The 72089-nt window shown below is 36.0% G+C and overlaps 6 protein-coding genes and 1 non-coding gene across 22 annotated transcripts in view; 4 read left to right on the top strand and 3 right to left on the bottom strand.

The window, feature by feature from the left end:
• Positions 1-2077, bottom strand: part of LOC107774229 (uncharacterized) — a 5399-nt gene extending 3322 nt beyond the window's left edge. Inside the window, exons 1-2 of the mRNA XM_075226166.1 lie at positions 1927-2077; positions 462-602 (exon numbers count right to left, since the gene is read on the bottom strand). The gene's annotated coding sequence lies outside the window, so the exon portion shown is untranslated. The remainder of the gene's footprint in view (positions 1-461; positions 603-1926) is intronic.
• Positions 2078-18193: 16116 nt separating this feature from the next.
• LOC107774227 (methyltransferase-like protein 2) lies at positions 18194-24496 on the top strand. Of its 15 annotated transcripts, none has more exons than XR_012697207.1 (11): positions 18195-18595; positions 18723-18951; positions 19214-19353; positions 19556-19589; positions 19824-19899; positions 20256-20433; positions 20562-20675; positions 20768-20824; positions 20995-21208; positions 21359-21477; positions 24052-24496. XR_012697207.1 is itself a non-coding variant. In XM_075226164.1 (9 exons), the coding sequence occupies exons 1-9, from the start codon at positions 18326-18328 to the stop codon at positions 24073-24075; spliced, it is 1167 nt and encodes a 388-aa protein (XP_075082265.1). In that variant the 5' UTR covers positions 18194-18325; the 3' UTR covers positions 24076-24496. The 15 variants fall into 15 exon arrangements, 7 of the variants coding, with proteins under 7 accessions (XP_075082265.1, XP_016449204.1, XP_016449205.1 ...); XR_012697208.1 differs by having other exon boundaries at positions 18196-18595; positions 20562-20651; XR_012697205.1 differs by having other exon boundaries at positions 18197-18595; positions 20562-20651; positions 20725-20824; positions 21380-21453.
• Positions 24497-25056: 560 nt separating this feature from the next.
• TRNAD-GUC (transfer RNA aspartic acid (anticodon GUC)) lies at positions 25057-25128 on the top strand. Its single transcript has one exon. It is a non-coding gene; the product is annotated as a tRNA-Asp (tRNA).
• A 989-nt stretch (positions 25129-26117) lies between these two features.
• On the bottom strand, positions 26118-27219 carry LOC107774226 (geranylgeranyl pyrophosphate synthase, chloroplastic-like). Its single transcript, NM_001325177.1, is given in 1 exon segment — positions 26118-27219. A coding segment is annotated over 1 exon segment (1101 nt). The 3' UTR covers position 26118.
• Positions 27220-36538: 9319 nt separating this feature from the next.
• On the top strand, positions 36539-41930 carry LOC107774225 (NEDD8-conjugating enzyme Ubc12). 2 transcript variants are annotated; one of them, XM_075226161.1, is made up of 7 exons: positions 36560-36687; positions 37516-37555; positions 37745-37858; positions 40616-40724; positions 40944-41022; positions 41297-41413; positions 41499-41930. In XM_075226161.1, the coding sequence occupies exons 3-7, from the start codon at positions 37750-37752 to the stop codon at positions 41634-41636; spliced, it is 552 nt and encodes a 183-aa protein (XP_075082262.1). In that variant the 5' UTR covers positions 36560-36687; positions 37516-37555; positions 37745-37749; the 3' UTR covers positions 41637-41930. The 2 variants fall into 2 exon arrangements, with proteins under 2 accessions (XP_075082261.1, XP_075082262.1); XM_075226160.1 differs by lacking the exon at positions 37516-37555 and having other exon boundaries at positions 36539-36687.
• Positions 41931-44966: 3036 nt separating this feature from the next.
• On the top strand, positions 44967-47799 carry LOC107763245 (protein BRASSINAZOLE-RESISTANT 1-like). The gene is made up of 2 exons (XM_016581712.2): positions 44967-45593; positions 46639-47799. Exons 1-2 carry the CDS (start codon positions 45303-45305, stop codon positions 47329-47331), a joined length of 984 nt encoding a protein of 327 aa, XP_016437198.2. The 5' UTR covers positions 44967-45302; the 3' UTR covers positions 47332-47799.
• Positions 47800-68325: 20526 nt separating this feature from the next.
• LOC107824682 (uncharacterized) overlaps positions 68326-72089 on the bottom strand; it is a 6258-nt gene continuing 2494 nt past the window's right edge. Inside the window, exons 2-4 of the mRNA XM_016651482.2 lie at positions 69521-69662; positions 69299-69440; positions 68326-68912 (exon numbers count right to left, since the gene is read on the bottom strand). Of these exons, the coding sequence (XP_016506968.1) occupies positions 68577-68912; positions 69299-69440; positions 69521-69662 (620 nt within the window). The 3' untranslated portion in view covers positions 68326-68576. The remainder of the gene's footprint in view (positions 68913-69298; positions 69441-69520; positions 69663-72089) is intronic.

Raw genomic sequence — 72089 nt, 5'->3', positions numbered from 1 at the left:
ATGAGTTGGGGCGCTTAGGATATTAAAGATCACGATCTGGTATTTTGCAATCTACTTCACTCCAAGGCGCTTTATCCTTTTTTCAACAAGCTCTATCAAGGAATAAAAATTAAATGGGGCGTTAAGATCCAACCCCCCTTCCATTAAAAGCAAATCAAGTTTTAGATTTCCTAATTGGATACAACCATTTGAAAACGGTTTAGATGATAAAACAATTTTCTTTTGCAAATAGGATAGCGGATTATTTAGATAGATTCTATGAACATCATTTCATTGATAAGCGGAGGGTGATTTCAGATTTCCTAATTGGATACAGCCATTTGAACACGGCTTAGATGATAAAACAAATTCTTTTGCAAACAGGATAGCGGGTTATTAAGACAGATTTTAAGAACATCATTTCATTGATAAGTGGAGAGTAAATTGATAACATAAATATTGTCGTTAAACTTGATGTTTACCTGGCAAATTTGAAGGATCGTACTGATAAGGATTGTCGACAATCACATCATCAGGGATGAGTGATCCACAGTTGATTTGGTCCAGGGACAAAATGATTTGGTCATCACTCCAACAGGAACCGATAAGACCTGGGGGTGGAGCTGCCGGAGCCAGAGGACACATGGTAAACAATGAAATAGATCAAAGCCGGAAAAGCTAGCGCTCTGATCAACTCCTTCTCTGTTGACTCAGAGACAGAGAGTTAATGAGACAAAAGGCACAAACAATGACAGATACCACATCACCAAGAGCTCTTTCTATATATAACGACAACCATAAAAGAGAACAAAATCCAAAAGATTATTCAATAGATTTATCAGATACAACTTCTAACGACCCTTTAATTTTGAATTTTTTTTTTTTTTTTTTTTTTTACAGATAATCTCGGGTACATATCGAATCTGTCTCATAATCTAAAATAGATTAACATTATAACTTAAGGGTAACGGTTAATATAGAAGATCCGAAAAGGTATTATGAAGACACTGAGCTGAAAAAATGATCAATTATTGATTACCAAACATGTTCATGGGTACCATGTAAAAAGAAAATGAACCAAAAGCTCAAATTGACAAGCGACAACCAGAGTTCAATCAGCCCATCCAGTTAAGTTACCAGATATATCTAAAAATGTTTGAACAAAATTGGGAATCTGATGATGATAACTCTTAATGGAAAGATTGCTAGACATGGAAATTTCACCAATTAAGAAATGAGTCTGTTCACTTTCAGATGTAACTTTCATTAACTTCAAATGATAACTAAAATTGCACCAAAGATTAGCCCATTGACTAAGTCTTGACTTGAAAAAGACCTACAAAATATCTATTTGGATACCATATTCAACACACTTAGTTCCTTTTTTTCTCTAACTTTCATATATACATGATTGAATAACCATCAAAACAATTATCAATAACAAATTATCAGTAGAAAAATAACAAATTGTTCTTACTTAATGCTACAATAGCACGATCATCATAGAAACAAAAACCAAAGAAACCCAATAACATATGCAATTAAATGATCAAAAAGAGGGTAAAAACAGCTCAAAACGGAAAATTAAAAAGAATCTTAAAAAATTAAGCATAAACTAAAGCAAATTCAGAATTGAAAACTCAATAACAAAAAAACAATTAGCAACATTATCCATCAATATGGCTTTTTAATCCATCAACAACCCAACGAATTTGGGCAAATTCAGATCAAAACAGAAAATTTAGAAAAAACCTTGAAGAATTAAGGCAAGAGAAAGCAAATTCAGAATTGAACACTCAATAATAAATAATACTTTAACGATGAACAAGCAACATTATCCATCAATATGGAAGTTTTAAGTGGAAAAACAAAAGGAGAAAGCTACATAATTGAGTAACAAAAAAATATTTGCTACTAAAAAGAAAACAAAATTTTCAAAGTTCTAACCTTTTTTGATGTCTTTTTTTCTCTCTCTCTCTAAACTTTCTATTTGATATTGCTTATAACTATCACTCAAAAAAAGAGTGAGGTTTATATAGAGGTAGTTAAAGTGGGATTTGTTAGTGTAACCATGGTCAGTTAATTCTCCACCCTCACAGTTAACTTAACACTTGCTACTACAGTACTACTCTCAAAGCTTACAGCACAACTGAGTTTGTAAAGCTTTTGGCTTTGAACCTTGGACTTTGGTTTTGGCCTTTTGGGTGCAAAAGGGTTTCACTACGTGGAGGACTGTGAATGGTTTGATCATCTAAACTGGGGCCAGAGGAGTTGGCCGTGTGGACCCTACTAGTACAGTAATCTGAATAAGAACTGGCGGGTAGTTCTAAGAAGGTTCCTTTCATCTTTAATTTAGTATTGAGAAAACTGTCTTGGATTTATTCACTTTTATTGCGCAATGTGCTTATGCATTTGCTGATGCCATTCCTTTACTCCAATTCTATTTAATCGCTTATATAAAATATCGTATAAGATATTACAATATTTGATTGGCCTTATAAGAAACAAATAACCATCACATAACTAATGCAATGTGTGATTTGTGGTATTAAATAATACTCGAATCAGATTATGCAAAATCTATGTATTGTTCTATGCACGAATAAATATAAAATAAGAATATGTGCATCGCAATGCTATGATAAACTATTTAAACAAGAACTCTACTTTTTGTGATTATATAATTTGTCAAGAAATTGGAAAAATTGAAGTTAAGAATGCAAGCGTTTTGACGATATTTGATTAAAATAAAAATAAAAAGTTGGAATTTAAAGTTTAAATAGGAAAAAAAAATTGAAAGTTGAAATTATTTGAATATGAACTTCACTTGAAAACAAAAAAAAGATTGTGAAAAGATGACTTGTAATTGAAAATCATTGTTTCTCTCTCTAAGTATTTCAAATACTTAAGTCAAATTAATATTTCAATGAGTCACCGAAATTTCAAGTATTAAAATTTAGTATTGGAACTACTCAAATAATATTTGGTGCGTAAATGGGAACAAAATAGAAATGTTTGCTAGCCCTTTTTAAGGAAGTATGTCAAAATTACTGCTTACAATTCACGCTGCGTTACTAAAATCCTACTTAAATATAGTGTGTCAATCCAAAGACCCTCGTATTTTCTATCTTTCACTTTCTCACTATTAATTGTAGATCCAATCTTATTTCAAAAATCTAAGAAAAATATAAAAAGAAGATGTCTCTTCAAATATACATTACCAGATAAAGCCAAACGGAAAAAGGGAAACAAGAATATTTATGTACATCCTGCAAAAACAATAATTAACGGTGTCAAATGCTTTGCATTTTTTCAAAGTAAAAAAGTTGGTGGGGGTGTGATGAGTCATACTAAAATGACTTAACACAGCCTTCGAAATCCAAAAACAATGATAGGAAATTCATTGTTTCATGGCACCAATTAATCTAAAAGGATCATTGAAAAATAAAAGGTTGGTGATTGATTATAAGTGAAAGATTCAACTTTTTAAGTAGGACAGTTGTTTTGAACTGACCATGTATTGTACCTATCCCCCATTCCACCCTTTCAAGCTCACTTCAAAGTTTGTTTTAATGTTTGTGCCATAAATCATAACATAATCTCTATGCTGTTTATGCCTTTCCTATTATCTATTTGTCCCTACATAAATTTGTATTCTTCTATAATTGATGTCGGTCCATTATTATTTTATGTACTTTGACGGAAACAAAACGGATTATAATATAATTATAGTAAGAGGCGTATCCAGTATATAAGCTATGAACTCATAGCTTTCGTTAATACCCTGTATTTTTGTCCAAAATATTATTAAATATATACAAAAGAATAAACTTTAAACTCATTAAATTAGATAAACTGTGATAAAATTACGAATTCGAACCCATAAAATTTAAATCTTGGATTCATCTCTAATTATAGTTTGGTATTACTAACCTCAAAAGATAAAAGTAGTAAAAGAAGAAAAAGTTGTCATTTAAGTGAAATGTGAACCCTTTGCTATATACAATGTTGTTGATGAATGGAATAGACTTTGAACTTCCAAAAGAATAAGGTCCAAAAAAATAAAGGTTCATTGACCAATTGTGCTAACCGAATACTTATATTAGACCTAATCTTCTTCGACTATAGCTTATCCCTTAGCTTATGCCTTCACCCAATTTGTCCTTTCCACCTTGACCTCGTGAAACAAGGTTAAAAAGACAAGAAAATATTGGAACAAAATGAGTGAAAATATTAATATTAACTCTGTGTTTACACCATTATCGGTAAGCAAAATATGTGTTATGTATACTGTATATATTAGCACTAACCAATAATTAAGTGATAAATATTTTTTGTTTAATTTATAATTATTGATTTAGTGAAAGCATTACGTGTGAATAGGTAGTTTTGTATTTCTAAAACAGAGCAAAAGACAGAGAAATAACTGTTGAAATAATTGCTGATACACACAAGGCCTAAACAGAAGTGACGGAAGATGGCCCAACTTGATCAACTTAGCTATTTATGTTATTTTGTATTTTGGGCTAGGCTAGTCTTTTATTTTTCGGATATTTGGCCCAATGTATATAAAAGGAGTAGAACTCTCTAGATAGACAGATTTCTGATTCTTTCTTTTCAATGAAATGAATTTCTTCTCTCTCTTCGGTTTTCCCAACTAGAACTCTAATTACAAATTCACACAAAATTGATTGGATTCCTTTAATTTTCTCATGGTATCAGAGTAGAGTATCTGCTAGTTCCTCTTTCTCGTTCGATCAGTAGTAATTTCGTCGAGTTCCGCCAGAGTTATAATGTTCGCGGAGTTTCTCGCATTTTTTTTATCTTTGATGGATTTTTTCTCGCTATTTTGATGTTTTTCATCTTCCCAGCGGGCTATTCTCGTGCATCTTAGGAGTTTTCTACTGTATTATACTCGAATTACTTTTGTTTGAAGATTTTTGGAGAATCACGAAGTTTACGGCTAAATCTAGGGTTTTCCTGTTGTTTTGTTGTCGTTTAATTGAGGGTCGTACCTTTTCCGGTTGTGAAAATGCTAGTAACCTTTCCTTTGTCTTTTCATATATCTCTGAGGATTGAGAGCATCATATCTCATTTCTCATTGATTACATGTTAATTTTTCTGCTCAATAGTTTGGCTCGTATTTTTTTGTATTTGTCTGTGTTGTTCATCATGGTAGAAACAAGTACTACACCTGCTAATGCATCAGTGTTCTGGCATAGGAATATGATTGTATTCCTCTCGGATAGAAGTCGATGGAAATTGTCCTAAACCTGCTGAGGATTCCCCTCAGCTTTAACAATGGAATAGGTGCAACAACATGGTCATCTCTTGGTTGACCAGTTCACTTTTCCTTGACATAGATGAAAGTGTCCAATATTCTGAGACTGTAGAGAGTATTTGGACTTAGCTTAATAAAAGATATGGTTCAGTCGATGAGACTAAGGTGTTTGAGTTAGAAAAGGAACTTGCCTCAACCTTCCAAGGGTCCTTAGATATAGCCTCATATTTTAACAAACTGAAGAAATTGTGGGATGAGTTAGGCTATATGTGCACTAATCATGCAAGCATATGCTCTTGTCCTGCCAAGTTTGATCTTCAAAAAGGAAAAGAGGAGGACAAGGTGCATCAGTTCCTTATGAGACTTGTAGCCTGTTTGGCCAAGCTTCTCAAGAGGCCAAAAGTATTTTTTTTTCTTTCTCAAAAATACTTTTTTCTCATACTTTGAGGTGTTTGGCCAAGCTTTTTTTTTTGGGAGGGGGGGTGCTTTTGGGAAGAAGCATAAGCACTTTCTGAGAAGCAGAAAAAAGTAGCTTCTTCCCAAAAGCAGAAGCAGTTTTTTCTTCTTACCAAAAATACCCTTAACAAAATATAATATATAATAAAATAACCGTTAAACCTAATACTTAGGATATTAATATATAAATATTTTTTATTATTTTTAGGATAACTTTCTAATATATAGTGACTTTAAGGGTGAATGTTTTTATATTTGTTGAATAATTTTTAATATATTTAACTTATATTAAAAGAATTAAGTACTTTTAAATTTTATTTTCATATTTTACTTAAATAAAATAAAAAGATTTAATTATTGCATGTAATAATAAATTTTTAAGATTATTTATTTACTTATAATATTAGCTATTAAGTAAATTTATTCATGTCCTTATTCGTAATTTGATACTTAAAGGCACTTTCTGAAAAGCTTGGCCAAACACAAATTATTGCTCAAAAGTGCTTTTCAAAGTGATTAGCCAAACACAAACTGCTTCTCTCCAAAAGTACTTTTTTCAAAAGCACTTTTGAAAAAAGCACTTATCGATATAAGTTGATTTCTCCAGTTTGGCCAAACATGCTATTAATGATGTGTATGTTTGTGTGAGGAGCAACTTGCTCATGATGCATCCTCTACCTTCTCTTGATAGTGTCTACAATATCCTCCTCCAAGATGAAAAGCAAAGGCAAATCAGTCATTCCTCTTAGTTTCAGGCTCAAGCAGCCTCTTTCAATGCAAATATCAATAACCCTGTCAGCAAACCTGTCAATCCTCCACGTAAGTTATTTCAGAAAATTAATTTTGATCCAAATAAATCTAATCTGTTGTGTAGATACTGCAAGAAGCCTGGTCACACCATTAAAAATGCTATAAGTTTCATGGTTTCCCTTCCGACTTCAAATTTACTAAATGGGAAGAAAGTGGTTGCTAATATTGAGGTTCAATAGGCTCTTGTCATTCCTGATTCCAATTCTCCATCTGAGCATTCTTCTAAGTCTGCCTTTCTGATTCCTAGTCTCAAAAAAGAACAATATACACAACTGATGCTTCTGTTATAACAACGTCATGTATCAGAACAAGGCCCTCAGTCCAAACTCATGGCTTCTGCAAATTTTGCTGGTATAATTCCACCTTCTGAATCTGTAGGAATTAGTTATGGTACTTGTATGTTAACTAGGGTTAATGATTACAATTGGATTATAGATTCTGGGACAACTAACCACATGACTTCTAACAAAGATCTACTCTTTGATATTAAACCCTATGTTGTGCCCTACCTAGTCACTCTTCCAAGTGGCTATAAATTTAAAGTAACTTCCACTGGTTCAATACATTTTCTCTTTTTTATCCTTCATCATATATTGTACATCCCTAGCTTTCACTACAATCTCATTTCTTTCTACAAACTTGTATCTTATTTAGAATGTGACACGTTGTTCACTAAACATTGTTGTCTTCTTCGGGGCCCTTCACTGAAGAGCCCAGTGGAAGTTGATAAGGTGAAACTTGGGATTTACAAGCTTGGACCAAATGAGTCTTCACATGTGCCTGCTTTGTCTGCTTCTGTTTCTGATAACTCTTCTTCTATCATTTGTAAATACCATTCCCCATTGCTTTCTGCAACTTCTGATTCTCATTGTACAAATTATTCAGTTGTTAATAAAATGGATATTTTATGGCATAACATATTAGGACATATTCCTTTTGTTAGAATGAAAGATATTTCTGCTATCCCATGCAAGTTTTCTGCTACTCATCCTTTTGTTTGTTCTGTTTGTCCCTTGGCTAGATATTCTAGACTTGCATTCCCAGATAACTTGTCATGACCCTATTTTCCCCTCCGTAGGATGTCGTGATGACACCTAGTCTCTAAGACTAGGTAAGCCTAATAATTTGCAAAATCAATGAGTAATAAACTGAACTCCCATCTCAACACATGTTAAATGAATATAAAATGTCATTCAATAATTACAACTCCCAAAACCGGGTGGAAACAAGTCACAAGCTTTTAAGAGCAAATACTAAGTGTCTATATACATCAGAGTCTAAATAAAGATAAGGAATACAACATAGTAAGGATAGAGGGGGACTCCGAGGTCTGCGGACACTCGCAAATATACCTAGAAGTCTCCACGTACGGTCCGGCTCACTGGTAGCTAGTCTGGTGGGAAGAACCTGAATTTGCACAAAAAGATGTGCAGAGTGTAGTATGAGTACGCCACAACGATACCCAGTAAATACCAAGTCTAACCTCGATAGAGTAGTGACGATGTCAGGTTAGGGCCCTACTAGTTCAAAATAAAATAAAGCAGATGATATAATAATATTTTGAAATTACTGAGAATTTAAACAATAAGAAGTTTCAGAAAATATCAGCACAATAAATAGAGGTACACAGCAGGGGCACTCCCGAGGTACCGTCTCGTAGTCCTAAATGTAAAGATGCAGTATAGGGGGATCTCCCGAGGAACCGCCTCGTAGTCCCAAAGTAAATATGCAGTACATGGGGATCTCCCAAAGAACCGCCTCGTAGTCCCAAAGTAAATATGCAGTACATGGGGATCTCCCGAGTAAACGCCTCATAGTCTCAAAGTAAATATGCAGTACAAGAGATCTCCCGAGGAACCGCCTCATAGTCCCAAAGTAAATATGCAGTACAAGGAGATCTCCAGAGGAACCGCCTCGTAGTCCCAAAGTAAATATGCAGTACATGGGGATCTCCCGAGAAATCGCCTCGTAGTCCCAAAATAAATATGCAGCAGGTAATCAAAGGAAAACACAAATTTTCAGCAAGAATCTTACAGTTAAAGATTTAATTCAAATCAAGGAAAGCATGTAATTCAACTAAGCATGTTGCACAAATTGCAAGTAAGAGTTAAGGCACGTAGACATGCGATGCTATACTAAACATGATCACTACATATGCTAAGGCAGCTCAGTTAATGTATTTTAAAAGAAGATAACTCAGTTAATGTATTTTAAAAGATGACAAATCAGCAAGAACCGAATTTTTCATAATCAGCCTGTGTACGCACTCGTCACCTCGCGTACACGACGCTCACATATCATAAATTGTTACAAAAGTACCAAATCCTAAGGGGATTTCGCCCACACAAGGTTAGACAAGTCACTTACATTAAATGTCGCTCAATCAATGGGTAAAAATGCCTTTCCCTCGACTTTCCGACTCCGAATGGCCCAAATCTAACTAAAAGCAATTACATGACATTAATACAACTACAAGAAACTAATTTAAATAATAAAATAATGACTTTAGCAAAGAATCAAAAATCCGGCCCAAGCAGTCGACCCGGGTCCACGTCTCGGAATCGGGTAAAAGTCACAAAATAAGAATACACATTGAATATCGAGTTCACCCATACCAAAATACCAAAATACCAAAATCCGACACCAAGCCGCCCCTCAAATCCCCAAATTACACTTTCCAAATCTCTAGCCTCAGCTCCCACATTCCACCTTGAACACATACAATCTAGGTGGAAAAAATAATAGGGAAACAAGATTATTGACCAAAAATAATTACAAGGGACTTACCTTAAGAAATTCCTCGAAAATGCTCTCAAAAATCGCCAAACCCGAGCTCAAAATATCCAAAAATGAAGAATGAAATAAACCCTCGGAATTTTTCCTTTTCTGCCAAGCGATTTTGCTTTTGCGAGGGCTCCACCGCACCTGGGGAAAAACCATCGCATGTGCGGACTTTACTTAAGTCCAAAATCTCGCTTCTACGAGCAAAAGGGCGCTTCTGTGAGCAAAAGGAGGCCTCGGGCGGATTCCGGGACCTCAACCAAACCTACCAACAAGTCCTAAAATATCATGCGGACTTAGTCGAGCCTTTGAATCACATCAAACAATGCTAAAAATATGAATTACACATCGATTCAAGTCTAATAAACTTCAAAGTTTTAAACTTCTACACCCGACGCCGAAACCTACCAAATCAAGTCTGATTGACCTCAAATTTTGCACACAAGTCATAATTGAAATTACGGACCTATTCTAACTTCCGGAATCAGAATCCGACCCCGATATCAAAAAGTCCACTCCCGGTCAAACATTCCAAAATTTATCAATTTTTCAACTTTCGCCAATTGATGCTAAAATGGCCTATGGACCTCTAATTCAACATCCGAACACCCTCCTAGGACCAAAATCACTCTACGGAGCTATTAAAACCGTCAAAATTCTATTTCGGAGTCCTCTTCACATAATTAGAACTACGGTCAATTCCTACAACTTAAACTTCTATTTCAGGGACTATGTGTCCCATTTCACTCCGAAACCAAAAATAAATCCTCCCGGCAAGTCACAAAACCCAAAAATAAAATAGAGGAACAGTAAATAGGGGTTCGGGGCTAATTCTCTCAAAATGACCGGCCGGGTCATTACAATAACTCTATTAAAACCTCCTCTCATTTCCAACTTATTCATATAGACACTTGGGGACCCTATCATAGTCCAACTTACAATGGTTTCAAGTATTTTCTTACCTTAGTTGATGATTTCACTAGAGCTACTTGGACTTACCTTATGAGGTCCACGAGCAATGATTTTCCTTTGATCAAAATTTCCATTAAAGCTTTTAAAAGTGATAATGCCTATGAGTTGGGTTCCAGCCACACAACCACTCAATTCTTCCTTGACCATGGGATCACAGATCAAACTCCATGCCCCCACATACCACAACAAAATAGAGCGGTGGAGAAGAAGCATATATATTTACTGGAAACCTCAAGGGCTTTCCTTTTTCAATCCAAATTACCTTTAAAGTTCTAGGGTGAATGTGTTTTGACAGCCACATATTAGATAAACAGATTCCCTTCCAAACTTTTAAACAATAAATCACCCTTTGAACTATTATATGGCTTGCCTCTTTATGAACATCTCATGTCATTTGGTTGCCTCTACTACCACACTGTTCCCAAATGTAATAGAGACAAGTTTCAGCCTAAGGTTGATCCTCGTGTTTTCATTGCTTATTCTTTGGGTAAGAAAGGCTACAAACTTTATAACTTTACCACTAAACTAATATTGATCTTCAGGGATGTTGTCTTTCATGAGTCTGTCTTCCTTTTACTTGTGCTAAATTTATTTCTCCTCCTCTTCCTAATTTTCTTCCTGTTTCAGAAGAATTTTCATCTTTTCCTCCACCCTCATCTCCAACACCTATTCTTGAGTCTTCTTCCCCATTATCCACTAACCCTTACCCTCATCTACCCTCATCTTCTCCTTTCACTTCTTCACCAATTGTTCCTCTTCATGTTCCATCACTTAGAATATCCTCTAGGGATCACCATCCACATGCTCGCCTTCAGCCTTATGTTTGCCAACTTCCCCATCATTATGTGGCCCTAATGCTTCTTTATCTACTTATTTTCATTCCCTAACTGATACTACTATTACTGAACCTTCCTTTTACAACTAAGTTGCCTCTATTGCAACATGGCAAGAGGCCATGAGAAAGGAAACACTTAAGGCCAATCACACTTGGTCTATTGTTAAATTGCCTCAAGGCAAGATACCCATTGGTTACAAATGGTTTTACCAAAATCAAATATAGGGCATATGGCTCAGTGGAGAGGTATAAGGCTAGGTTGGTTATTAGAGGTGACACACAAGTTGAATGGGTTGATTTCAATGAGACTTTTTCTCCTGTCATCAAATTTTCTACAGTCAAATGTCTTGTTGCAGTAGCTATCAAATAGAATTGGTCCATGTTTCAATTGTATGTCAATAATGCATTTTTGCATGGTGACCTTGATGAGGAAGTGTACATGAAACTCCCCCCCCCCCCGGTTTAGTTACTAGTTCTGCTTCTCTGCCTTCTTCCTCTTTGGTGTGCAAATTGCAAAAAGCCTTATATGGACTTAGGCAAGCCTCTAGGCAGTGGTATGCCAAATTATCTCATGCTTTATGTTGCATAGGATATTCCTACTCCTTGAATGATTATTCTCTTTTTGTCAAAATGTATGGATCTTCTATTATATTGATTGTTATGTATGTAGATGACATTATTCTCACCGGTAATGACTTTGATGAGATATCTTCTTGAAAGCTTTTCTGGACTTTCAGTTTAAAATAAAAAATTTGGGTGTTTTCAACTATTTCCTGGGAATAGAGGTCTCTTACTCTTCTTCTGGTTTTCTGCTTCATCAAAAAAAGTTTATTAGAGATCTGTTGTATGACTATGATTGTGAACTAGTATCCCCTATGATTTCCCCTTTGGATCTGTCGACTAAGTTGAAGGCTGATTGTGGTGACCTTCTTCCTTCACCTGAATCTTATAGAAGTTTGGTTGGAAAGCTCAACTTCTTGACACACACAAGGCATGACTTGTGCTTTGTAGTCCAACACTTAAGTTTGTTTCTTCAAACTCCTCGGTTTCCATACATGCATGTTGCTCTACGTCTTCTCAGGTATCTTAAAGGCACTGCTGATTTTGGTGTCTTCTTCAGTAATTCTCCTAGCTTTTCTTTGGCTGCTTATTGTGATAGTGATTGGGATTCTTTCCCTAATACTCAAAGATTTTTTACTAGTTTTTGCATCTTTTTGGGGGGTTGTCTTGGTAGATGGAAGGCTAAGAAACATCTTGTTGTCTCTCTTTCTTCCACCGAATCTGAATATCGAGCTATTTCAAAGGTTGTTGCTGAACTTTCTTGGGTGGTTAGGCTCCTATCTGACTTTGGCATTCCTACTACTACTATTGTTCATGTATTTTGTGGTAATCAAGTTGCAATCCACATTGCCAAGAACCCTATTTTTTATGAGCGCACCAAACATATTCAGGTGGATTGCCATTTCATTCGGACTAAGCTTATTGAGGGGCTCATCTCTCTGCACCATGTTTCCACATCTGCACAATTGACTGCCATATTCACTAAGCTACTGTCGCGACCCAAATCCAACTAGTCATGATGGCACCTAACCCAACCTGTTAGGTAAGCCAATTAACAACAATCCAATTTAATGTGATTTACTTAGAAAATAAATGATAATATATCCGACTTTAATACACTCCCAAGGATTGGTACTATAAATCACGGGCTTCTAAGATCCAGAAATTACAAAGATGGTGTGAAATAAAAATACATCATCTATTTAAAATATATATGAATAAATTAATAATTCTAGAGCTACCAAGAACAAGAGGCAGCTGTGACCGGATCGCAGGTACATCCTCAATTCTATCTCACGCCATACACAACAACATCAACATCCCAAAATTTGCACGCAAGGTGTATAAGTATAGTATGAGTACAACTGGCCCCATGTACTCAATAAGTAACAAACCTAACCTTAGGTTGAAAGCAGTGATGAGCTTGGAAAAACGGTCAGAGTCCAACACCAATAGCCAAGAACAACTTGTATCAATATAATAAAAATAGTATAAGTAAATGTTACGGAAAATAGGCATGATTTTCAAGTATGACAGTAGATCCCAGATCTTTCACCGAAAACCTCAAAAATATATGTATAAGTTTATTTTTCCAAAAACTTTTCAACAATAAATAGGATATTTCATTTTCAAATAGCATGAAGAACATACATCTCTATGCCTACATGTCAATATACAGGTGAAATCATGAATGTCACCAAAACCGGGTAGCATGAGGAAATACATCTCTATGCCTGTATCTCAAGTACGCATGTTGAATGCAATGCATCTCAATGATGAACTCATGTACTCACACTCTCAGAGTACTCAATCACTCAGTACTACACGAGGAAAGTCTAGCCTAGGGAAGATCCGTCCCTCAATATAAATGTATATAGGGCAATTCCATGCCTAAGGAACTCCATCCCAAATGTGAATATATATGGCAATTTTATGCCCTTGGAACTCCATCCCAAATGTAAATGTATAAGGCAACTCCATGCCCAGGGAACTCCATCCCAAATATAATATCCACTGCACTCACTGTGGATGTGCAGACTCCGAAGGGGCTTTTTCAGTCCAAGCGCTATAATAAGCCAGATCCAGGAATAAATAAATAAAAATATGTTGCGGCGTGCAGCTCTATCTCATAACCATCACTCACAATCAGGTCATCGGCCTCACTCAGTCATCAATCTCTCCAGTCTCTCGGGCTCATAATGCCATGAAACTAGCCCAAAATGATGATATGATGTATCGGTAAATAACAACAGAGACTAAGATATGATATGCAATGAATGAATATGACTGAGTATGAAATTATAAATTAAACATATAATTTGACAGCAGAAATGACTTTAGTGGGTCCCAATAATACCAACATTGCCTAAGTATGATTTCTAACATGAGTCACAACTCAGTTTCTCTAACACATGAAAAATACATGGAAAATACAAGTTAATTGACTACACAGCTCTACGGAATCGACTGAGTCTTAATTCTACGGTGTAGGCCCACACGTATGTCACCTAGCATGTGCGTCACCTCCAAACAAATCACATAACATGTATAATCAGGGTTCATACCCTCATCTCCAAGTTTAGAAGTGTTACTTACCTCGAACAAGCCGAATCCAATACCGAGATCAAACCTACGAACATTCAAAATCTTCAAATTTCCAACTTTCTCCGATTGGCGTTGAAAACTTTTAGGAATATCCAGATAAAATTTCGGGCATATGTCCGGGTCCAAAATCATCATATGGACCTAAATGAATCATCAAAACTACGATTCGAGGTCGAATACTGGTCAACTCTTTCAACTTAAAGCTTCCAACATGAAATTCATTCTTTCGAACATATTCCGAAACACGTGAAAACCAAAAACGACGATACACACATGTTTATAATACATCATATGGAGCTACTCAAAGCTTCAAATAGTTGAACGAAACGCAAATGCTTAAAACGATCGGTCGGGTCGTAACAACCACTTATTGGGATTCTATATCATACTATCTTACCCAAGTTTGGGGTTCTCCCATCCTCCAACTTGGGGGGGGGAGGGATGGTGGAATAATTGACGATACACACAAGGCCCAAACATAAATGATGGAAGATGGCCTAACTGGATCAACTTAGCTATTTATGCTATTTTGTATTTTGGGCTCGGCTAGTCTTTTATTTTTCAGGTATTTGGCCCAATGTATATAAAAGGAGTAGAACTCTCTAGATAGACAGTTTTCTGATTCTTTCTTTTCTATGAAATAAATTTCTTCTCTCTTCGATTTTCCCAACTAGAACCCTAATTACAAATTCACACAAAATTGATTGAATTCCTGTATTTTTCTCAAGAACATGACCGACTACGATGGATTTAATTTGACATGTATTGTTTTATTTAAAGGTGAATTATTTTTTAATTAAAGGGTGAAATGATTGAATTATATTTTTATGAAGTTATTAGAAAATTGTATAAATTAATTGTTTAAAATGTAAAAAAAGTATTTGAGATAGCTAGTTGAAAAGATATCATATTAGTCTAAAGACTAAGTTTACATTAGTTTGAATTAATAAGATGAAAACGTTTTTCTCATTAAAAAAATGTAATTAGTTTCGGACAAAAGAAAAAAAAAATGCATGTTCTGTTGGGAGGAGACATTGCCATTACTTGAAACCAAATTTAGAAAAGAAAGAAAGTAAAAAGGAAATGATGGGGTCCGGAAGTGAAAGCAGAACCTTTTTTGGGACTTTGTCGGAAATAGGAGGAAAAACGGGGACCATAATGCAAAGAAAACTTTTCCGCTTCCTGCCGGTATTTTAAAAAATTTATTATTCAACCAATTTTTAGTGAATGATATAAGTGAATAACTGTTTTCTTTTAATTATTTTGTCATTACTAACTGATGGCAATACAGCCAATTTGGTGTAGCAGCCTTTACTTCAATTTTATGGATTAAACGTATTATCATATCTATTCTCGTGTAGTAACGTTTTTATATTTACTTTTAGAGAGCCATTCCTATCTAGCTGAATTAATGTTTAGATGTTAATGTCATTTACAAAAATAATTCCGTAAAAATTGAAGACTTGTGAGTTAACAAATCATTATATCACTTGAAATTAAAGTCAAATTAATATATCATTGTTATCAACATTTTAAATACTAAAGTTCAACTTTTTATAAATAAAAATTGTAAAAGGAAAAAAGGACAACTCATTGAGTAAAGTATCTCGCGTTCACGCAAAATTCAGAAAAAAACCGCATCTAAGGAGTGTGACAGAGACAGTATACCCTAAATAATCGTCAAACTAATATTTACAAATAGTAAATACTTACAAATATTAAGTTCGGTATTTAAAATAGTGAAGTAATATTTTATGCCCAAAAGGGAACAAAATTATAAATGTTTCCTGCCCTTTTTCGAGGGAAAGAGTGTCAGGACTCAGGAGTACTAACTACAATCCATGCTATTTCACTTAAATATTGCTTTTCAATTAATCCAATCAAAAGCTCTAATATATTCTACAGTAGTTTACTTTCCTAGTATTATTTACGGTCTCACTTTTAGTTCAAGAAAAAATAAAACAAAAAGTTTTGTATGGGTCGATGATGATTTATTTATTCTCTTCATTTGATATTAGTACCTATTTTGAGACGGCTGACTAATTTTTTTATTCGCGTCAACAATTTATTTATTCAAATGTAAGTATCAACCAAATTCAAAAGAAACAAAGGACATATCTAAAACAGGCAAAATAATACTTACAAACTTATATATATATATCCTTTAAAGTTTAAACCATACTTACCTTTTTCTTCTTCTTTATTCTTTAATTAATAAGCTGCTAAAACAATAATTAACGGTGTCAATAGTTCTGCATTTTTCAAAGTAGAAAGGGGTGGGTGGTGAGTGTGGGTGGGAGTGGGGATAGGAAAACACTTCTTCACATAAATCAAGAACAAGTGAGTCATATTAGAGTGATGACACAACACAACCAATGAAATCACTTGTGTCCCAAAGTAACTATTAATTGCTCTATGTCATCAATGAATAAATTATAGGAAATTCATTGCTTCTTGACACCAATTAACCTAAAAGAATCATTGAAAAATAAAGAAGTTGGTGATTGATTATAAGTGAAAGATTCAATTTTTTAAGTAGGACAGTTGTGTTGAATTGACCATGTATTGTAACTATCCCCCTTTTCAAGCTCACTTCAAAGTTCAAAGTTTGCTTTAATGTTGGTGTCACAAATCATAACATAATCTTTATGCTATTTATGCCTTTCCTATTATCTATTTGTCCCTACATAAATTTATATTCTTCTACAATTGATGTTCGTCCATTATTATTTTATGTACTTTGATGGAAACATAACGGATTCCAAATCATCAAAAAAAATAATATAATTATAGTGAGAGGCAAATCCATTGCAGAAGCTATGAGTTCAAGTAAACTTATAGCTTTCGTTCATATTATGTATTTTTGTTCAAAAATTATAAAATATATATAAATAATAAATTTTAAACTCATTAAATTAGATGAGATATGATAGAATTATAAATTTGAACTTATAAAATTTAAATTCTAAATTCACCTTATTTATAGTTCAGTATTACTAACCTCAAAAGACAAAAGTAGTAAAGAATGAAAAGTTGTGAAACCTTTGCTATGTACAATGTTGTTGATGAATGGAATGAACTCTGAACTTCCAAAGGAATAAGGTCCAAAAAATAAAGGTTCATTGACCAATTGTGCTAACCGAATACTTATATTAGACCTAATCTTCTTCGACTATAGCTTATGCCTTCACCCAATTTGTCCTTTCCACCTTGACCTCGTGAAACCAGAAAGGTAAAATGAAACCAGAAAGGTAAAAAAGACAAGAAAAGATTGGAGCAAAATGAGTAAAAAGATTATTTATAACTCAATGTTTACACCAAATCAGTAAGTAAAATATGTGTTATATATATATATATATATATATATATATATATATTAATGTCATCACTAATCAATAATTAAATAATAATACTTTTTGTTTAATTTATAATTATTCAGATAAGTTATTGGTTTAGTGATAATATCATGTGCGGATAAGTATGTATTTTTTTCAAATGAGCTCCTTGCAAAATACAGAGTAAAGTCAAAGAAAGAGTATGAGTGACTACGATGGATATAATTTGACATGTATGGTTTTAAATTTTTATTTTTATTTTAAAAAAATTTAAAGGGTGAAATGATTGAATTATAGTTTTATGGAGTTCATTAGAAAATTGTATAAATTAATTATTTAAAATGTTAAAAAAAAAATGAGATAGTTAGTTGATAAGATATCGAATCAGTCTAAAGAACAATATTAGCTTACATTGGTTTGAATTGTTAAGATGAAAACAGTTTTTCTCTTCATTTAAAAAAATGTAAAAAGTACAGTGCCATTACTTGAAACCAAATTTAGAAAGAAAGAAAGTAAAAAGGAAAAGATGGGGTCCGGAAGTGAAAGGAGAACCTTTTTGGGGACTTAGTCGGAAATAGGAGGAAAAACGGGGACCATAATGCAAATAAAACTTTCCCGCTTCCCGCCGGCATCAGCCCTAATGCCCGATGAACAAACCAGCCACTGTCACTTCCGAAGCCGAAAACCAAAAAACATTCCCAAAATCTGAAGATGAAAAACAATCAACTGCAATTGTTTTCAGAATCCGGCATTTATCAGTTAACCTCAAATGCCTTCTTTATCGACCCGGTTCGAATTCTCAACCGTTCATACACCCGGTTTAGGGTTTCTCCTTCTACGTACTACTCTCGCTTCTTCGATTCCTCGAACTCAACACAAGTTCCAAAAGCTTCCGAAGATTCTAGAAAACGAAAACGTAAACAGAAGAAGAAGCCTCAATCTCTCAATGAACGCGAACAAATCGCCGATCGTCGTCATCAGGTACCATTAACATTTTTACATTTTCAAAAATCTTAACTTGTATGTATAATATGCAGCTGCTTATTTTCTGTGCATTGAGTGTGAGATTGTGAGCAGTAAATTTTGTTTATTTTTATTTGTGTTGAAGGAGGTGAAGCCGTTATTGTTGAAAGCGCATGAAGCCTTGATTGAAGCTACTGATCTTTTGAAAGTTTTGAGGAATTTGAGGAACGATGGATGTGCTGTGGGGGAATGTAAAGAGTTGTCAGAGGAAAGTAGTGAGCTTTCGTTTATGGAGCTCGGAAGTGTTTGGCAAGCTCCATTGTATGAGATTGTTCTCAATTATTATCAAGATGATAAAACTTTCCACAATGGAGGTTTGCTTTAGTTACAAGAGTTTTTTTTCAATACAAAAGTGCTTAAGGGTGGGCAGATACTGTCAGTTTTCGCCTTGCGATTTTGCAAAAGAGGCTGTTTCCGCCCCTTGATCCCCTGACCTACTGGTCATCAATGGAGCATCTCTATTGTTGCACCAAGGCGCCCTTTATGCAATTCGATATAAAATTTTTGTAATTTGTTAGCATATTTCTTGCGGTCCTAGCATGCTTATGTGTTCTAGTTGTCTTGCGTGGTTTCCAGGTTCAGTTCTTGCTCAGAGCATTGAGCAAAGTGTGACCCCTGTATTTAATAATCTAGTCGCTAATGAGGGAAGCTGTGATATAGAAGCGGAGCTTTTCAATCACAAGTATATTATTCCCATAAGGAGTTGTTTCTATATGGTATGATACACCGCGGATGCTTCTTTAGTTGTTTCTGAGAAAGCCTCTTTCTTTTCTCTCATGAAAATTTCTAATCCAGAATCATTTGGGTTTACTTTGGCTTTCAATACTTTTTCTTCTGGTTTTTGTTTCTTTGAATCTGAGTTATCTGCATTGTTTACAAATCTGACTTTTTGGCTTTATTGTTCTTGTTGCCTTGAAGTCTGATTTGCGGCAGATTGAGAACTTAATCCCAGGTAATGAACCAAGATCCTTTCTTCTTGTGTTTGAGGGTGGACGTACTGTCCAGAGCTAATGCTTATTAAATTCCATTTGTATGGACCTACAATGTATTGGGAAGTACCCAGCTTAAAGGCAGATTTCCTCATTTCTTGCCATATATATTACTCCATACTAGTTTTCATGGTTATTGCATAAATTAGAATTCTGGAGCTGCTGCTTAAACTCCGAGTGTTGTTTTCTTCTTTCAGCTGATTCTGATTGTGGCTTCAATCTCATAGTTATAGATCCCCCTTGGGAAAATGGCAGCGCTCACCAGAAACTGAGGTGTTTGTTAATCCTTCCCGAGATTTGTCTCTCTTGCTTCTAGATTATTTGCTAGCCTTGGCTTGCATTTATTTTTCGAGGTTTCCACTCTCTGCAAAGTTTTTTCGCGAAGAATGTCAGTTGTAGAAACAAGGCATATCCTGTACACCCTACAGGGAAAATTCTCTTCAAATTTTGGGGTGGGGTAGACATAGGATGGTAGTTGAACAAAACCGATATTATAAGTGTGAATTCCTATAAGTGATTAGAATGGGTCAATTTAAATCTGCTTTGTATATTAGAAGCTCAAACTATTAGGCGTAAAGGTCTGTGTTGTAGATTGCTTCGATTCAATATGCAATTCCATGTGGTTGCAGGTACCCAACTTTGCCTAACCGATACTACTTATCTCTCCCCGTCAAGCAACTTTGTCATACCTCTGGATCTCTTGTTGCATTGTGGGTTACCAACAGGGAAAAGTTGCGAGGTTTTGTGGAGAATGATTTGTTTCCGAAATGGGGAGTAAAATATGCAGCTAACTTTTACTGGTTGAAGGTATCATTTCTTACACAGCTGTTATGTAGACCCTTAAGATGTCTTCTACCCCCAGAGAGAGAGGAGCCTGAACAGTGTATATTGACTGAATATATGTGTTAAGGTATCTAAGTTGATATATGTTACAGGTTAAAGCAAATGGGATGATGACCGGTGAATTGGACCTCTTTCATCATCGGCCATATGAATGCCTTCTCCTAGGATACTGTGAGGGAAAGGTTAGCTTTTCCTATGCCTTAGAGGTGCCGTTGTTAAAGCAACTCTTTTCTTCACTTCCCTGTGTTTTTGTAGGAGACTGATTCTGACAATATAACAAGACTGAATCCTATACCAGATAATCGAGTATTCGTCAGTGTTCCTGGTGATTATTCAAGGAAACCCCCCATTGGAGGTAACCTTTTCGGGTTCCCATTTGAATTTTTCTTTTTCCTTTTGAATAATGTAGTTTCTCTTTGTGCCTTTCTTTCCTTCATGTTATTGATATTTTCTCTCATTTACTGCTGGATTTGCTGTCTGATAGCTTCTGATAATTTTCCTCCTACCATTGCCCACATGAATTAGAGCTGCTTCTGGATTATGTGCCGGGGTCTAGGCCTGCTCATTGCATTGAACTATTTGCTAGAGAAATGATAGCTGGCTGGACTTCTTGGGGGAATGAACCTCTTCATTTTCAGGATTCAAGATATTTTGTTACTAAGGAAACAGAAAAATAATGCTTCTGGATTGAAACACCTCTTATTCGGAAGTTTTAGTCCAGTGATATGGTATCCTGAAGGTATCCCTCTGTATGTGGTTTTATCCTTCCGGTGTAGCTTCCTGTAGAATTTTTAAGACGCGTCAAAATTTTGCTTTTATTACCTGATCACTTTTCCCCTGAGCAATACTTGTTCGATGATGCTTCTTCGTGTATTATTTGCTTATATAGGATTCATGAACTGTGCAACAGATCGATGCATTCGGACAGTTTTATGATTGGTGATTGCTTAAAAGTAGAGATTTATAGACTTCAGGAAGTACCAGGTGGCTTGAGTTCGTACATCATTGGTATTATTTAAGTTCAGCCTACCAATTACTTGCTTCTTTTTCTCTTTTAATTTGACTGGGAAGGCTTTTGATATTTTTTCCTTCTGTTTTTAAGTTTAGCCTCCTTCCTAGCTGCCTTATACCTCTCCATGCACACTCGCCTCTCCTCCTCACCTATGCTTCCCACTAACTTCAGGTACGTCGCCTTCTTTGCTTCCACTTTACCTTGGACCACTTCATTCCACCACCGGTCTCCTTTGTGCCCACCAGAGAGAGGAAGGCTCGGGATTTGGACCAAGTGAGATACATCAAGGACGAAGATGGTAGAGTATTGATGGAAGATGCCCAAATTAAGAGGAGATGACAGACTTTCTTTCATAAACTTCTTAATGAAGAAGGGGATCGGGATATTGTGCTAGGCGAATTGGAGCATTCCGAGAGTCACCTAGACTTTGGGTACTGCAGGCGAATCGAGGTTGAGGAGGTCGTGGGAGCTATGCGTAAGATGAGCAGGGGCAGAGCGACCGGGCCAGACGAGATTCCGGTGGAATTTTGGAAGTGTGTGGAGAGAGCAGATTTGGAGTGGTTGACTAGGTTGTTTAATATTATTTTTAAGGGGAAAAGGATGCCAGATGAGTGGAGGCGGAGTACGGTGGTTCCATTGTATAAGAACAAAGATGATATCCAGAGTTGTAACAATTATAGGGGTATCAAATTACTGAGTCATACCATGAAAGTGTGGGAGAGGGTGGTTGAAGCGAGGGTGAGGATGACAGTGTCTGTATCCGACAACCAGTTCGGGTTCATGCCGGGTCGTTCGACTACAGAAGCTATACACCTTGTTAGAAGGTTGGTGGAACTATACAGAGAGAGGAAGAAGGATCTGCACATGGTGTTTATTGACCTAGAGAAAGCGTATGACAAGGTTCCTAGAGAAATTCTCTGGAGATGCCTGGAGGCAAAAGGTGTGTCGGTTCCCTACATTATGGCGATTAAGGACATGTATGATGGGGCTAAGACTCGGGTTAGGACAGTAGGAGGCGACTCTGAGCATTTTCCGGTTGTAATGGGGTTACACCAAGGTTCTGCGCTCAGTCCGTTCTTATTCTCCCTGGTGATGGACGCGTTAACACACCAAATTCAAAGGGATGTTCCATGGTGCATGCTATTCGCCGATGACATAGTTCTGATTGATGAGTCGCGAGCCGGTGTTAACGAGAGGCTGGAGGTTTGGAGACAGGCTCTTGAGTCTAAGGGTTTCAAGCTGAGCAGGACGAAGATGCAATACCTGGAGTGTAAGTTCAGCGCTGAGCCAGGGGAAGTGGGCGTGGATGTGAGGCTTGATTCGCAGGTCATCCCGAGTAGAGGCAGCTTCAAGTACCTTGGTTCGGTTATCCAGGGGGGGAGGGGAGATCGACGAGGATGTCACACACCGTATTGGGGTAAGATGGATGAAGTGGAGGTTAGCATCTAGAGTCCTGTGTGACAAGAGAGTGCCACCGATACTCAAAGGTAAGTTTTATAAAGCGGTGGTTAGAAAGACCATGATGTATGGGTATGAGTGTTGGCCCGTTAAAAACTCACATATCCAGAAGATGAAAGTAGCAGAAATGAGGATGTTGCGGTGGATGTGCGGGCACACTAGGATGGATAAGATTAGGAATGATGATATTCGGGAGAAGGTGCATGTGGCTCCTATTGATGACAAGTTGCGGGAAGCGAGGCTTAGATGGTTCGGACATGTTCAGAGGAGAAGCCCAGATGCTCCAGTACGGAGGTGTGAGCAGCTGGTTGTGGAGGGCACGAGAAGAGGTAGAGGGCGGCCTAAGAAGTATTGGGGAGAGGTGATCAGGCAGGATATGGCGAGGCTTCAGATTTCCGAGGACATGACACTTGATAGGAAGATGTGGAGGTCGAGTATTATGGTTGTAGGCTAGGAGGCAGTTGAGTCGTGCCTTACTTCGTACCATTGTGGGACTAGCCATGTAGGTTTTTGGGCTAAGATAGCTAGTGGCAATGTTGTGGCTTACTATTTCGCTTTTCAGTGCATGCCCTATTTACTAGCTATCGCTTTTGCTTTGCATCTTTCTTCTAGATTTCATGGTGTTCCTATTTTTCATATGATTGTTGTGGTGATACTAATATTTACTAATATTGTCTCCCTTTGCTTTGCATCTTTCTTCTGAATTTCATGGTGTTCCTATTTATCATATGATTGTTGTTGTGATACTAATATTGCCCCCTTTTTGTCCTTTTGTCTTCTTTTTTTTTTTTTTTTTGAGCCGAGGGTCTTTCGGAAACAGCCTCTCTACTCCTTCGGGGTAGGGGTAAGGTCTGCGTACACACTACCCTCCCCAGACCCCATTAGTGGGATTTTACTGGGTTGTTGTTGTTGTTGTTTTTACAGTTGGGGGTGCTTTGTTGTTTTCTGAATTTAGTTTGGCAGTTTACTTATGAGTAAAAAAATAAGTAGAAGATAACTTTCATCTGCTCGTCTAATGTTTCATAATCTTGTTCGAGATTAATTTCGCTTGAAACTTTCTCCTCCAGAAGCAGGTTACTCTGAGTATAACTGTTTGGTACCCCAAAATGCAGAGATCTCATTGCGACAGCCAATGACAAAACAATGGGAATGATGGATAGCTTGCATTATATGCTCAAAACCGATGGTTGTTTGCTATAAAAGTTCAACTCGTGTTCTCCATTGAGTACATATATTCAAGTCAAACTTCTCTGAGTTCTTGAATACTCCTTGATAGCCAAGAAGAGGAAAAATCTCTATGTATTCATTTTCTACTGGAAAAGTAAGTTTTCAAGATTGAAGGTTATTCATAGTTGAGCCTTTGTAATAGTAGCCAGAGTTGCTCAGTTCCAGTGTCCTTGTTAGGCTCTGTAATTTTCGATGAATCAACCGTCTTCAGACAAGTGGTCGATATTTAGCGGAATGTAGCGAATTTATTTCTCCCCTTCATTCTAGTGGCCTTCAGTTTTGCTAAGTGGAAAAGATTTGTAAGATATATATGATCATTTTTTTCATCAATTTCTGTTTTTCTTTCCTCCTCGGCGCTCCAATATAAGGCAGGTATTTACACCAAGATTATGGATTTAAGGAAAATCTTTATGGCTTGTCTCCGGTGGGATTTGAACCTTTAAATGGCTTACAAGTTGACTGTCGTGCATGTCAATTCCACGGAGTTGGTGCAATGTTTGTTTACATGCAAAATTAAGTAGAATGAAAATTTCAAGGTAACTAAGGTGTTTGCGCAGATAAATTTGTATGCAAGCCTGAAGAAGAGATTCACATTCAAAGTAGAAGCTGGTATTTTCACAAGTATGCATTTCTGGATATACAATTTGAGTAGTTGTGAGATAAATATGGTACTGAATATATGTACTAGTTTCAAATGCCTACTGTAGCAAGAGCATAATCTAATAGTAATACGGAAAACCAAAACTGTGGAGATTCATATAATTCGTGTATATCGGCTGAAGCCGATTTTTGTATTTCTCAACCAAGTGCATTAGACGTACTACTTAGCACTGAACTATGTAATATTTGTACAGAATATATTATATTTGGAGGAAAGGGTAAGCAACAAGGTCGTTGTAGTATAGTGGTAAGTATTCCCGCCTGTCACGCGGGTGACCCGGGTTCGATCCCCGGCAACGGCGATATTTTGTTCTTTTTATATTTTATATTCTCTTTGTGCTTAGCTTGTCCGACAGTTGATCCCGTAACTTATTTATTTCTTTTCCGCAATGTCATTTACTTCAAGACTAATTAGGGTATTCAAGTGCCAGCTTGACAATCCTCTTAGGATTATGTTTATCTAACATTGGATTATCTAAGTTTAACATGTGCTTAACTCCTTAAAAATTCGGTTTTGTATCTAAAGTCATGTCTTTGTTTTATTAAGTGATTCATATCTTCATATCAACCATTTACTTCTTTGTACATGCAGATACAGTCAAGGAGCACGAACCGTTGTTTCACTTTCTGAGGAAACCAAATTGAAAAAACGTGGCTCAAAGCACCCCATGTGGTTCGTCAGAGGACTCTTTTAATAAAAATCTTGTTATTCTTGTTTTAAAGATCAGAAGAAGTACCGAATCACTCCAAAACTTTGACATAAACAAGAAAATCGTAGCATTCCACTAATGTATTGGTAAAACCTTATCAACACTATGTGTTTGGTCAAACCAAAATCGTAACATTCCCCAATAGAATTTTAGCTAATTCTAATTCAATGAAAACAAACAACCGTGATTTGTTATGGTTGTATCCACTAATGTAATGGTTAAACTTTCATAAATACAAAATGTAAATGTTTTCCACACACACATTTATGGTTATATTACTTGAATTCTTACCTTTCTTTTTAACAACTAATGCGAATATGTATTTAACCGTAATGAATTTCCACAAATTTGTACTTACCAACAGAAAAAAATAAAAAAAATGGTGTCAAAATGAACCATTCCAGCCTCTAAGGACAGAAATTAGTTCAATAATAAATCACCTTGACTTTCACATGTAGATTCAAGATTCAAACCACAGGGTGAAAAACTGAAAATGAAGAAGCTACAGTTAATTAACGGAAACGCTTGATTCGCGCATTACACCGTATAACTCGAAGAAAAATATAAGTAAAATTTAATTTCCTAATTTTCACGATAAGCAATGTAATCCGCCAAAGCAATCAAGGGAGCAGCTTTGTGTGGATCAAATTCCACCAGCTGTTGTTTAGCATCTCGGTTGAGCTCCGCCGCAAATTCCTTAGCCTTTTCCAATCCCAGCAGTTTTGGATACGTCGTTTTATCTACTGCCAAATCTTTTCCGGCGGTTTTTCCGAGCACCTCCGACGACTTTGTAACATCGAGTATATCATCTACTACTTGAAACAATAATCCAATACATCTCGCGAATATCCTCAATTTCTCCACTTCTTCATCTGTTCCGCCGCCGAGGATTGCTCCGAGAACTACGGAAGCTTCTAGAAGCGCCGCCGTTTTGTGTATGTGAATGAATTCGAGTGTGTCGAGTCCAACATTAGGGTTACCAGTACAAGCTATATCCGCTACTTGTCCAGCTACTAACCCTTCAGTTCCGATGGATTTCGCCAGTTCGCCGATGGCGGCGAGGATCCTCGACGGTGAAACTCCGGCGGTAGCGGTGGCGATGTACTCGAAGGCGAAAGCGAGGAGCGAGTCTCCGGCGAGGACCGCCACGTCCTCGCCGTAGACTTTGTGGTTCGTCGGCTTTCCACGGCGGAGATCGTCGTTATCCATACAAGGTAAATCGTCGTGAATGAGGGACATAGTGTGGATCATCTCGACGGCGCAAGCAGCCGGCATGGCGTTGGATTGGTCGCCGCCGACGAGCTCGCAGGCGGCGAGGCAGAGCATCGGTCGGACTCTTTTGCCGCCGGCGAGAAGTGAATAGCGCATTGCTTCGTGGATCACAGGTGGGTCTTTTACTATAACAGCCTCATCTAAAGCTTTATTTACAGAAATAGCCTTTTCAGCTACGTAAGTTTTGAAATTGAATTGCTCCTTTTGTGTTTCAACTTCCTTAACTTTCTCATCTTCTTTGGTAGCAATAGCTGACACACTTAGAGCAGAAAATGGTCTTTTCTGTTTCAAAAAACTTGGGTTTTTCACAGGAATTTTCATGAATCCAGTGAAGGTTTTATTGGGTATGGTTTGATTGAAAACTGAACAGACTTGAGCAGCCCATGAATCGACAAGATTCATAGATTTCATTTTTGCAGAAAATAAGCTTAAAATAATAGTGAAAGATGTATAAAAGAAGCTGAAATGGAGTAGCGCAAATGGACCGTTAAATGGAGTGGCGAAGTTGGACTGTAATGGGGTTGTTTTCTAATGGAAATGGGAATGAGAGGACGGCCCATTTGGACATACGTAGTTGGCCGAAGACTTCACGTGAAGTACTATTCAAAATGAGCTTAAGGTTTATGCAAAAGAATTTTTCTCATGCAACTTAAAAAGGTAATTATTGGTAATTATATTACTAAATGTATTTTTATTTGTTAGTACTCGATATAGTATGACTTCACTTAGTTTCAATATAAATGATATAGTTTGACTTGACACAAAATTTAAGAACGAAAAAAAAAAGAATACTTTTGAAACACGTGGTCCTAAAAGCTTAAGGGGTAAAAGCTTAGTGGGTCATGCATTTGTGTGGCTCTAAAAACTTATCATTAAGTAAAATGAGTAAAATGAAAAATTTAAAGTTAAAATTATTTTTAAATATAAAAATATGTCATTCTTTTTTGAACAAACTAATAAGGAAAGTATGTCATTTAAATTGAAACGGCGGGAGTAAGTAATTTGCTATGACATATTAAATTGTATTGATAGTGTACGAAAATTTCATAGTATATAATTTAAACTCATTTATTAGAATTTGTAAGTTTGGTCATTTGTACTTGAAATACAAGTGAAATATTAAAATAACACATTTAAAGAGAATTTAAATGAAACAATGACTTTTACTCATAATATTTTAAGTTTTCGTGCTAGTGTAATCCATGTACAAATACAACTTCAATTTTTGAATGTCTTCTTCGATTAACTCCAAATATTCTTTTCTTCCGGCTTTAACCAAATATTTTCCATCTTCATATTAATTGTATTTCAATGTAAACCTTAGTGTTTGCAATAGGTGGTTTGACTATCAGAATTTGCGAATATTGAACTTTAAATAACTTATTTAAGCAATATTTCAAATGTAAAAATAAGTTTTATTTACGAATCTTCAAATATTTTTTTCAACTTTAAAATCTTGCCCATAGGCCTATTATGTATTTTTATGAGTAAATTTTAGGCAAAAATGGAAAATTAAGCGACTTAGAAAGTAACACGGAAAGCAACCAATCAGGATTGTGACGAAGTGATAAGTAATTTTTATCCTTAATTAGAGATTTTTAAGTATAAAATCACTTTTATTAGAGAACATTACCCTAAATATGAGATTTTTCCATACGAATTTGAATTTAATAAAATCTCAATACGAATACCTACCACCAGAACACGGTATGGGAAACAAAACAAAAAACATGTGAAAAGCAGACAGAAAAAGGAGATGATGGGTATTGGAAACCCCGATCCAAAAGATACGGTTATTTGGACCAGAGACGGTACATTTAAGAATTACAAAGAGACAGGAGAAGGGTTTTAAGTAATTCAGCGGTGACATGAGACCAATCATAGGGGGAGTAAGTAGAGAAGAAAGCACATTTAGTATGAGTTCATGTATGAGTATGTGTTTTACTTTTCCTTCTTTTTTTTTGGGCAGAATAGACGAACTATGATTTATTTATTTTGTATTGATCAAAAAATTAAGATGCCCAAGAATACTTGAAATCTATTTAGTTTCTGTTGTAGGCCTTGGAAGTAATATAAGTTTATGGAATCAACTTTAATATGAGTTTATGGAATCAACTTTAATGTAACATATATAATTTAAGTTATATGTAATGATCGTTTACAACCTCTCTACCTTTAAGGTGGGGTAAGGTTTGCGTAGACACTACTCTCATCAGACCTCACTTGTGGGATTATACTGAATTTTTTGCTGCTGTTATTGTAATGATCTTTTAGAAATTGTAGGTATAATTTAAAACGATTGTAGCTGATTAATTCATATATATAATAAAATGATTTATATTTTTAGTGGTGTTTAAATTGTCTAACAATGTAAAAAGTCAATATGCATATTGTCTCATTTTCGTATTTTTTTCCAAAAATTATACTTTGGCAGCTGAAAGATTATTCTTATAATTTAGTTAATTAGACGTCATTTCTTTCATTTTCTGGTTTCTTCGGATCATAACTTATGTTGACTAAGAGAACTACACTTTTGGGAACTATTATGATTCACGTATAATTGTTTCTGCCTTTCTGGTGTATGTCGTGTATATCTAAACATTTTATAATTCATGGATATAAATACCTTTAGAGTGCAGGTTGCTATATGAGCAAATAGACATAAGCAGATCCATGATTTAAATTTTATGGGTTTACCTTATAAGATTTTTAGCGTTGAACTCAGTATATTTTAAAGCTATGGGTTCAAATCTACTATTTGTTGCAATTTTAGTAGATTTTACATATAAATTTTTGCTTCACATCGAAAGTTATGAGTTCGATTGAATCCGTCAGGTATATACTACATGATCTCGAAATGATTTTTCAAGATACATGACGACGCAATTCGGTAATGAGTGACAAAATCTGGTCGAACAAGAACCACGAGTCAATGACCATGAGACAAAATCAAATTACATATTGTTGACATGAGAATTAGACCCATTCTGATTAAATCTGCTCGCCAAAAGATTCGCAATAGAAGTGTCCAGCAAAGTCCTTCTAATTTCTATTGCTTTATTATTATTATTAAGAAACTGCCAAAAGGAAAATAAGATGGCGAGTATTGAACACATACATATCGTCCGAAAGAATTTTAGATACCACTACCGTAATTTGTGATTCTTATTGCTCTTACCAGGAAAAATCGCGTGCCCTTTAAAGATAATTGTTTAATTTTTGGTTCCTCAACTCTGATGAACCATCAGTCAATATTGACATTGAGGTTGCCACCAAAACTTATAAAATAAACCAGTAAGATTTTATTGCATAAAAGGTGAATTTAATTCCGGTTGTCCTATTCCCATTGGATAAACCTACCAAGTAAAATAGTACTATATAGTTTCTTTTTTTTAAACCCCTCCGTTAGGAGGATCTACGGTGTTTCTACACTTCCCTTCCAGCATGACTCAAACCCAAGATCTAATGATCGTGGGTGGAGATATTTTTACCAACTGAGCAAGGCTGGGGGAACTATATAAGCTGGTATAAAACTAAAGACGGTATATGCATAAATTACTACTGAGGAAATGTACTATGTGAAAGTACAAAAGGGGGTGAATTGTAATTTTTTTATTTTTTATAATGTAGCTGACTAATTTTTTTTCTAACTAGTCGACTGGATTCTTGATGCGAGAGATATAAACAAAATACAGAAAAATAAATAACAGAAAATAAATAACACCCGATGTTTTATACTAGTTCAGATTCCATGTGAATTCTACGTCCAGTCCTCTTGGATTGCAAGAGAATTCTCTTACAAGTATTTAAAATCTTTGATACAAAGTATGTTGGTGTTGTTATATACCAACAACTCTGTCACGATAATAGTACTTTTCTTGCTTTTGAGTTTTGACACGGTGCCTATTCTTTGCATTTCCTTCAACTCAATTTCTATCACAAAACAAATCTTCAGCAAAAATATCAAAAAACAAATCTCCTCCCACCCCCACCACAACCAAACAACTACTATGCCTACAAAAAGAATTAAACTTTGATAGAAACGCAAATCAAAAAACTCAAAAATTAAAGACAAAGATTTCAACAAAAAATTGACAAAACATAGTAAATCATGTATAGAACGAAAATGGCACAAATTGATTCCTTGATCCTTGCTTTTAGATCTTCAGTGGAATCTTGATTTCTTCTTTATTGGAAGTCTTCTTTCTTTGAAGTTGTTTTCCTTCAAATAGAAGTAAGTTATTTACCATCATTAAAACATCTATGTAACGCTGTTGTAGTTCTACAGTTCTTTCAAAATACACATTCATTTGAATATGACTTTCATTTGATGCATTGCATTCTTAGCTGATTTGTTTTTTTTGTTGTTGTTGAGAAACTTGGTATTGATTAATAGCTTATTTGGCCAAGTTTTCCCAAAACTAAAAGTATTTTTTTTCTCCAAAAAGGTATGTCTTCACTCATTTTTAGGTGCTTGACCAAACTTTTTTTTTTGGGGGTGCTTTCGGCTAGAAGCAGAAATAATTTTTAAGATGTAGAAAAAATAGCCTCTCCCCAGAAGCAGAAGCAGTTTTGACTTTTTATCTTACCAAAAGTACCCTCGCAAAATATTATATATACCAAATTAACCTTAATTTAAAATTTTAAACTATTAAGTAATATACAATGACTTTTGGGATGAGTTTTCATATTTATTGAATGATTTTTTTATATATTTAAATTATCTTGAAAGACTAAAGTATTTTTTAATTTTATTTTTATATTGTACTTAAATTAAATAAAAAAACTTAATTATTATATTTAATAATAAATATTTGTGATCAATTATCTACTTATATAATATTAACTATTAAGCAAATATCTTCATGTACTTATTTAAAATTTGACACTTAAAAATACTTTTTGAAAAGTTTGGCCAAACACAAATTATTGTTCAAAAGTGCTTTTTAAATTGATTAGCCAAACACAAACTGTTTTTCTCCAAAAATATTTTTTTGCAAAACACTTCTCAAAATAAGCTGATTTTACAGATTTGCCAAAGACGAACATTGGAATTTATTAGTTGAGAGTTGAGACATTTGAAAATTGGAATCTCATGTCTTGAGAGACATTAGGTCTGATCTAAGCAGGCCATCCCTCTCGGGTCAGTTCATAAGTCATAGCTAGTCCATTACACACCCAACTACTGGGCCTCATGAAACGCAATTTAGTTTTGCAAAACCTTAGCCATTAATCACATAATCAAAACTAATCAAGCGTATATAAAAATTAAAAAATCTAGATAAATAAGTATTATTTTTTTTCAAGAATCACACGCAAAGATCTCCTTCCATATTTTTAAGCGTGATCATCAACATTAGACGCAAGACGGAAAGAAAATTTCATGGATGAGATAGCAAAGATGAAACACAAACAAAAACATTATTCAAGATCCTAAAATTCTAAGCAAAAGGAGACCTTTTTCAATGGTTATAATTCATTGAAAACGTATAGATGCGTCAATATACAAAATTTGAGGAAGATTGGAGGTAATTTGGACTAGTTTTGAGTCAAAATTCGTAGTTGAAATCGAGTTTACAAATTTATCTACGGCATATGAATCAAACATGTACCTCACATACATATATACATGGATATACATGAGATACACAAGAGATACATATATGATACATAAAAGATACATATATGATACATAAGTGATACACAAAAGATACACGGAGATACGCAGTGAGATACACATATCATCTTCTTCCATGTTCTTCTTGTGTACTTCAAATTTCGTTCAAATTTCAATTCGAACCACCTAAAATCTCCATCAAATCATCCAAAAATAGAGTTTCACACTCATTAAGATGTACCCAATATATTTCAACAATACCCACTCGAAATAAATTCTGATTTCGAAATTCAAAATTTTGAATTCAAGCTTAAACAAGCTTCAATGGATGCCCATGGCATTTTCAGTTTAATCTTTCGCCCCAATCAACAAACTAATATTTAATAGTGATTTGTAAATCGAATTATGATGCTCTGAAAGTCACTTTAGCTTATTGTATGCTTTAAAAGCTTACATTAATTGAAAATTGTTTGAATTAAATGACATTTGTGTCCTTTCTGGTAAATAATTTATTTTTGGGCTAGTTTTGGTTGAAATTGTTTATGAAGTGATAGTTTGAATAGTTCTCCTTTTTTTTTTTCTTCTCAAGTAACCAATTTTATCCAAAATTGATAAAAGAATTCAGCCGAAACTCTATATTGCTTTTGGGTTAAACCTTTTAAAAGTCTCTGGTTGTCCATTCTTTTCCCTTTGTAAATTTGCGTTATTCTTTGAACTATAGAAGAATGAAAAGATATATAAAAAGAAAATAGTGCACACAATATTGACAAAAATGGTAGAACCCAACCAGTATATGATTTTGCATATTTTATCATTTTCCTTCATGAGAACAACGTATATAAGTTATAAAGAAAATGAAAAAGGGTCCTTGAGAATGAGATACTTATTCACGTACTCACACCACACCGGTGTTGTACTAATCCTTAGTTTATGACTTAATCATGACAATTAATATGATTTGGTGTAATCGAACAGTCCACCACTGTATTCTTCTCGTTTTGGTTCCAATCGATAATTGGAGCTTAGGTTATAAAGTTAGACTTTTACTAAAAGTAGTACTCACGTCAAGAAATATTGTCATTTGCGATGACACATTCAAACTGGAGATCACATACAACCTATAGAAAATGGATATAGTGAAGTAAATAACTTATATACTTGCTTTGAGTCTTTCTTTGACGTCATGGCTCTAGATTAAGTTATAGATTTTCTACATATTTACCTTCTTATTTTTGGTATTATCAGTTTTAACCCTACGAGAAGCTATTTATATTCGGTAGCCAAAAAAATATATAATTTTTATATTTAACATGCAAAATGTATATGTATATAAAAAAAATATATTTTTCGGCTATTATTTTGAGAGCGGCTATACAATGTCATTTTCCTTTCCTATTGGTTAATGATTGAGCCATTTGAATTATTATAAACATGCAATTGACTCAATAATTATATTATAAGAATAATTCATATTTAGCTTGAAACTCAACTACCATTCTCCTTTTATTACTCCATTTTCCCCCAAAGAATTTGTATATATATCAACTAAATTCTTAAGGGGTAAGATGTGCTAACCTCCAGAATTTAGGGAGTTAATTGCAAATTTGCAATTCACATACTGTTTGATGCAGTGTATGTATACAGTGGGGAAACCAATGCGACCTGCCTATGTTGTGTTGTTTTTGTTGATGCAATGAGATTCGATTAATACATAACTGACCCTCTGAAACAAACCTTGAAAATTAGCAACAAAACAAAAGATAAAAACAAATTAGGGAAACCGAAAAGGGTTAAATTTACTCCTCTACTGTCGGAAATAAACTACATATATCCTCCGTTTCACTTGATATATTCAAGTTACCCAGCCGTTATTTAATATTTAAAAATTAGAAATTACACGTGCCATCCTCTAGTTACACCAAGGAATACTCGCCGTACTTCTTATTACATCTAACCGATCCATTAGAATCGAATTCTCTCTTAAATAAACGTTTGATTATTTTTTAACAATTATTTTAAAAAATAACATCATTTATTATTCATTTCATAAAGAGTACTTTTTTTCATTATTAGCGTATTATAAAAATCAAGCTCAACATTTAATAAGTTAACTGACTCACTAATCACATGAAGTATTTTTTTTGTCTATCTCCATTCTCCCTTTCCAACATTTATTTTTTTCACTCCATTTTTGAAAATCTGATGCATATGTAAATGCCACCTAAATTCAAGATGTATTGATTTATATGTCTTTTATACTTTGTATAACAAGTATCACTTTAATTCAAAATGTATTTTTATGTATATAATTTTTGTATATTTATTTGTGAAGTGCCATCTTATTTTAAGATGTATTTTTAATATATATTTCAAATATATTTTATATGTCAAGTGCCATTTTAATTCAGGATATATTTTTTATGTATATTTTTTTGTATATTTATATGCCATCTTAATTAAATGTAAGATATATATTTTTATGTATATTTCACATGTCTAAGTGTCATCTTAATTGAAAATATATTTTTATGTATATTTTTTGTGTATTTTATATATATTTTATATATATATATATATATATTTTGTATATATTAACATATATTATTATCGAAGTAAGATCTTTATGTTAAGAAAGGAAGAAAGAAGGAAGAGAAAAACTTAAGAAAGATAATTAAAAAGAAAACGAATGGAACAAATTTAGAAAATATATTGGATTCGGCATAAAACAAAATTAAGAAGATGAAGAAAAAGAAGAAAAGCTAATACATAAAGAGAAAAAGGCATGATTTTTGTATAAAGAATTATTGACTTTCCATTCAAATTGCTTATGTTTACGGATTAATAATTAATATTCCTATTTTAATGGAGCTGCGTGCTACAGATATAAATATTTTCCTGCCACGACTGTAATATTGGGTTTCATGCTTAAAAAAATATTATATTTCTTTTAAATCGTGACAGTTATGCAAAGTTCCCTAAAAAAATTGTACTTGTCGAAGTGAAACTTGATCTTTTATTCATTAGTACATGACTTAGTGCCATTTGTATATTCCCGTATTCCTTGACTTCTGTTATTACTTGTTGTTGTTTCCGTTTTGGTTTTTTTGATTGTAGTACCTAATGTTAGTTTTGTATTTTCGCTTTGGCTTTCTAATTGGTGTGCTTGTTGTTGCCCTTCCTTTTTACCTTTTCCTAAGCCGATGGTCTACCGAAAACAACCTCTTTGCCTTCTTGAAGGTAGGAGTCAGGTTTGCGTAAATACTACCATCCCCAGATCTTACTTGTAGAATTACACTGAGTTTGTTGTTATTGTTATACTGTCGCACTAAAACTTTATATTTGTCCTCTCTCAATTCACTCCTTATTTATACTATTATACTGTCTGAAATTGATTAACTTCATCATTTGTTAAAATTTTAGGTCTAATATTATCCTGCAATTAGGAAAAAAGGTTAATTTTTGCCCTGGACACCTAAAAAGCTCTAACTTGAAAGTAATTTTAAAACACAATCAAAAGTTAAGGGGTAAATTTATAACGTTCTCGCATTTTGTTATTTAATTTATTCATTTTTCATTGTTAATTGAATAAGCTCGACGAATTAAATGTTAAAGCTCGTACTTATTTCAATTGAAGTGAAAGATTAGTTAGCTGACAGAACAACAAATGTTTTAGGTATATACTCCCTTTGTCCCAATTTATATGATTTTTTTGCTTTTTGAGATTCAAACTTATTAATTTTGATTGTGTATATGAACATAGAATCTTTAAGTTTTTCGAAATAAAATTTATATATTAGGAAACTACGTAAAAAGTACTATAAGTTACTAATTAATAATTCAAAATATCTAAACGACATATAAAAAATTACGGTCAAAGAATAATTCATTTGACTCTCAAAATACTAATATTGTCACATAAATTGAGAAAGAGGAAATAAATTATTTTAAATATAAATTTATGAAAAAGGTAATATATCCCTTTTTTCAAAGCAAAAATAAAATGGAAAAAGTTAAATGCATTGATTATTGAAGAAGAGGTAATTATATTGTGGTTCAAGAGTGAAATATAAAAAAAAAAAAAAAAAAAAAGAGTGAAATATAAAAAGGTGGACTAGCGTCCAGAGGTATTTCTTTCTTCAGATTCTCTCTCATCAATTCGATAAGAGAGAAGAACAGAACCCATTTGCTGGCTCTCACGCTAACCTGAGATCACAAAAATCCTCTTCTTTCTTCAGCTTCTTTGTGCCTTCTCACCTAAGCAGGTTTCATTTTTTTTTTTTTTTTACATAATCTTTATTTTTATGTACTTATAGTTGTACACCCTTTTGTAGATTCAGTGATTGTCTGAGGTTTTGATTGTTTCCCAGATCGCGTAATCGATCAGTTTTACTGTCAGTTGCTTTTATCTTTTGAAACCCTTTATTTTGCTGATTATTTCAACTGAGTTTTCAAGTTTTTTTTTAATCAATGAATTCTGCTTCTTGCTTGTGTTTTTTATCTGAGCTGATTGTTTTTCCTGTTTGTTCTTCTTGTATTATAGTTATTCTTTTATGGGTTTGTTTCAATTTTACTTTCCGAAGACTATTTGCTTATTGATTAGGTTAAAGTTTGAGTCTTTGACTTGGGTCATAGTTTGTTCTGCTAGGTTTTAAAATCTTTAGATGTTGGTTAGTTTTCTTATGGGTCAACTGTTGTTTTACTATTTGTTAAAAAATTATGCTTTATGTGCACCCAAATATGAAGATGTTCGATATAACTTAATTTTTCTTTTGATTTTTGACATTTTTTTATTTTGTATGATATTGGTAAGATGAGCTTTAATGGGACAACGTGGTCAGTAAGGATTCGTATAGCCGACCCCGACTTGCTTGGGGTTGAGGCCTAGTTGTTTGTATATGTGACATTTTTTCATAGACCAGAGTTGGTTACAGGTCTTTCTGTCAAGCCTACCTGCGCTAAAATCAATAGGATAATTCTTACTGAATAGGAGTAGTATGATTAATGATTTTACCAATTACCAGGGGATAAATAGGTGACCTTGTGAGTTAAGAATACAAAAAATGAACCATTCTTTATTCTTTTGCTTCAAGGTAAATATTGCTCAGAAGACCCATTTTCACAATCTAGAAGGTGCGCCTGAAATCTTTATAAGTTACGGAAAGAAATGATATTCCAGTCTTCATTGATATAACTGCAGCAAATTTTATGTGTTTGTAAGTTGTTATTGTTGTTAGAAAAGGAAAAAAAAAGGGAAAATAGTTTCATGCACTTTGAATGGTCTTTCATGCTCCGGTTATGTTATATGTTTTTCTCTTGCAGGGATCATGATTAAGTTGTTTAAAGTAAAAGAAAAGCAGAGAGAACAAGCTGAGAATGCAAATGGAAAGCCACCAGTCAAGAAGCAAAGTGCAGGAGAGTTGCGTCTTCACAAAGGTGGTTTCTTTTTCTAATTCCATCATCTTTTAAGTGTACTAGTGCTTTAGCCATTTAGCATCTTGCAAGTTGTTTCTAGTGAGTGCTTTCTGTACGACAAATTGGTCATCTTAGATCTGATTTGTTATATAGCCCTCTATTGGTGAGATATCCTGAGTTTTGAACAGGTTAACTAGTGATTTAACCATTTTGCATCTTGTGAGATAATTTTACTAAGTGCTTCTTGCATGACAACTTGATAACTAGATACGCTGAAGTAGTCTTAGATTGTCTTGGTTGGACTGAAAAGTGGAAGGCAAGAAAGAGGGTAAATTACATGACACGGGTTAGTGTACATTTACTTTAAAAAAAAGGCTTAGATTACATTTTCCTTTTCGGTTGGTTGAGACCACATCAACTCTTTTTACCAACCTGAAGTTGGACTGAATGGAGGAAGTAATATATCTCCAAGATTTTGAGTATGACTTTCACTTGCACATCAAGTCATAACTGGACTGATGGCAATAAAATAAAAATCAAGCAGTTTCCTTTCTTCTTTCCGATTCCTCTTGTTGCCAAATGTAGTACATTGTTTTTTTGTTGGAGGAGCTCCAAAACCCTGTGTACCTATGAGCGATCTTGGATCTCCGCATTCTTATGGCATTATTCCTCCAGGCCATGTAATAGAAACTTTATGGGTCTGCTTTGTTCCAAGTGATGGTTTTAGAGTAAAAATCCAGGTAGGATCGAATTAATTCTAAGGTTTTGGCACCCAATAAGGAGAAAGTAAGATTTAGGTTCTTAAGTGTTAAGACTTGTTGAAAAGGTTTATGTTTGTGATGTATATTTTCTTGGAAACTAAATCGTTTTTCTCCCATATAACTGTCTCAAGAACTGCGGGAAGTATATGCACAATGAAGAGCTATGTGTTTGAAGTACTTGAAAAATCTCTCAGGCAGGGAGGGAGTGTAAGTGGCTATCAGTTCATGCCTTCATGGAAACAACGCTGAGTTCTTACGTCTTCAGTTGATTTTGCTTGATTTTTTGTTCAAGTGGGATTGGATCTGTCGTCCTCGTGTTTTCTCCATTGATCCTCTTCCCACTATGCCTCATGCTGTTCTTCTCCATCTTAATTCAAGACCGTGTAAAATGGCAACAATATTACAGGCCCATCCTATTACTTGCCAAACTTTTAGAATCAAATCCACTGTGTCACACCCTCTTACCACATTCATGAGGTACCTCCCTGATCAAACAGGCAAAAGGTTGGAGGTCGAGGAGGATTGGTACAAATAGAAGAACTGGACAGTAATAAAGATGGGGGTGGATGTGCCTGTGCCTTCGCCATTTTTTCTTCCTTTTTTTTTTTTTGATAAGTAAAGGTATTATTGACATAATTTCAGTACCAAGCTGGTACAGAGACAAAGTACAACAGAGCTAGATAGGAGGACTCCAGAAACTCCAGCATTACATCAAGATCATTATTAGAAAAATCAGCAAATTTCTAAACTTAGAATGCTTCTATTCTTCAGCTACACAATGTTCTCTTCCTTCTCCTCAGAACATCTTCTGTTCCCTTTGAACCAAACATTCCAGACTATACATAAAGGAAAGGACCTCCAATTCTTCTTCCTCACTTTATTCGTCCTCTGACTTTGCCAGCTGCTTAGCATTTGTTTCACATGTGCTGGCATCGCCCATTGAATCCCATACAAGTTAAGAAACACACCAAATTCACCATACAAATTTGCAATGTAATAGAAGTTAAATCACTGTCTCGCCATTTACCTTGCACAAGTAACACCTTCCACATAAGCTGATCCCTCGTTTTTTGCAAAAAAATTGCTTTCCCTGTTTTTCCATATTTTGATTTGAAATAAATATAAAATTTTGAAAATCTGAAGTAGGTATAAAATCTTTGAGAAGTTGAATTAAGTCTACAAAGATATCGTGTTGCCCACCTCAAAGTTTTCTTTTAGAAATTGTCAAGTGAATAGGCATAGTTTCTTCTCTCTTCTCACTCTTTAGCAGCTAAACACACTGCAAAATTTTAAGATGCCGTCTTAATATCACGTACATTGATCATGGTTATCCAGATTAAAAAAAAGGGCAGCCCGGTGCACTAAGCTCCCGCTATGCGCGGGGTCGGGAGAAGGGCCGGACTACAAGGGTCTATTGTATGCAACCTTACCCTGCATTTCTGCAAGAGGTTGTTTCCATGGTTTGAACCCGTAACCTCCTGGTCATATTGCAGCAACTTTACCGGTTACACCAAGGATCCCTTTCGATCATGGTTATCTAGAAATTTCCCATATATTACTGCAGAGGTTAAACTGTTAAAGCCATTTTTTGTCATTCTTCTACTGCTTTGTTTCTCCTGGTGCAGCCTTGGAGACAGGTGATGATTTTCAACCTTTTGTATATCCGAGTGCTCAATCATACTGCTGTCTTCTGTGTGCTACAACTATTACACGTGCACTCAAGCATAGAGGGGTGGGGGAGAGACAAAGAGAGAGATTTTGTTGCTTGATGTGAGACTATAGCACGATAATTTATTTGCTTCTATTTCGTTTCTCTGAATGAATCCTCTTAGGAATTGGAGAATTTCTTGAAAAATCTCACTTGCTAGCAGCTGTCTGAAAGGAATTTTTTAACTACTTGTATGATGTATCTCTTTGTCCTAACTTCTTCTATGCATTTATTTTCTCTAGCTCGTACTTTCTGCTATCTTCTATCGTTCATCTCAGATTATGATGAGTAACCCTTTTTATCTTGTAGATATAAGTGAGCTAAATCTACCCAAAACATGTAGCATATCATTTCCCAATGGAAAAGACGACCTCATGAACTTTGAAGTCACCATTCGGCCTGATGAAGGATATTATATGTAAGTAATTTTGTTACAAACTTACCTATCAAAAAGATGTGCAACTATTTGTAGACCATTCGTTCTTCAAGTTTCTTACTTTTAAGAAGTAATTACTGTCTTGCTAGTTCAACTTTCTTCACGCCTTTCTGCTTTCTTATTAACAGGGCACGTTGGTGAATTTAATTAGCTTTATGTGGTGATGTTATTGATTATTTGTTCTTTGTTGCCTGTCTACAGGGGTGGCACATTTACCTTCTCTTTCAGTATTTCTCCAATGTATCCTCATGAAGCCCCAAAGGTTAAGTGCAAGACAAAGGTGGGTATTGGTTATACTTATGAAGAATTAACCCAAATGGCCGCCCACCCAACTACTTAAACTAAAAATAGTCGGTGGAGGTATAATATATGCAGTATATGTGTATGATTGTGTATAATCAATGTATATGTCTAGAAAAAATAAACAATGGAATATCCGGCTATTAGTGTAAAGATCCCTATACTTATCTTGTTTATTTTCTTACTAGAATGTGTTGGAGACTTGGACAGTTTATCGTTATCACCGTAATACATTTTTTTTTTTTTTTTTGCAGGTTTACCACCCTAATATTGACTTAGAAGGAAATGTGTGTCTCAACATTCTTCGAGAAGACTGGAAACCTGTGCTGAACATTAACACCATTATCTATGGCTTATATCATCTGTTCACGGTATTTTTCTTAATATCGATGTAAAGATACTTCACTTGTCACTCATTTAAAGTATTTAGCAGTTAGAACTTGTGATATTCTGCAGGAGCCGAATCACGAGGATCCCCTCAATCATGATGCAGCTGCTGTATTAAGAGACAACCCAAAGTTGTTCGAGTCCAACGTTAGAAGGGCAATGCATGGAGGCTATGTTGGGCAAACGTTCTTTCCTCGCTGCATGTAACATCTTTACTTCTGAATCAATTGATTGAAGAAGCTGAATGCTGGAAGTTTGAGAACTCTGGGATTCTGTAAAGTTTGGGTGCAAAATCATTTCAGGTGGTCTTTCTGCAACAGAATGGGTTCAAATGTCTTAAAATATATGTAACTCAGGACCAGAAAAATTTCTGTATGCTAAGTGTAAACTTATGCATTTTGTTTTTGGACAAGTTTATTGCGTAAGACCAATGGTGTAGACCTATGTTTTGGATTAACTTGTGTACAATCTGAAATTTTTATTCTATGGGAGATTCAAGCATGATAATTGTCTTATCAGTTCAGCTGCTTTTTCCAAGGTAGACATGATCCCAAAAAAAGGAAAACAGTTTTTTTTATTAGATTTCTTGAGTTATTACTAGGGCTGTGTGTTTTGTGCTGTAGGTAGTCTACTAGTCTTGTTTTATCATGGGTTTGATGTCAAAATAGGCAAATTATATTATATAGCTGTTTCAAAAAATAATAGTTGGTATAATGTATATATTTTGTATATTAATATGTAATATATGTATAACCAGTGTATATTTTTATATATTTGGCTAGTGAATTTAATTATTTTTGACTGACCGGCCAAATGTGTAATTGCTAAAATTATCCGAGAATAATGACATAACATGGCCAAGGCAGGCTAATCTTAGGTTTTACTTCTATTAAACTCTGGAAATTAGATCCCGAAGAATACCTTTTTCGGCCTTTGGACTAAGATGGTGTTTTTAGTGAATGTTTAAGATATTAATGTAATTTTTTACAGAGACGATCCACTAAAGTAGCTTTGCTACCTAGGAAATATTTCTTTCCGTTTTATTGGTCTTCAAATATTAATCGAATAAATAAGTTAAATTTGTTTATAATATTTGAGTCAGAGACGGAGAATATGGATCAAATGTAATGTCCTACTGTTTTAATATGAGCCTTTTTTAGTCTTTTCAATTCGAAATAGAAAGGATAAAATAAATTTTGAGTCCGATGTAACGATTGACTGATCTGATCAGCTAATAATTGAGCTGAGCAACTGGGAGTGGGGACTACAATTACTGATGTGGCAGTTATTTATTGGCTTATTGACTGCTTCAATAACCGAGGAGACATCTCTGTTGCAAAATTGCTTTTTTACCATCAATAAAGTTTTTATAAAAGTTAAAAAAGAAAAATAATTGTCCCCCACAATCACAAAGGAGTACTATATGTTCGTCCAAAATTTTTACTATTACTTTAGTACATAATACAACACAAATACATGATGCTTAAGTAGGGTTTTGATTCTTGAGACAGAGATTTCAGTAAAATCAGAGTGTTTTGTACCTATTGCTTCTCTCTCTAATCACCTGATCTGAATCCTCGCCCCCTTTTTTTTTTAAAAAATTATTAAAGAACACAGTGAATACTCCCAAATCAACCTTTTAAAGCAAATGAGATAATATTGCTCCTTATATTAGAGCCCGTTTGGACATAAGAATTTTTTTTATTTTTTTATAAATTATTTTTTATTTTTTTTCTAAATCAATGTTTGATTATAAAGTTTTTATTTTTCACTTGAAGATAAATTTTGAATTTTTTTGAAAATTTAAAAAATTTCAAAAAGCTGTTTTTCAAAATTTTCACTTAGATAACTCAAAAAAAGTCAAAAACAACCCAAAATTATATTCATGTTCAAACACAACTCTAATTTTGAAATACTATTTTTACTTGAAAAAAAATTATTTTTTTTATAATTCTTATGTCCAAACGCCCACTATATTTCAGTTAATTTACTTGTTCGATATTATGTGGAACATTCTAACTTTTAAGAAGTTGTTTGGTATGATGGATAAGTAAAAATAATCTTGGGATAAAAATTTAGAGTATCTCCTTATCCTTTATTTGGTTACTAATCCTGAAATAAGTTATTCCGGGATTAAAAATAGTACTGGAATAACTTATACATGTCAGAGAGTAGAATAGTAATCCTAGGATAAATCACTAAAATTGACAATCCCACATTAATATAACACACCAAACAATCAATAGAAAATAATACAATGATAATTAATCCCAGCATAACTAATTCCAATATAACTAATCTCGATATGACTAATTCCAATATAACTAATATCGATAGGACTAATTTCACCATAACTTGTCTTCAAACCAAACGAATCCTAAGTCTCTAATGCTAAGGTCTATTTCTCAAATTTCTATTTTGTTTCATCTTCCGTTGATAACTCATCCCACCTCTACATCTTTGAGAAATTTTATTGCCAATAAATAAAGGAAGACACACTCTTATCTTTACTTCCAATTATATGTGATTGTCCATTTACGTGTAAGTAATAATGAAACCCATTTACTCTGATTTGTTTTAAGTTGAGATTTCAATACCCAAAATTTCAAAATATCATTATCACTACTTTAATCTTCAACCTAAACGACTTATATTTATGCACACCTACAGTGTAATAAAATTTATTTAATATGCCAGTTTATACAAGTAAAAATTATTTTTTATGATGTTTGGCTAAGCTTATAAGCTGGTCAAACTGGCTTATAAACACTTTTTAACTTATTTACGCATTTGTTAAACACCCAAAATACTTATAAGCCAAGTGCTAATAAACTAATACTATATTTATGACTTATTAGCTTATAAGCACTTTTAGATTGACTAAGACTTTTACTAATTTATCTTTAATAATATTTTTTAATTCATAAAATACTTTCCCAATAATAAATTTTCTAACTTTCTCTTCGTTCCATATTCGTTGTTCGTCCTTTTCTTTATATATATTTTTTAATTTATAATCTTTTGTAAAAATATTAAGGTTATTTTAGCTATTTTTCCAAAAGAACAGCTTATCGACCCTTTTTTACCAAATACATCAATTGCTTATTATCAATTTCATTACTTCTATCTAAACACATAAATATAATTATTTAAAAAAATTAGTTTCAGCACTTAAAAATACTTTTTAGCATTTCAAACTTATCAACTATTTACAATCATCTAATCCAAATAGGTTCTAAATATTAAAATTATTATGATAAAACTAATAATAAAAGAGCAAGTATACCATCCTACCTCATTAGATTGCTAGATTTCATTTTATCACCATCTCTAGTGTAAAAATTGAATTTTAACTCTATCTTAATAACGGTTAAAACTAAGACTCTTAATCAATTAAGAAAGAAAATCTAAAAGAGTAGTCAAAAGCTTTGGAGTATAGAGTGTAAACGCTTACACATGAGTCTTCTCAAGCCGGTAACAAACTTTATCTCCTCAATTATTATATTACTATCATTATATATGGAAAAAGCTATATATATAAAGCAGTGCCTATACAAAAAAACAAACACACACACAGAGTGAGAGAAAAAGAGTAGAAAACCAACTCAGATTCTTCTATAAAACTTTGAGAGCGTATTTCTCGTGAGTAGTAGTCCCCCAAAAAATGCTTTATAGGGTGGCAGCCTAAGTACCTATACAACACACACACACACACACTATGCAAAACCCACCTGCTGTCTGAACATAAACACCTGGGACCAGCCCCCATTTCTCCTCCTGATTCATAATTATATATCACACAAAAGAAACAGAAAAAAGAGCCCATTTTCTTGATTTTGAGAGGGGAAAAAAAATCAAGAATTTTAAGGGAAAATGATGTGGGAAGGTGGAGGGTCGCCGGCGACATCTTCTGCCGGTGGCGGAGGCGGTGGAGCTGCCGTGGGAAGTAGTAGTAGTGGGAGGAGGAAGCCATCTTGGAGAGAAAGAGAGAATAATAGGAGGAGAGAGAGGAGGAGAAGAGCAATAGCAGCTAAAATATATGCAGGATTAAGAGCACAGGGGAATTATAATTTGCCTAAACACTGTGATAATAATGAAGTTCTTAAAGCTCTTTGTGCTGAAGCTGGTTGGATCGTTGAACCTGATGGCACTACTTATCGCAAGGTTACATTTTTTTTTATTTTTTTTTTAAAATTTACTTTCCTCTTTTGTTTGCTTTCTCTTTGTGTTTGTCTTAGTTTTTGCTTACTTTGACTTAATGGGGTGGTGGGTTTTTGCTTGGATTTTGATTAGATCTATAGATTTGGAAAATGAGGTTGCTTTATTAGGATCAAGATTGGCTTTTTAGTCTATTTTTAGTGGATTTTTGACTGTTTTAAAGGGTTTCTGATCTGGGAAATTGAATTTGAGCAGCTACTGATTTTCTGTTTTAATCTTTCCTTTTTGATGCATTTTTATTCTTAGCTAGGAATTAGGATTTCAAGTTGCTACCCAGCTGGATTTGCTCAATTCCTTTGTTTTTCTTATAATTGTAATCTGTTCATGTTCTCAAACATTGGCTGTTTAAAGAAATTAGTATGATCCTGTAAAATAATTTGTTAGAGATTGGAGATTGTTTCTGAAACACAAGAGGGCAAAAAAGGAAGAATTTACCTTGAGAATTAAGTGCTCTTAATATAGAAATGGATAAGCAGGGTCCTCTATTTTGAGAGTCTAAGGTGGATTTAATGCATTTGGTTGAGGTGCTTTCTTATGAAATACTTTGCCAGATTCCAAGCTGTAATGTGATGAAATTTTCTTCTTATCGCAAATTGAAGAGCCTTCTGTGTCAGCAAATTGGTTTTTGAAACTCACATTCATGGAACTTCTTCTGTCTTTATGCCTTCTGAGCTTAGTTTCTACAGGAAACAACCGCTCTGCCTTCTTAAAGGCAGCGGTAAAGTCTGCCTACACACTACCCTTGACAGACCTCACTTGTGAGATTACACTGGAATATTTTTTTTTTGTTGTTGTTGTTTATCTATCTTAACTGTGTGATTCTTGGTCTTGAACTCAAAGAAATAAGACAACAATTTAGGTGAGTACAATTGTGTCCGGGAATTAGTATCTCTTCATACATGTCAAGTGTTAGTAGTAATTTCTTAGCTAGCCTTTAATCATTTATGTTCGCTAATTTGATTGATTTTTTTTTTCTGTTACTATGTTTCAGGGATGCAGCAGGCCAGCTCCAATGGAGATTGGAGGCACTTCAGCCAACATTACGCCAAGTTCTTCACGACATCCAAGTCCTCCGTCTTCATACTTTGCTAGCCCAATTCCATCTTATCAACCCAGTCCAACGTCCTCGTCTTTCCCAAGTCCATCTCGTGGCGATGCTAACATGTCATCACACCCTTTCGCATTTCTCCATAATTCCATTCCTTCGTCACTACCTCCATTACGAATATCAAACAGCGCCCCTGTAACACCACCTCTTTCATCACCTACTAGACTCCCTAAGCAGACGTTCAATTTGGAGACTTTGGCCAGAGAATCAATGTCTGCTTTAAATATCCCTTTCTTTGCTGCTTCAGCCCCGACAAGCCCGACTCGGGGTCAGCGATTCACTCCTGCCACTATACCAGAATGCGATGAATCTGATTCGTCCACTATTGATTCTGGCCAGTGGATGAGCTTTCAAAAGTATGCAACCAACGGTGTCCCTACTTCTCCGACTTTTAATCTTATTAAACCTGCAGCTCAGAGAATTCCTTCTAATGATATGATCATCGATAAGGGTAAGAGCATAGAGTTTGACTTTGAGAATGTATCAGTGAGGGCGGCATGGGAAGGAGAAAAGATTCATGAGGTTGGTTTAGATGATCTGGAGCTCACTCTCGGAAGTGGGAGCGGTCGCATGTGATTTTCTTGACTAAAATGAATTGCTTCGCGTGGATACAGCATGTGATTTTCTTGACTAAAATGAATTGCTTCGCGTGGATACAGATTGAGATTATCCGGGTTTGCTATCTGATGAAGCACTCTGCAGTCCAATGAATGTTCATATATCATCTGCAATTTCTGTTACAGAGATGAAGTTGGCCAAAAGTAGATCTTGCATTGCAATGCATCTTAGGTTGGATTTGATTTTCTCTGTTGCTGTTGCTGTTTACCTTATTATACAACATTTTTATCTTTATTTTCTTAATCTGAGAAGGCCTCTTAAAGTTTATTTGGGTCTTTTCACAAGCATTTTAGGTGTAGTTGGTGGTTTCTATCTCCTTGTGGTTGAGAATCGTTTTCGTCGTTGTAGACTAGCAGGAGCTCTCCACAAACCTGAACTATCCACAATTTTTTCTTGATTATAGTAGATGTGTTTGTTGCTGTGCAACTGGATTCTTCTTTTATGATCTAGCTTCAATTTGAAATCAAATTGATGTACTATTCTTCATCTCTTTGATGCTTTTATGTCCAGATTAAACTACTAAGCTCATCAAGGTCCATACGCAACCTGTTTTCTCCACAACATTATGGCCTTGTCTTTGTTTCTGAGTTTTATATTTTGTTCTCATTTGAAGGGAGGAGAGCCTTGGCGTAACTGGTAAAGTTGCTGCTATGTAACCTGGAGGTCACGGGTTTGAGCTGCAGAAATAGCCTCTTGCAGAAATGCAGAGTATAATGCTGCGTACAATAGGCCCTTGTGGTTCGACCGTTCCCCGGGCCCCGCACATAGCGGGAACTTAGTGCACCGGGCTGCCCTTATATTGGAGAATGTAATATGGCCAATATTTTGGCTAATGGAGTCCATCTCACATAAGCATAAACATCTTTGCAAAGTGTAACTTTGTTGGCAATATTCTTTGGGACCTAAAAATATTGCATTGTGTGGTGGACATCATTTGCACAAGTTGTATCTCTTTTTTTTACACCTAAGAGGCCAAAACTTTTTTACCTATAAAAGGGAAGACCATTAATTCATTTTAGACACACCAACAAGACTTGTTTTCATTTCTTGTTTATCCCTTTCCTCATTTATTAAAATGTTTTGTATGAGAGTTAAGTGTTGGGAAGCACTTGTGTGAACCCTTTTTCGGAGTAATCTTGTGATGTTATTCTCTTAGGGTATTTGGGATTAATTAGATAATTTACTCTAATTTTGTACTCTCTTTTGTACTCTTATTCGTATAGTAAAATTGTTCCTTTTCGCTTGTAGACGCATGTCACTTTGACCGAACCGCGTTAAATTGATGTCTTCTTTATCTGCTTTAATTGCCGTTACTAATTTTCATTGTCTTTGTTATTGTCATTATACCATTATTTGATTAAATTCTGTACTACCCGGGTTCCTGATCCTAACAGAGAAGTCTTTGCTTATTTTAGTTGCCCTATAGCATGATGCGAAGGGCTATGCAAATCGTGTCTATACCGTTTTAGTTATATCAGATGTCCCCTAAGAGATAACGGTAGTGTCTTAGAGTACATTTCGACTATTCTATCGGCTATTTGTTATCTCTTTCTATCTCATGCCTTGATAAGTTATGATAACTCTACCCCACTAAGACAGTCAAATGACAAGAAGTTGCAACAAAATTTTGAAAAAGTTTTTATCTCCACTTTGTTGACAATTAGACTATAGAGTCCGAAATCAAAATAATGAGTATTTGGACTCAAGACACAAAAATAAGTGGAAAAAAAACTTAGTGACCAAAATACATATAGCGCCCCTTTAACGGTCGTTTGCCCGTTATACCTTAACGGTCGTTTGCCCGTTAAGGTGTAGCGCCCTTTAAAAGAGCGTTATACTTGAATATGAAAAGACGGGTAAGTATAACGCCGTTTATTAAGGCGCTATATATATTTTGTGGGTCCATCAATAATTATTCTGCGTTTAACTGACATAAAAATAATTCAAATGAGTATAGCGCCCTTATTTAAGGCGATATACCTCAAAAAATTCGACCCCCGGATTGGGCATTGCCTTATTTAAATACGTTAAGGATTTTGTAAAAATCCATTCAGAAAAATTCTCAAGTCTTGTTAAATTTTTCTTCGTTAAGTTGTTTTGCATTTTGTCACAATGTCTGAAGAGCAAAAATTTAGGGTTTCATTATATTTAGGGGGTGAGGTTGTGGTGGCGAATAACTTAGTAAGCTATAGTTAATCTCCACAGTGTCATGTTAAGTTGCCACTTATAATGGAGTATGATATATTGATATCGTTGTTATGTAAAAAAAAAAAAATGAGTGTGAGCAAACGTTCGGTGAACCTTAGTAACCGGAAGATATCCGTATTCTGTCACTCCGCATGGGGTTGCTTGTTATGCTGAGTTTAACATCGAGGATGATGAAACTCTGAGTAATTTTTGAGGACTCCGAAAGAATACCGGGAATTTCTTTTGATAAAAATGTTGGAAATGTACGTCAAGGATGAATACGTTCTCAATAATAAGGTTGCGCAAAGTAGGGATATCTCTCAGTCATCGGGTGGTTATTTTGGAGCAGTTTTAGCCGAACAGGTTCCGGCTGAAAGAGTTTGACATGATCTAAACTTATCTCCACCGGCGAATGAGAAGCGAGAAAATAATTTCTCTCTTACTTTACATGATCCACGAGATGAGTAGTAAACTTTAATTTTCCTTTGTGTTACGATATTTTTTTTTGCTGTATTGAATTTATATTAACGCTCATATATTCCACAGTGGGTACCGACTAGATATAAATTTTACAAGTTAAGAACCAAAGCCCAGTTAGAATATGCGTAGTTCTGGTGTGTTGGATCATGGTGGTCCATCCGGGAGTCATCACCAATAGGATGATATCCATCATGGGATGTCAACACATTGCGATTTGTAAGTGAAGTGATATACAACAACAACAGCAACAACAATAACAACAACAACCCAATATAATCCCACTAGTGAGGTTTGGGGAGGGTAGTGCGTATGCAGACCTTACCCTTACCATGAGGTAGAGAGGCTGTTTCCAATAGACCCTCGGCATCCTTCCCTCCAAGAACTCCCCACCTTGCTCTTGGGGTGACTCGAACTCACAACCTCTTGGTTGGAAGTGGAGGTTGCTTACCATCAGAGCAACCCCTCTTGTCAAGTGAAGTGATATAACTATATGTAAAGTATTTGTCAATTTGAATAACTCATTATTTTGTTGGTGTGCAGTGAAAACGAGCAACTTGAATGTCCTGTCCTAACTCAATTGCCCGAAGATGACATATTTAATCAGGATCTGGCAGATGCACAAAGTCAGGAAGAGAACAGTGATTATGACAACAATGTCGATGAGTCCGGAGATGACACACCCTTCCCTGATGGGGGTGATAATGAGAAGGAAGAGAATGCTGGACCTGATTTGACGAAAGATCATGTTCCACCCCCCATTAGACTAAGAGTGTACGAGTCTCATATGCCGTTTCATTCAAGGGAGATTCCCTACCTTGATCATTTGCCAAGTATGCCGGATGTGGATGCCCTCACACGGGATACTGACGAAATTCAGACATCAATGTGGGATGAGTCTAGACCAACGGTGTTGTCAAAGGGCATGCTTTTTCCTGATAAAGCGCGCCTAAGTAGGGCGGTAAAAATGTACAGCGTAAAAGCGTGTCGTGAGATGACGGTATGTGAGTCAACTCCGGATGTATACAAGGTTGTTTGCCGTAGATGGTTTACGAGTTGTAATTGGATGTTGCGTGCGAAGAAGGAGAAAACAAATATATGGGTTGTGGGTAAATACATTGGCACCCACAATTGTGAAATGGACACATTCAGTGGGAATCACTTCAACTTGGATGTTGACTTGATTTCTCTTGTCTTGATTCCACACATTGAAGCGTCCATAAAATACAAGATCAAAGAGTGTATTATATCCGTCCACCAGGAATATGGGTGCACCATTACCAAAAGAAAGGCATTTCTCGTGCGCAAACGTGCGTTTGAAATTGTTTATGGTAACTGGGATAAGTCATTTACATTTTTACCCAGGTACATAGCCGCACTGCAACACTTTAACCCCGAGACCAAGATATCACTCAACATGTCTGTAACGACCCGACCGGTCGTTTTGAGCTCTAGTGTGGCATTTGGCGGTTTGAGGCCATGAGCAGCTTTACTTCAGGTATTGTGACTTGTACGCGTGGTCGGGATTGAATTTCGGGAAGTTCAGAGTTGAATTGGAAAACAAATTCTCATTTCGAAAGCTTTAAATTGGAAGAATTGACTAAGATTATATTTTCGAGTGAACAACCTCCGAATTGGGATTTGAAGGTTACAACAGGTTCGTATGATGATTTCGGACTTGGGCGTATGTTCGGATTGGGTTCTGGATACCCCGGGAGCGTTTCAGCACCTATTGTGGAGGTTAGTATTTTGGAAGAATTTCACAAATTTGGGTTGAAGTGCATTTCAATGTTATCAATGTCCGTTTGGAATTTTGAGTCTGGGAATAGCTCCGTATGGTAATTCCGGTATTGGGAGCGTGACCGGAAGTATTTGGAGGTCCGTAGATCATTTGGCGAAAGTTGAAAATTTGGATAATTTTGAGAAGTTTGACTGGGAGTGAACTTTTTGATATCGGGGTCGGAATTCAATTTCGAAAGTTGGAGTAGGTCCGTAATATCAAAGATGACTTGTGTGCAAAATTTGAGGCCAATTGGACGTGGTTTGATAGGTTTCGGTATCGAATGTAGAAGTTTGAAATTCTAAAGTTCATTAGGCTTGGAATGGGATGCGATTCATGAATTCGACGTTGTTTGAAGTGATTTGAAGGCTCGACTAAGTTTTTAATGTATTTTGGGACGTGTTGGTATAATCGGTTAAGGTCCTGACTGACTCGGACAGATTCCGGGTGGTTAATAGATCGAATTTGAAATTTGAAGAAGAGTTGAGGCATCTGATAACTGGTGTGATCGCACCTGCGCAAAAAGGGCCGCGGGTGCGAAGCCGCAGGTGCGAAAAATCCATCGCAGGCACGAAACCGCAGGCGCGAAGAATTTTGCCGCGGGTGCAACGCCACAGGTGCGAGAAATCCACCGCAGGCGCGAAGGACTTTGTCGCGGGTGTGAAGCTGCGGGGGCGATGATCGCCGGGCAGTGAGTGTTTTAAGCGGGGATTTGAGCATTTTTGCTCATTTCTTCATTCTTAGACGATCGTTAGAGCTTCTTGAGAGGAGCATTCACCTAACAACTTGGAAGTAAGTTAATTCCCACCTATTGCAAGTTAAATACATGGTTTATATATGAATTTAGACATGCAAATTAGTAGAAATTGTGAGATTTTGGTAGAAAACCTAGATTTTTACCACGAAATTGGGCATGGATGTCACGACCCAACTGGAGGGTCATGACTAGCACCCGGGCCATACTTGCCGAGCACCAACGTACATTTTATCTAACCTTCCTTATTATCTTTAAGGGCCGACAAGATCAATATAAATAGTAGACATGGATCATGAACATCCAACAATGAAAGATAATGTCATGAACATACATAACATGGGACGACAAGACTGTCAAGAAACTATATATAAGGTACGAGCTATCATGATGCCATGAAAGACTATACAACAAAAATCAGCCGAAAAGGCATTCTAAACCATACATAAGTCGACACCTGTCTATGAGCCTCTAAAAGAACATAAGTGCTACAACATTGCCGGAACAGGGCCCCGACATACCCATAAGGTCTATAACAAAAATGCATACCAAGACCACGGCAAGTCCGGAGAAGGGATCTCGCCAATAACCGCTGAACTGGACAGCCTACTGTGGTGGGGGAGCTACGTCTACCTGTCTATCAGGACCTGCAGCACGACATGCAGCGTCCACAAATAAAAAGGACGTCAGTACGAATAAAGTACTGAGTATGTGAGGCAAGAAAGCATAAGTAAGAACAGTAATGTAAACATGGATAGAGAATATACAACCTGTGACATCTGGGTACCTCTGAGGGCTACTGACATGAAATACATGATACATACATATATATACATAAACTTTTAAAACATACGCCTTTGTGGGCATCACCATCATCATATCGTACCCGGCCATAATAGGCTCGGTAAAACGTACCCGACCATCATAGGGCTCGGTAGAATCGTACCCGTCCACGTGGAGCTCGGTAAAACCCAACTGATCAGTGGTTGCACAATAGGTGCCATACCCGGCCAACTATAGCGCGGCTCGGTAGAGTAAAATAGATATATATATATATGATGCATGCTGGACTCATTGGAATCACATTTTGAACCTTTCAGAGTGACGTAAGGTCGGTATCCTTCGTACACGTTATTAGGATTAACTCTTCATCAAGAAACTTATAAGAATCAGGAACTACCAACAATATTGATAATATAAGAATAAGAGAAGTAACATCAATACCAATCGTTTCATAAGAAGGGCAGCAATGTAAGTACTGCTAGCTTCTAAGAGTAGAGTATCTTTGGGAGCTCGTTCATTACATTATGTACAATCGGAGTCGTGCAAAAGAATGAAGGGGATAGCCTCACATACCTTGTATATACTGCCCAACCTCAAGCTATGCAAATATCACGACTCCTTAGTCTACAATAAGACAAATGACACTATCATTATCGTTTAAGCGTCGTAACTATTATGTATCGACCACAACCTATTTTACGATGAAACGGACAGCACCTCCCCTATTTATATGACTTCCCACAAGTCAATACAATCACCAAACAGCCCAAACAACATCATTAATAATCATATTGAGCCTCCAAAATAGTCCACCAACCAACAACATTACTACCAAGCTTTTCGATATATATTTCACAAGTTCTAGCTTCAACGACTTAGCTGCAACTTGGATAATCTTAAATATATATAGAGTAAGAGGTTCCTTACCTTTAAACAGAAAGAACAACTCCAGTTTGACCTTAATTTTCCACGAAATATCCCTTCAATTCTGCCACAAGAACAAGGAAGCGAAACTAGCAATTAATTCGGGTTTTTCGGCACTAGAATTACTTTAGAAGACTTGAAATCACCTAGGGTTGATATTAAAAACTTGAAGGTACATTTACAGGACATAAAACACTTAAAACAACCCCCCACACGAGCTGAAACAACACAAAAATCAGCAACAACAAGAAGAACAAGAAACTTACTAGCGCCACGGGATTCCCGACATTTGATTTGTGTTGTTTGCCCTTTGTTTGGGTCTTGGATCATGAGAGAACCTTGAGAGACTGTTTTTAGGGTTATAAGGTCTGAATATACTGAAAAATAATGACTTAAAACGGGGTTTAGGTATCTTATATATGTCCATATGTCTTAAACCGCCTTTGTGGGCCCCATAGAGAGCAGCTTGGCGCACTCTCGCAAAAACGCGAATATCTCTCTATTCCGAGATCGTATCAATGAACGGTTTAATACGTTGGAAACTAGACTCATAGATCTTCAATTTGATAGGTAGATCACCCCATAATTCCAAGCACACTGGGAGAAAAATACAGTAACATTTGACCTAAAGTTTAAGTAAAATTATAAACCTAAGTTGCGACAACTTTTATCGACTTTTGTTTCATAACTCGCTTGACTTCAAGACTTATGATGCGGATATTATATGATTCAAATACATTAAAACAAGACCTCTTGGGACAGTTAATCACCTCTAGTGTTACCCGAAAATACGGTTTACAACATCCTTGATTCGTTTAACTTCTAATATTTGTTAAACACTCTTATACACCCTTGTATCGTTTAAGACCAATAGGATTAACTTCTTATCATCTCAAAGATAATCTCTTCTTGGATTTACATCGATTAACTTACGACGTGATCTATGGTATGCGAATTTGGGTTGTAACACCCTCTCCCCCTTAGGAACATTCGTCCTCGAATGTAAGGGTTTATGGGGTGTCTAACTCATCGTGGATTCCGACGGAGATTTCCGGCTGAGTTTCCCCCATAAAATGGACACTAGCCAAACTTGCAAGCAGTTAAACCCAACCTATGGCCTTACAAGACTATACAAAGCATTATGGATATGTACATTATCTGCATATCACCATTTTGTATTAAAAAAAGAGTATTCACAAGCTATTGCTTACCTCATAGAGCCGTTTCACCTTATAATGCGTCCTTCTTTCCCCCGGCATCCTCGTTATCTTCACTCTGGAATAGGTAAGGGTATTTAGACTTCATCTCCTCTTCTGCTTCCCATGTCATTTCTTCTATATTCTTGTTCCTCCATAATACTTTCACGGAAGCTACATCCTTTGTTCTCAGCTTGCGGACTTGTCGATCTAATATAGCCACTGGCACTTTATCATATGATAGATCCTTTGTAACTTGTACATCTTTGATAGGGACGACCCGAGAAGGGTCTCCAATACATTTCCTCAACATAGATACATGGAATACCGGGTGGACAAATTCCAATTCAGATGGCAATTCTAACTCGTAAGCAACCTGTCCAATTCGTCAAAGAATTTTGTACGGCCCAATATACCGCGGACTCAACTTACCCTTCTTCCCAAAATGCATAACACCCTTCATCGGCGAGATCTTCAGGAAAACCCAATCACCAACCTCAAATTCCAGATCACGACGTTGGACGTCGGAATAAGACTTTTGCCTGCTTTGTGCCGTCCTCAGTCGCTCTTGTATCACTTTCACCTTCTCAATGGCTTGGTGAATCAAATCTGGCCCATATAATTCTGTCTCACCGACTTCGAACCATCCAACTGGTGATCTACATCTCCTCCCGTACAGTACCTCATACGGGGCCATTTTAATACTGGAATGGTAGCTATTATTGTAGGCAAATTCTATAAGTGCCAGATGGTCATCCCAATTCCCCTTGAAATCTAGAACACATGCTCGTAGCATATCTTCAAGCGTCTGGATGGTACGTTCAGCCTGTCCGTCAGTCTGCGGATGGAATGCAGTGCTGAGATTTACTTGTGTGCCTAAACCCTTCTGAAAAGACCTCCAAAAGTTAGCCGTAAATTGAGCTCCTCGGTCTGATATAATAGATACCGGCACACCATGAAGCCTAACAATCTCCTTGATATACAACTTCGCATAATCTTCAGCCGTGTAAGTTGTCTTAACTGGCAGAAAATGGGCAGATTTTGTAAGTCGATCAACTATCACCCAGATGGAGTCAAACTTATGATAAGAGAGAGGTAATCCAATAATGAAGTCCATATTAATCACCTCCCATTTCCAGGTCGGAATCTCTATATTCTGAATCAATCCACTAGGTTTCTGATGCTCGATCTTTACTTGTTGACAATTAGGACACTGGGCTACAAATTCTGCAATAGACTTCTTCATGTTATCCCACCAATACTGCTCCTTAACGTCATGATACATCTTTGTCGAGCCAGGATGGATAGAATATCGGGACTGGTGAATCTCAATCATAATCTTCTCTCGCAACCCTGCCACACTAGGTACACATAATCGGCCCTGGTATCTCAGTGTCCCATCTCCTCCGATCTTGAAAGCTGTAATCTTACACTGCTGAATTCCCTCTCTCAATCTTACTAAGGTAGGATCTTCATATTGCCGTGCTTTTACCTCGACTACCAAAGATGATTCTGCTGTATTCTGTACAGTAACACCTCCGTCATCATAGTCCAATAATCTGATTCTCATATTGGCCAGCTGGTGAAGCTCTTTGGTCAACCCTTGTCTACCTGCCTCAATATGTATTAAGCTTCCCATTGACTTACGGCTGAGAGCGTCTGCCACAACATTAGCTTTATCGGGATGGTACAATATCTCGACATCGTAGTCTTTCAATAATTCAAGCCACCTACGCTGCCTCAAATTCAACTCCTTCTGCTTGAAGATGTATTGTAAACTCTTGTGATCTGTGTAGATGTCAACATGGACGCCGTATAAGTAGTGCCGCCATATCTTCAAAGCATATATTACTGCAGCCAATTCCAAATCATGAGTCGGGTAATTCTTTTCATGCTTCTTCAATTGTCTTGATGCATAAGCAATCACCTTCCCACGTTGCATCAATACGCACCCCAAACCTATACCTGAGGCATCACAATATACCACATAACCTTCTGTTCCTTCTGGGAGAGTGAGCACTGGCGCGGATGTCAATCGATTCTTTAGCTCCTGAAAACTATGTTCACAAGCATCAGACCACTGGAACTTGGTAGCTTTCTGTGTTAACTTAGTCAATGGTGCTGATATAGAGGAAAACCCTTCTACAAACCGCCTATAATATCCTGCTAGCCCCAGGAAGCTGCGGACTTCTGACGGTGTTGTAGGTCTCGGCCAATTCTTCACTGCATCGATCTTCTGAGTGTCGACACTAATAACCTCATCAGATATCACATGGCCAAGGAATGCTACTGAGTTCAGCCAGAATTCACATTTAGAGAGCTTAGCATATAACTTATGATCCTGAAGGGTCTGTAATACTATCCGCAAGTGGCCCGCATGTTCCGCCTCCGAACGAGAATACACCAGAATGTCATCAATGAATACGATCACGAACACATCAAGATAGGGCCTGAATACACTATTCATGAGATCCATAAAAGCTGCTGGGGCATTTGTTAGCCCGAACGACATCACCAAGAACTCAAAATGCCCATATCTTGTCCGGAAGGCCGTCTTTGGAATATCCTTCTCCTTAACCCTCACCTGATGATACCCTGAACGCAAGTCAATCTTGGAGAAATACTTGGCACCCTGGAGTTGGTCAAACAGGTCATCAATTCTTGGAAGTGGATACTTGTTCTTTATTGTAAACTTATTCAACTGTCGATAATCGATACACATCCTTAACGACCCATCTTTCTTCCGCACGAACAAGACTGGCGCACCCCAAGGTGAAGTGCTAGGCCTAATGAAACCCTTATCCAGCAAGTCCTTCAACTGTGCCTTCAACTCTCGCAACTCTGCCGGGGCCATCCTATATGGAGGGATAGAGTTCGGTTGAGTGTCAGGCAATGCATCAATGCTAAACTCAATCTCCCTTTCAGGAGGAAGGCCTGGGAGTTCATCTGGGAAAATATCTGGAAATTCATTGACCACGGGGATTAATTGTAGAGTAGGCGGCTTCGCCTCCGCATCCCTAACGCGAACAAGATGATAAATGTAACCTTTTGAGATCATCTTCCTTGCCTTAAGATAGGAAATAAACCTACCTTTCGGCGTAGCAATGTTCCCCTTCCATTCAATGGCGGGTTCACAAGGAAACTGAAACCTAACCATCTTCGTACGACAGTCAATATTTGCATAGCATGAGGCCAACCAGTCCATTCCCATTATCACATCGAAATCAACCATTTCTAACTCAAATAAATTTGCCGAGGTTTGACGACTACAAATCATCACAGTGCAACCTTTATAAACCCTTCTAGCAATCACAGAATCTCCTATCGGAGTGGATACCGCAAGTGGTTTACTTATCAATTCAGGTTCAATGCCAAACTTATTAGCCACAAAGGGTGTAACATATGATAAGGTAGATCCTGGATCAATTAGCGCATATACATCATAAGAAAACACAGACAATATACCTGTAACAACATCCGGAGATGACTCGAGATCTTGTCGACCTATTAGAGCATAGGTTCAATTTTGAGCACCACTCGAACTCGGCACTGAACCTCTACCTCTACCACGACCTGTCGACTGTTGAAAACCTTGTGCTGGAGGTCGAACTGATGAGGAAGAACCAGACACAGATCCAGTCAGTTGAGCCATACCACCACCTCCTCTGTTAGGACAATCCCGCATCATATGGCCACGCTGTCCACAAGAATAGCACGCATCGGAACCTCGACGGCACAGTCCAAAGTGGGCCTTGCCGCACTGATCACAACGAGGTATTGGGGTTCTCGTCTGACTAGTATCTCTATGAAATTGTGAGCCTGATGCCCTCGAACTCTGACCTGAACCAGAATAGGTAAATTGATCATACCGAGGCCTCTGAAACTGTGGAGGAGCACTAGCTACAGGTGGCGCCGAACTCCTCGAAGATTGGGGCCTGATACTGCCTCTGAACTCATCAGAATACCCTGCAAATCTTGCCCTCTTATGCTGGCCCCTATCCTGCTCCCTATCTGCCCTTTGCTGGCGCTTACGATCCTCTAGGGTCTGGGCATAAGCCTGAATACGGGAAATATCCATGCCCTCTACCAAGGAGGCTGTTGTGCACTCATTTATCAGATGTGGTCCCAACCCGTTCACGAACAGATGCACCCTATCACTCATCTCTGACACCATATGGGAGCATACCTTGCTAAAGAATCAAACTGTATACTATACTCTCGTACACTCATATTACCCTGTCGAAGGTTCAAGAACTTATCAGCTCTAGCTCGTCGTATCTCAACTGGCAAGTAGTGACGAAGAAAGGCCTCAGAAAATTCCTTCCACACGGCTGGAGGAGCGTTCGGACCCCTAGATCTCTCCCAACTATCATACCAGAAAACCGCTAAATCCCGTAACCGATAAGAAGCCAACTCTACTGCCTCCGTATCACTAGCATGCATAACCCGCAATGTACGATGAATCTGATCAATAAATATTTGTGGGTCCTCCTTGGGGTCTGATCCGGTAAACACTGGAGGGTCTAGATTAATAAAATCACGAACTCTCGCACTAACCAGTTTATCAGCAGCACCGGTATTCTGCCTCTGAGCCTGAGCAGCTACCAAGCTAGACAACAATTGCACCGCACTGCGCATATCATGGTCTATAGTGCCAGACGGAGGAACTAGATGTACTGGGTGCCTCCTAATATCCTCGGGAGGAGACAGAGAGGTATGAGACGGCATCTCACTCTGAGCCTCACTTTGGCCTGCTCTGGCTGGAGGCACCTGAATGTTACCCTCTCCCACAGCTGTATCAAGCCGTTTACTAATCGCTTGCTTCCTAGTCGAAGGCATCGCTGAAAGAAAACAAGGTGAATATTAGATATGAACACTTACTACTCAACTCTACGCACGATCTAGATTCAGGAAGAAGGTAACAACCCTAGATGTCACGTAGCCTCCTGATTATAAATGTGGCGCGCTACACATCCATAATAAAAACTCTACTAGACACGGCTCATAGACAACCCCTAGGACAGACTTGCTCTGATACCAAGTTTGTCACGACCCAACTGGAGGGTCATGACTAGCACCCGGGCCATACTTGCCGAGCACCAACGTACATTTTATCTAACCTTCCTTATTATCTTTAAGGGCCGACAAGATCAATATAAATAGTAGACATGGATCATGAACATCCAACAATGAAAGATAATGTCATGAACATACATAACATGGGACGACAAGACTGTCAAGAAACTATATATAAGGTACGAGCTATCATGATGCCATGAAAGACTATACAACAAAAATCAGCCGAAAAGGCATTCTAAACCATACATAAGTCGACACCTGTCTATGAGCCTCTAAAAGAACATAAGTGCTACAACATTGCCGGAACAGGGCCCCGACATACCCATAAGGTCTATAACAAAAATGCATACCAAGACCACGGCAAGTCCGGAGAAGGGATCTCGCCAATAACCGCTGAACTGGACAGCCTACTGTGGTGGGGGAGCTACGTCTACCTGTCTATCAGGACCTGCAGCACGACATGCAGCGTCCACAAATAAAAAGGACGTCAGTACGAATAAAGTACTGAGTATGTGAGGCAAGAAAGCATAAGTAAGAACAGTAATGTAAACATGGATAGAGAATATACAACCTGTGACATCTGGGTATCTCTGAGGGCTACTGACATGAAATACATGATACATACATATATATACATAAACTTTTAAAACATACGCCTTTGTGGGCATCACCATCATCATATCGTACCCGGCCATAATAGGCTCGGTAAAACGTACCCGGCCATCATAGGGCTCTCGGTAGAATCGTACCCGGCCACGTGGAGCTCGGTAAAACCCAACTGATCAGTGGTTGCACAATAGGTGCCATACCCGGCCAACTATAGCGCGGCTCGGTAGAGTAAAATAGATATACAACTATAGCGTGGCTCGGTAGAGTAAAATAGATACATATATATATGATGCATGCTGGACTCATTGGAATCACATTTTGAACCTTTCGAAGTGACGTAAGGTCGGTATCCTTCGTACATGTTATTAGGATTAACTCTTCATCAAGAAACTTATAAGAATCAGGAACTACCAACAACATTGATAATATAAGAATAAGAGAAGTAACATCAATACCAATCGTTTCATAAGAAGGGCAGCAATGTAAGTACTGCTAGCTTCTAAGAGTAGAGTATCTTTGGGAGCTCGTTCATTACATTATGTACAATCGGAGTCGTGCAAAAGAATGAAGGGGATAGCCTCACATACCTTGTATATACTGCCCAACCTCAAGCTATGCAAATATCACGACTCCTTAGTCTACAATAAGACAAATGACACTATCATTATCGTTTAAGCGTCGTAACTATTATGTATCGACCACAACCTATTTTACGATGAAACGGACAACACCTCCCCTATTTATATGACTTCCCACAAGTCAATACAATCACCAAACAGCCCAAACAACATCATTAATAATCATATTGAGCCTCCAAAACAGTCCACCAACCAACAACATTACTACCAAACTTTTCGATATATATTTCACAAGTTCTAGCTTCAACGACTTAGCTGCAACTTGGATAATCTTAAATATATATGAGGTTCCTTACCTTTAAACAGAAAGAACAACTCCAATTTGACCTTAATTTTCCACGAAATATCCCTTCAATTCTGCCACAAGAACAAGGAAGCGAAACTAGCAATTAATTCGGGTTTTTCGGCACTAGAATTACTTTAGAAGACTTGAAATCACCTAGGATTGATATTAAAAACTTGAAGGTGTATTTACAGGACATAAAACACTTAAAACAACCTCCCACACGAGCTGGAACAACACAAAAATCAGCAACAACAAGAAGAACAAGAAACTTACTAGCGCCACGGGATTCCCGACATTTGATTTGTGTTGTTTGCCCTTTGTTTGGGTCTTGGATCATGAGAGAACCTTGAGAGACTGTTTTTAGGGTTATAAGGTCTGAATATACTGAAAAATAATGACTTAAAACGGGGTTGAGGTATCTTATATATGTCCATATGTCTTAAACCGCCTTTGTGGGCCCCATAGAGAGCAGCTTGGCGCACTCTCGCGAAAACGCGAATATCTCTCTATTCCGAGATCGTATCAACGAACGGTTTAATGCGTTGGAAACTAGACTCATAGATCTTCAATTTGATAGGTAGATCACCCCATAATTCCAAGCACATTGGGAGAAAAATACAGTAACATTTGACCTAAAGTTTAAGTAAAATTATAAACCTAAGTTGCGACAACTTTTATCGACTTTTGTTTCATAACTCGCTTGACTTCAAAACTTATGATGCGGATATTATATGATTCAAATACATTAAAACAAGACCTCTTGGGACAGTTAATCACCTCTAGTGTTACCCGAAAATACGGGTTACAACATCCTTGATTCGTTTAACTTTTAATATTTGTTAACCACTCTTATACACCCTTGTATCGTTTAAGACCAATAGGATTAACTTCTTATCATCTCAAAGATAATCTCTTCTTGGATTTACATCGACTAACTTACGACGTGATCTATGGTATGCGAATTTGAGTTCTTGAGATTATGGGTAAAGTTATCTTCGAATATTTTTGGAATCCGACTTTTCGATCGGGGTTAGAAATTGTTATAACTTTGATTATATTGAGTATTTGGGTACATCATTATTGGCTAGTTTTGGGGTGTTTTGCATCGTTTCGAGTTGTTTAAAGGGATCGGAAGCCGGTTATGGAACTACGGAGCGAGATAAGTCTCCTTTCTAACCTTGTAAGGGGGAATTAACCCAATAGCTGAACTAAATTATTGTGTGCTTCTATTTGTGGGGGCCACGTACGCACGAGGTGACGAGAGTCCGTACATAACTACTAGCTATGCCTACGCCCGGGTAGTTTTAGGCTCACATCATGCCTTGTTGATATTGTTATTGATTTATGTTTATTGTTTGTCTTGAGAAGGAGCGAGATTTAGTCTGCTTATTAAATATTTTGAAAGGAGTTAAAATTAAAGAACTTAAGATTTAAAAGGTTTCATTTGAACTTCGTAATTTCGAAAAGGATTGAGTAATGCTATAATAGTTTAAGAAATTTATGTGTAACCGCATCGCATGTATATTTCGCGAGCGGAGTAATTTTCTTAAAAAGCTACAAGCTGAATTTCCCTTATTTTGAAAAGAATCAAGAAAGCGATATGATTTTAATGTTAAATTTATATTTGATTGCGTCGCACGTATGATCCGCGAGCGGGGTAGTTCCTTCTACCACTCCTATGGGATCGGGCCGTTCGCCTCGGCAGGATTTATATACCACACTCTCATGGGAGCGGGTCGTTCACCTCGGCAGGTTAATAGATGCATCTATGGTTCGCGTCGTTCGACCCTCGGCAGCGCACAATTTACTTTTATGTTGGATCGGGTCGTACGCCTCGGCATTTTCTAGATATATATTATCCTCATGGAATCGTGCGTAACGTTTGGCAAGAAGCCAATGTATCTGAGGGTTTTTCCCTGATTTGGATTATGACAACCTCTTTGATGAAATCCAATATATATATATATATATATATATATATATATATATATATATATATATATATATATATATATATATATATATATATGCTCCGGTTATGGAGGGAACTTGCTAGTTGAGAGCTTGAGTAAATTGTAAAGAGGAAAATTGTACTACGTATTTTATACTTGTTTGTTTCATTTATTTACTCTGGCTCATATTCATTCACTTCTTTATAGTACCTGATACTATTGGACCACTAGTAAGTGTCGAAGTCGACCCCTCGTCACTACTTCTTCGGAATTAGGCGGGATACTTACTGGGTACACGTTGATGTACGTACTCATACTATACTTGCTGCACATTTTTGTAAAGGTGCATATATGACTAGCAGCGTCCCGGGCACAGAGGTGTGGTTAAATGCGGAGACTTAGGTGAGCTGTATTCCCATTTACGATCATCAACCAGCAGAGTCCCCTTCAAAGTTTCTTATGTATTTTCTTGTCTAATTTGTATTCTGGAGAGGTGTTGTATGTTATTTTATCTTCCTAGTTGATGCTCATGCACTTGTGACATCGGGTTTTGGGGTGATTATGGGTTGTCTTATATTGAAATTGTTGAAAATATTATTATTTACTTTGTAAACTCCATCTTGTGCTATTTAATTGAAGGAAAATATGATTTCAAAAGTAATAAAATGAGAACCTAATTAAGTATTTATTGTTGGCTTGCCTGACAGTGGAGTCCGGCGCCATTACGACCTTTATGGATTTTGGGTCGTGACAATGTTTGTTATTTTCTCGATTCTTGAGCACCCAGTAGCACCAAGATATCCCGAATTCTTGTGTTCATGATGAGAAAATTTTCTCGATTTATCACTCAACATGTCTGTTATTTTAAATGTTAGTTTATTATTTATATGTTAGTAGTTTTATTAATTTATATGTTAGTTTTATTATTATATATTTTTGTTTATGACTAACTTATTTTTGACTATAATAAAATTAAATAATTTATTTTCATAATTATACAAGATTTAATTATTAAATATTTACATACGGGTTCCGGGCTAGATATTTGAGGCCTAGTAGCACCAAGATATCCTGAATTCTTGTGCTCATGATGAAAAACTTTTCTCGATTTATCACTCAACATGTCTGTTATTTTAAATGTTAGTTTATTATTTATATGTTAGTAGTTTTATTAATTTATATATTAGTTTTATTATTATATATTTTTGTTTATGACTCACTTATTTTTGACTATAATAAAATTAAATAATTTATTTTCATAAAGATACAAGATTTAATTATTAAATATTCACATATAGGTTCTGAGCTCGATATTTGAGGCCCAATAGTACCAAGATATCCTGAATTTTTATTGTTTTCTCATGTTATTTTCTTACGATCGTTAACTAAGAATTAGACAGAGTTTGTGTTTGAACTATAAGCTATTTTGACGTATTTTTGAGTATAATAGATACTTAAATGATTAATTTCAATAACTACAAGGATACTATGCTAAAGGGCACTACATTTTACTATACTAAAAGGGCACTACATTACAAATATAAGCACTACATTAGGCCACAAGATACCGCTAGAGGGAACTAAAGTAACAATTTATCTATTTTACTAGTCTTTAAGCAAATAAATAATCTAAACCAGATAAAAAGAACAAATAAATTTAATCACAAAACATTCACGAAAATACATATACCATAGTAAAAAGTAACTTATTAATATTTTTTTTAACAACTAATAATAATTTCTCTATTTTTATTAATTTTTTAGCACACTGATATCATAGTCCAGATAAAAATAACAAAAGAGTTAAATCGCAAAATAGTCGCAAAACAACATACAACACATTAAAAACAACTAATATGTAGTTTTTATACGAGTTTCAACAAAAACTAAGTCGGAATACCTCGATTTAAGGTTTTAGGAAAGTTGAAGATTTGGCGATTTAGAGCCGAAACGAGCAACCCACAACGAGAAAACGTCTTAGCTAGGATGTGGGACCGAAGATCTTTACTTTTTGTGGGACGAGTGGGGTCCACTCAAGATTTTTTGATCGTTAATGGGGGGATCGACCGTTTTTTTAAGTTTTTTTTTGGGGGGGGGGGGGAGTTCTGGTTTGGTGGGGAAGGGAAGGGGACGATTTATTATGTAGGTATAGCGCAATTTATTAAGGCGCTATACTATAACGTCTTAATAAACAGCGTTATACTTACCCATTTTTTCATATTCACATATAACGCCCTTTTAAAAGGCGCTATACCTTAACGGACAAACGATCTTTAAGGTATAACACCCTTGAAAAATGCGGTATATGTATTTTGGTCACTAAATTTATTTTCCATCTATTTTTATGTCTTGAATCCAAAAACTCATTATTTTGGTTCCGGCTCCTTAGACCATACCATCGTCTCTCCGTAATGATTGTCTATAACAAGATGGATGTCAATAAGTTTGAAGTCTTTGACTATCAAATCAAAATTCTTTGAATTTTCTTTGTTCTCCTCTATGGCCCCATTAGTAAACTACTATCTAAAAATCATGGCATGTTCATGCACACGTTTGTTATCAACATTAGGACAGACAAAGAAGAAAAGATTAAACAAATGGTTGCTTAACCGATTTAATGTACAAGACCACGACTTGATGTCTGAATGTGGGGTTCTGTATTACTGTATAACACATGTTCTCCTACAGTTGCCTTATCATTATTTTTCTCATACGCGGTTTTTTTCCACATGTCTTGCTTGCTCCTATATATTTTGCCCTTTTGCCCCTATTTAGCAATATCAAGATAGGACAGACAATATTCTCAAACATGTGGTTATGTCAAACAGTTTTCAAACAACATCAATTATATATATATATATATATATATATATATATATATATATATATATATATATATATATATATATTAAAAGTACGAAAACCGTTCGCGAATGTTGTTCGCCTTTTTTAACTTTTAAAAATAAATTTTTCATTAGACAAAATTGTAATTTAGTTATTATCCTAATATATATAGGACTTCCCAAGAGCAAGGTGAGAGTTCTTGGAGAGAGGGAGCCGATGGTCTATCGGAAACAACCTCTCTACCCAGGGTAGGGGTAAGGTCTGCGTACACACTACCCTCCCCAGACCCCACTAATGAGATTATACTGGGTTGTTGTTGTTGTTGTTGTTATTGTATTATTAAATCTTTCCTTATTTGAATTATGTAAAATGTCCTAATATTAAGGACTTTAAAGTATAAATTATTTGGGAAAATTCTTTTCTTTGTATATTCGACGGCAATTTCAATAGAAATATATTTCACATTCATTCTTCTTATATTGGGGAACTTGTAATTGTAATAATATATACTACTAAAAGTAAGAGATTTGGTACCTAACTATATATATATTTTAATTATTAAATATAATTTTTAAATATTACACAAATTGACAAAGAGAATAATATATTGTTCGAATAGGAAAAAAGATCGAAAATAATTTGTATCTTCTATCATTTGCACGTACCTATATCAATAAATATATATTTTTTAAAAATTACATAAATATTATTAAATAATTTATTTGAGTTATTGAATAAATATTAAAAATTATAAATTCCTAAAAATAACGAATGTTAATCTCATTAAGCTAGCTCCGTCAATAATTTTAAAAATATTTATGTACTTTTAAAAATTATATATTTATTGATATAGGTACACGCACAAAACGCGTACCCTAAGATTAGTATATATATATATCAATGCAAAGTTGATGGATTTAATTGACAGCATAAGGGGTAGTAATGTTGGGGAAAAAGTGAATAATATCTCTGAAGGCCTCATTGGTTAAAATTAAATATTTTTGTCCACTTTATAAATAATTATCTTTTCGGTGAGCTAGTAAAAACTAAAAAGTTAGTAAAGTTAGTAAAGAAGTTGGGCTCATGCGCACAAGAATTGAGCCGAAAGTAAAACATGGTGAGTTTTTCATAGAAATGACATCAGGTAGCCATTCTAACGGGCTGCTAGGAATTAGCCAGTATATCTTGAATTTTAATTTTTTAGTTCAATTTTTTGGGACAAAAGTGTCCTGAAGTTAAGATTTTTGGTTTAAAATTTCAGGACAAAATAAATAGTACGACTAATATCTAAATAGCATCCTTGAGAATGTTATCTATGCACTTGCCCCTGTGGAAAATGCATGCGCGAGATAGACATGAGGGCCAATCTGCCCCAAGCTTATTGCAATTCTCTGAAAATAAATGGCTGAGCAAAAATGGGAAGCTTTATGAAGAAATATTTACTAGTATCATCAAATCTTGGAAATAAGCAGACATCATAGTAGTATAGATACAAATACAACCTTCAATCCCTTCATAAATGAAAAATACAAAAGTTAGAGAAAGTTTCTAAATACACACTTGGCAAAGCTGGAAAGACTATAAATCACACTAACACTCATGTAACTAGACTCCTGTGTTAAATGTATGTCAAGAATATTAGTAATACAAATCCACAGAGGATATCAGCTATGTCAAACTCAAATGGCCATGACTCATATAACAAATTGAGTGTTCTCAGCAGGGTCCCCTTGTATGTCTATTTTTACTAACTTGGTTTGTGACTGCTGTTTGACATTATTGTTGTTACATTCATTGTATCTGAAGCATGTAATGAGATGATCATTAACTATACCCGCAACTTGCATGAATGAATACACAACTGTTGGTCCCACGCAAAGAAAGCCTCTTTTCATCAAGTCCTTACTCATAAGTTCTGATTTTGGTGTTTTAGCCGGTACTTGACGCGCGTAGCGAAATCCACTTTTTATTGGTTTGTGATTTACAAATCGCCAGCAGTAGTTGCTGAAGGAACCAAACTCCTGCTGAATCTGCAAGACAGGAAGATATTTGACAGCAGCACCAGTGAGTAAGCACCAGATAGGCAACGGATCGAGGAATAGTTGACATGTTCATACAAAGATATTTTATTATTTGTTTTAGTGAAAAATTTACACCACTAAAGTTTCATTTACTCTTGGTGTGTTTTTGGACTATATAGTAAAAGTTGACTTGTTATTCCTTCTAAATACATAAAATAATAATCACTTGAATGAAGTTACATATACGTTAAATCATGAATCCGTTCACATAGATTTCACCCCGCTATGGGAGTTGAGAAGCAGGCCAAAAAACCTTTATATTTGAAAGAGCAGAGGTGTTCAAGATCAGTTTTGCCATTCCAGATCTAAAGGTATATGGTAAAAGTTCTCTTTACCTTCTGGAAATGCTTTGCGTTCTCTACAATTGCACGTATCTTAGGTTCAGATAGCAATGATTTTCCACTTTCTGTTAGTGACCGCAACTTTTTCTCATTAACATTTGCAAGAGATGATGGATCAAAGTTGTCAAACATCTTCCTGAAAGATGCAATATAAGCTATTTCACACATATGGACATTTACTTTTGAAGCTTGGAGAGATGATCTTTAATGGTGAACCTGAATATATGTCTCTTATTAAGGATTGCAGGCCAGGTCATTTCTGCCAATGCTTGTGACAGGGCAAGTAGTTCATATAGCTTTGTATCATCATAAACTGGGTTTCCATATTCTTCATCATGGAAAGAAATATACAGGGGTTCTGCAAAACAGAGAATAACAGAATTAGGTTACTGCTGGTTGGTTATTTGGTCCAACAAAATAATCTCCTTAAGAATTACTGCAATAGCGTCTCGACAAAACTAGAGGACATGATACAGTAGTTTTGCAGTCTTAACTGTTTTAGTCATTCTCCATTTCAGAAAGTTGGACAACTTCAAGTATTCACTAATTAGCTCCATTAAGCTTCCACTGCTTGCTTGCAGAGGAAATATGTGAATCTAAATAGACCAATTAATAGCTACAATCATTATTCAATTGGAAGGTCTTGCCAAAAAAAATATTTGCAGATAAGATCTATCACATAGTAAGAAAAACGAACGAGAGAAGAAATTGTTTCCAATTACCTACATGCACAAATTATGGCCAAGACAACTCATATTAAGCGTCTTAAAACTACTAAAAAATCCTTAATGTCTCACTAGATTCACTACCACCTTAGGTTGGGCTGTCTATCTACAAGAGAGTTCCAATATATAGATAGGTACACTTCTAGTAATATACAATTTCAATCCATGTAAGGTTCTCATTAACCGAAACGAATAATGTCTGATCTGTTCTTTGATGGTTTGCTTGGCCCCATGCCTTGCCATGAGCGAAGCGCATCCCTTGATGTCCTTTTCAGACTAAACAACAACAACAACAACAATTGTGCCACAGTTTAAGCAAGTTGGGGTTGGCTATATGAATCATCATAGTCCATGTCGCTCCATTTAAGCTCATCTTAATATTAAATTATACACCATAAAAATAAGAAGTGCCAAAAAATTTCTATATTTTCTACTAGCGTAAAAACCTCTAAGAGGATTAAAAGACTCTTAGAAAGACGTGCACTTAAAGTAAACATACTAAAACTCAATCCTTTTTTGTTTGACAAGGTAATAGTACCAAAACTAATCCTAACTAATTGGTATTGGCCGATATGAAAAACATTCCTTCAACTTCTGTTATATAAAGTGAAAAGGAATTTAGGGAAATTTGACATACCTTAATTCTATTGCGAGAAATCATTCATTGGCAAAACAATTATTAGGTTATGCTATTTTGGGATTTGCTTTAACCGAAGCTATTGCCTTGTTTTCCTTAATGATGGCCTTCTTAATCCTCCTTGTCTTTTCGAAAAAAAAAAAGTGGAAGCGGGCTAGTCCCTGAAAATGCCCGGTACTTTAGCGTTGGGGACAAGTAAGAGTTTATCTGCCATCGTTATCACAAATTGAATATCCTGTTAATGTGCCAGCCCTAGCCCGTCTTGCTCTTCCAATTCCATTTCGAGAGTCATCATAGCTCTTTTGGACTTATACATGCAGCACCCTTTTATCTTTCAGCATAGACCCTTCTTCCTCCTTGCGATGCAAAGGCAATGTCAGGGAGTCCGACTCTTCAATCGAAAAAAAGACGGTCGTGTGCGAGTCGGCTGGGAAAACACAAGCTTAACACGTCTTTCTTTATCTTTTTCATATCTGAATGTCTTTGTCGAGTTGGTTGGCATCATTCGTTCCTTTTTGTCTTTTCATTGTTCGCCTCCGCCCGAATAGATACGCACTAACCCACCTAAAATAAGGTAAAAGCCTTCTTTCCAACTCTTTGTACGAGACTCCTTTCTTATGCTCGTAGGCGAAAGAGACCTTCCTTTGCTCCTCTCGGCGGGATCAGCCAGTGTCCCCGTGTGTAAGGCCCTTTCCTGAAAGAGGTCAAATAGTTTCTGTCCCATTCATACTACTGTTGTCTTATGTGCTATGTCTAGCGGCTGGTGAATCCTACCCGGTATCGGAATTGGGTAGGATATTTCCTCGGTTTCCGAGAAGGGTTTTAATGGCGATCGGACTCCTCTTCTCCGGAAGTCTAATGGTTTGGGGGATGTCGATTCCCTGGATTTTCCATGCATAACCAAAACTTCCAAAGTCAAAACGTGATTCGGAACTTTTGGAAAGATATGAAATGTTTGTTGCGAAAAGTTCCTTTTTCCAAATAAATTCTTCTAGCAACATGATTCTATTGCCAAATTGCAAAATTAGCATTGACAGATAATACATATGCCCCTCTGAAATGCCTATTAATGGTGAAGCACATTGACCTCTAATCTGGAAATAACAGTAAACCTTCTGAGTCATGACCATGTCATACACAAACTTCCTCGACCATCTGATTCTATATATTTTGATATGGCAAACCGACCCCCAAAACCCCTTCGAAATGCTTATTAATGGTGAAGCACATTGACCTCTAATATGGAAATATACTAAACCTTCTGAGTCATGACCATGTCATACACAAACTTCCTCGACCATCTAATTTTATATTTTTTAATATGGCAAACCGACCCCCAAAACCCCCTTTTACCCGTGAGTCAACAACACCATTTTCTCACTTTTCTGTCCTGGTGATTCGAACCCCTAACCTCAATGTCGGA

Source organism: Nicotiana tabacum, chromosome 12, assembly GCF_000715075.1.
Source record: "Nicotiana tabacum cultivar K326 chromosome 12, ASM71507v2, whole genome shotgun sequence".
NCBI lineage: Eukaryota > Viridiplantae > Streptophyta > Magnoliopsida > Solanales > Solanaceae > Nicotiana > Nicotiana tabacum.
Note: the sequence above shows the minus strand (reverse complement) of the source record. Positions and strands in the feature narration are given on the sequence as shown.

What these genes read in the sequence shown, in the direction of transcription:
- LOC107763245 (XM_016581712.2), top strand. Translation starts at nt 45,303, where the DNA reads ATGATGTGGGAAGGTGGAGGGTCGCCGGCGACATCTTCTGCCGGTGGC. An exon ending in ATGGCACTACTTATCGCAAG is followed by an intron (nt 45,594 to 46,638) that starts GTTACATTTTTT and finishes ACTATGTTTCAG; the next exon opens with GGATGCAGCAGGCCAGCTCC.
- LOC107774225 (XM_075226160.1), top strand. Translation starts at nt 37,750, where the DNA reads ATGATTAAGTTGTTTAAAGTAAAAGAAAAGCAGAGAGAACAAGCTGAG. An exon ending in AGAGTTGCGTCTTCACAAAG is followed by an intron (nt 37,859 to 40,615) that starts GTGGTTTCTTTT and finishes TTTATCTTGTAG; the next exon opens with ATATAAGTGAGCTAAATCTA. An exon ending in CCTGATGAAGGATATTATAT is followed by an intron (nt 40,725 to 40,943) that starts GTAAGTAATTTT and finishes GCCTGTCTACAG; the next exon opens with GGGTGGCACATTTACCTTCT.
- LOC107774227 (XM_075226163.1), top strand. Translation starts at nt 18,326, where the DNA reads ATGAAAAACAATCAACTGCAATTGTTTTCAGAATCCGGCATTTATCAG. An exon ending in TAAAACTTTCCACAATGGAG is followed by an intron (nt 18,952 to 19,213) that starts GTTTGCTTTAGT and finishes CGTGGTTTCCAG; the next exon opens with GTTCAGTTCTTGCTCAGAGC. An exon ending in TAAGGAGTTGTTTCTATATG is followed by an intron (nt 19,354 to 19,555) that starts GTATGATACACC and finishes GTTGCCTTGAAG; the next exon opens with TCTGATTTGCGGCAGATTGA.